The sequence below is a fragment of the Eumetopias jubatus genome, unplaced genomic scaffold (assembly GCF_037043125.1).
Source record: "Eumetopias jubatus isolate StellerSeaLion01/CBP00866 unplaced genomic scaffold, mEumJub1_p1.0 scaffold_17, whole genome shotgun sequence".
In the NCBI taxonomy this organism is placed as follows: Eukaryota; Metazoa; Chordata; class Mammalia; order Carnivora; family Otariidae; genus Eumetopias; species Eumetopias jubatus.
The window spans coordinates 29,282,618-29,352,306 of record NW_028274823.1 but is presented as its reverse complement, the minus strand read 5'-3'; the positions used below and the strand labels follow the sequence as shown (position 1 = coordinate 29,352,306).

At 46.1% G+C, this 69,689-nt stretch overlaps 4 protein-coding genes across 9 annotated transcripts in view; 2 read left to right on the top strand and 2 right to left on the bottom strand.

Annotated features, from left to right (window-relative positions):
- Positions 1-14,922, top strand: part of WNT8B (Wnt family member 8B) — a 22,210-nt gene extending 7,288 nt beyond the window's left edge. Inside the window, exons 2-6 of one of the 2 annotated variants that reach the window (XM_088020055.1) lie at positions 11,296-11,329; positions 12,123-12,261; positions 13,131-13,256; positions 13,985-14,127; positions 14,333-14,922. In XM_088020055.1, the coding sequence (XP_087876181.1) occupies positions 11,296-11,329; positions 12,123-12,261; positions 13,131-13,256; positions 13,985-14,127; positions 14,333-14,878 (988 nt within the window). In that variant the 3' untranslated portion in view covers positions 14,879-14,922. Of the gene's footprint in view, positions 1-11,293; positions 11,330-12,122; positions 12,262-13,130; positions 13,257-13,984; positions 14,128-14,332 lie in introns of those variants that run through there. The other variant, XM_028098919.2, reaches the window with a different exon arrangement.
- Positions 14,923-18,804: 3,882 nt separating this feature from the next.
- On the bottom strand, positions 18,805-51,702 carry SEC31B (SEC31 homolog B, COPII component). Of its 5 annotated transcripts, none has more exons than XM_028098873.2 (26): positions 48,994-51,702; positions 46,714-46,851; positions 46,233-46,356; positions 39,025-39,220; positions 38,716-38,811; positions 37,609-37,752; positions 37,134-37,276; positions 36,166-36,265; positions 35,900-36,061; positions 35,237-35,371; positions 31,845-32,075; positions 29,395-29,469; positions 29,035-29,133; positions 28,593-28,692; positions 27,907-28,085; positions 27,518-27,644; positions 27,005-27,150; positions 26,103-26,276; positions 25,451-25,606; positions 22,892-23,069; positions 22,127-22,441; positions 21,811-21,869; positions 21,147-21,293; positions 20,727-20,846; positions 20,187-20,258; positions 18,805-19,961 (listed from the first exon to the last, which is right to left on the bottom strand). In XM_028098873.2, exons 2-26 carry the CDS (start codon positions 46,790-46,792, stop codon positions 19,782-19,784), a joined length of 3,537 nt encoding a protein of 1,178 aa, XP_027954674.1. In that variant the 5' UTR covers positions 46,793-46,851; positions 48,994-51,702; the 3' UTR covers positions 18,805-19,781. The 5 variants fall into 5 exon arrangements, with proteins under 5 accessions (XP_027954674.1, XP_027954673.1, XP_027954679.1 ...); XM_028098872.2 differs by having other exon boundaries at positions 46,714-46,837; XM_028098878.2 differs by having other exon boundaries at positions 46,714-46,800.
- Positions 51,703-51,771: 69 nt separating this feature from the next.
- On the bottom strand, positions 51,772-56,390 carry NDUFB8 (NADH:ubiquinone oxidoreductase subunit B8). Its single transcript, XM_028098759.2, has 5 exons — positions 56,260-56,390; positions 55,870-55,996; positions 54,497-54,596; positions 53,905-54,060; positions 51,772-51,953 (listed from the first exon to the last, which is right to left on the bottom strand). The coding sequence occupies exons 1-5, from the start codon at positions 56,342-56,344 to the stop codon at positions 51,861-51,863; spliced, it is 561 nt and encodes a 186-aa protein (XP_027954560.1). The 5' UTR covers positions 56,345-56,390; the 3' UTR covers positions 51,772-51,860.
- Positions 56,391-58,888: 2,498 nt separating this feature from the next.
- Positions 58,889-68,151, top strand: HIF1AN (hypoxia inducible factor 1 subunit alpha inhibitor). Its single transcript, XM_028098548.2, has 8 exons — positions 58,889-59,079; positions 59,358-59,608; positions 61,129-61,277; positions 63,577-63,722; positions 64,528-64,634; positions 65,055-65,118; positions 65,352-65,462; positions 66,293-68,151. Exons 1-8 carry the CDS (start codon positions 58,903-58,905, stop codon positions 66,335-66,337), a joined length of 1,050 nt encoding a protein of 349 aa, XP_027954349.1. The 5' UTR covers positions 58,889-58,902; the 3' UTR covers positions 66,338-68,151.
- Positions 68,152-69,689: the final 1,538 nt, after the last annotated feature.

The window sequence follows — 69,689 nt, the reverse complement described above, 5'->3', positions numbered from 1 at the left end:
AGTGCCAAAACTTGTCAATTTTCTCACCTTGAACTCTTCACCTAGTTGTTCTGTAGGATAATTCTTAGAGTTACCATATACACCTACCTTCTTGATCCTGAAATAAACTGGTATTGTATTCACCAGTGCAGTTGAGAACATGAATATTTTTAAAGCCTATACTACAGGGACCAAAGTAACAAAATCAACAAACAAAACAAAATTCTCTGCCTCCATAATGATCCTGGCAGAGGTTCCTGTAATCCCAGGCTTTCTGGGAACAGTGGCTTGGGCTGTTCCTTAGCAGCTTTTGCTTAGAGGCCACAGAACAGAGAAAGAATACAGCTTATTCCCAGTTAGAGTCCTCATTTAAATGCTAAGTGCTGAAGTGCTTTTTTGTAGCTCAGCGTTTCTCAGCAGAGTTTGCCACAATACATAAAGAAGGAAGGAAATAATGACGAGGAAGGACAGCCTATCACTTTATAAAATATCCTGGAATACACTTGAAATTTTAGTTTCAGAGGAAAAGACTGTCTCTTGAAAATTTGTGATTTGCTCGGGAAAGAATCTGCCTGGGATTGTTTTGCAGAGACCTATAATACACAGCTGTCCCATCAGCTACTGTATGGTCTTTGCCAGGAATTATTTGGCACAGGCTGGATTTGAGATAATGTGGGATTTTATTATAAATTTTAATATGACTTCTACTAAAACTGATGCATCTGTTTAACTTTTTTTTTTTTAGCTAAGTGGTTTACAAGACTTCTCTTTTTTGTATGTTTTAGGGTACTGCATTATAATATGGAAAATTTACATTTATGAAAAACAGTTTGAGAATTATTTATAGGCCTGAATTCCTTTGGAAGAAAGAGACATAGATAAGGGAATAGGACAAAAACAACACGTTCCTTAATTTTTTTTTATACTTATCTTGGAAAAAACCTTCACTTGGCCCCAGTCTGCACTGCAGTCATGTCTGTCTTTCCTTTCAATGCCATCCTCCCTCAGTGAGTCTTCACTGGCAGCTTTCATTTCATAACTGCGCGTTTGCTGTAACCTTGCTTCTGTTGCTTTGCTCCTACTGAGACAGATCTCTCCACTAAGATCACCTTTGTCCCTTCTGGACAGATTTTTAAGTAGAAGACAACGTGTCTTTGAAATTCTGGATATTTCTCTTCCCTTCGAGACTTCAGATATCTGTGCCTTCTACTTTCTAATCCCTTCCCCTAGCTAAATGGGAAAGAGCCTGATTTCAATTATTTGGACTTTACAATGGATAAGAATTAGTCATGCTGTTCACGCCTTAAAAAATGTTTGCATCTTAAATTTAGTTCTTTCTAATTGTACAGCAAATTGCTCCTAGTTTAAATATCCTTGGGTATTGTCAGAGGGGGTAGTGAAAAACTTCGGGCCAATGGGTTATTATTTCAGAGTCATTCGTAAAACTTGCCCTCTATGTCATTGTGTGTGTGTGTATCTCAGTGTGTGCTGATGAGCATGGGTCCTGTGGGTCAGATGCTGTAAAGGATGGAGAGAATCACACGGAAACTTGCTCAAAAAGAACCATCTTTGGGCTCTCCCTGGCCCGAGACATCTTGTGAGTTCCAGGAGGTGAAAAGCTGGCTGTCACACATGCATTCAAAGAGAAGTTGCTTCCCTGGTGCACCTTCTAGCTACAGCTCCAGGCGGCTCCCCTACTCTGGATCCTCCCCCTAACCTGTTCACTCCTTTCCCATTCTCTCTTTGTGTTAGATCACCAGACAGAGATCTGCAACTGCATTCATTCCCTGCCACTTCTCTGTTTCCCTGGGCTATCCCCCCAAGTTGTAACCAGATGGTCCCTCCTGAAGTAGGCCAGCTAGAGCTTCAGAGACTTTTTATGGACCTCGAAAGATGAGATTAAAGGGTAGGGAGAAGCCATACCTATTATTCAAAGACTTGTGAGGAAAGTGAAGGGGGGCTGCCAAATAAACGAGGGGATCAGAGTACACTGAGTTGAAAGTTTTGGGCCCTGAGAGGAAAACACTAAATTCTGGACACTTACATTCAGAATTTTGCTTTTTAAAAATATGTGGGGGAGGGGGACACCTGGGTGGCTCAGTCTGCTTTCAGCTCAGGTCGTGATCTCAGGGTCCTGGGATGGAGCCCCACATCGAGCTCCCTGCTCAGCGGGGGGTCTGCTTCTCCCTCTTCCTCTCACCCCTGCTCGTGCTCTCTCTCTCAAATAAATACATAAAATCTAAAAAAACACAAAACTATACAGGTTTAAAAATATATATACACATGTGTGGGAAAGGCAAAAAGGGAATCCTAGCTTCAATCTAAGCTACTACGTTAACCATTGGGATTCAAGTGTATCAGAGCACACTTGGCAAAGTAGTGCTGGCCTGTAAGAAGCTTGCTGCGTGAGACTGAGTTCTTCACTGGGAAGGGACTCTCATACTCAGGGGTGATGGAGTCCAGCACATGAACTTGACCTCGTAACAAGGTCCTGGCCATGCAAAGGAAGAAGTAAGTCTGAAGACAGCATAGTGTTTTTTTTTTTTTTAAGATTTTATTTATTCATGAGAGATAGAGAGAGAGAGAAGCAGAGGGAGAAGCAGGCTCCCAAGGAGCAGGGAGCCCGATGCGGGACTCGATCCCAGGACCCTGGGATCATGACCTGAGCCGAAGGCAGACGCTCAACCATCTGAGCCACCCAGGCGCCCGACAGCATAGTGTTTGGTACTGCTGCTCCTGTGTCCATCTGTGCCCCAGACCATGTACAATCAGGCATGTGTTCTCACCACGGCTGCTAAACTGCTAAGTACACAATGTGATGTGCAACAGACAGCCTCACGGGCTACGCTACTTTGGAAAACTCCCCCAAATGGGAAGAAATTGTTGAAACTAATTGGATAGTGGTTTAAACTGCTCATCCACAATTAGACATAACTACCAGAGAGTGGGAACTTGCAATTTTCTGTGAACTTCCTAAGGTGGTAAAATAAATTTCTTCAAATGGTATCAAGTGAAGAGGAGCTTTAAAATTAGGGTGTATGGATCTATGGATCATAAATGTTAGGTAAGAAAACACAAAGAAACAAAAGAAACTTGGAGACTTTCCAAGAGCTAAAAGAGAAGCTATGGCATTTGTATTTGGGCTGATCTAGAGTCCCTCCCCTCCCGTCCCAGCTCCCTGGGAAAAATTGTTGCTGGTGATCAGGCTGATCATGAAATAGGCAATTCAGGAGGTAATATAGCTCCCTAGAGAAGCTGCACAATGCTGAAAGCTGTGGGTGTTTGAGCATTTACACTGCCCTAGATCAAAGAATTTTGAATTGTGGTTAGATCATGGTTGATTAGAGCCACTGAGGTGTTGCAAGGTTAGAAGATCTATAGGGCAGAGAAGCAATGGGAAAATGATAGAAAGTCCATAGGACTCTGCTCTAGCATTACCCATAGCTTCAAAACTACAAATGCATCTGTATCTGGATGGTTGTTTAACAAGAACTGAAAAAGACATTTAGTAATTAGGAGACTAGTAAGGACTTAGGCACCCATTGAAATGAAGGGGAAAGGACTTGTAAATGTTGACAGTAGGGGAGCTGGGCAGAAGGCAGTGAAAATGGAGAAGAGGACATGATTTAGCTAACCAGCCTAGATGAGGGCAAGTGACAGCAGAAGGTACGGTGAAACATTATTGTGAGAGCTGAGAAGGAATGATGGAGAGAGAGAGATTATTCCTCTCCCAAATTCTTACTGTTGGTAAATTAACTTGGGAGAAGGATGAGTTGGCATTAGAAGCTTACAGGAAAAAGTACAAAATAAAGACTGAATTACAGACTCATTGATGACAGTGGGTTGATGACAAGAACGTGGAGGTGGTCTAAGAATATAAAATCATAGCTATGCCGTTGAAGACTTCTATGAATGGAGGTAGTTAGCATGTTTCCTAGAGGACAGCTGGCCCCTAGACAAACACTCAGAATCCTTGGGGGCACATTCCACCCCCCAAAATATTTTATTCCTGGTATAACAAAAGTAAGCATAAACAAGTCAGTTACAATTACTAGGGAGAAAAAATAAAATACTATAGTACCAAGAAAAACTGCAGGGAAGGAAAGAGATCCCCACGATTTTAATGCTCAGTGCAGTCAGAGACCGAGCCCCTCAAGGCAGTGACCAGAGAGCGCTGTGAGAGCTACCAAAACCAGAAGGTACTCCATCCAGAAACAAGAGAATGTCCACCAATTTGTTACTGTTACAGTTGGAACAGCCCTTGTCTAGAAGACTGAAGCAATAATTTAAGCTTTCCAAGTCCTCAAATTATTGCTTAGGTATTAGATGCCTGTTCTCCACCTGGACTAGTGTTTCTTCAAGTGGACTCTGAGGATCATCTTAGGAATGTGTACATACAGATTCCTACCATCTATTCCCCCCATCACCAATGCTCAATAAGAGTCTCTGGAATTGGGGCCCAAGAATCCTCATGTTTAATAAACTCCCCAGAGGATTCTTATGGACTCTACCAGCTAATCCATGTGGATTAATTTTCAAATGCCTACACTGAAGTCTATTCTCCAGATCTCTGGCATTCCAGATCATGTATGTATGTATGCATGTAACATTTAATTTTTATATATTTATATTTTATATATTTTATATATTTAAATTATAAATGTATTTTTAAAAGGTTTTTTTATTTATTTGACAGAGAGGGAGAGAGAAAAAGCACAAGCAGGGGGAGCGGCAGGCAGAGGGAGAGTAAGAAGCAGGTTCCCCGCTGAGCAGGGAGCCTGATGCAGGGCTCGATCCCAGGACCCTGGGACCATGAACTGACCTGAAGGCAGATGCTTAACCGACTGAGCCACCCACGTGCCCCTATCAATTTATTTTTATATAAATAACATTTTACAGATTTACAGAGGTTTGCAAAGAACCGTACAGGGAAGTCCTATGCACACTTTCCCCAGCCTTCCCCAGTGTTAACATCTTATAACCATAGTAATTCTTCCATAAAGCTTATTCAGACTTCCCAGTTTTATATACAACACTAAAGTTTGCACTCCATTGTCCTAGACTGATGGAACACTTCAAAAAAAAGTCAAAGCCAAGACTGGCACCAGGAGACAGGAGGTAGAAGAATCCAGTCCTGTCTAGGCCAGGCACTAGGCCACCTGACAGTTAAAGGGAATTGGTGGAGCATGGTTGTTGCTTATACCCTTCACCACTGGGACTCAGGGGAAGGCCACAAGCAGATCTGGGGAGATGCCTTCACCAGAGCCACCTTCTTTGGGCATCCGGGGATAGAGGCAGGGCTAGTTTCAGTTAGAATCTCATTGAAGAATTATCCTGCTTATCTGGCAGGAGAGTCCCATCTATTTGCTTTTGAGCCAATGGAAACTGCCAGCTCCCAAGGTAATAAAGAGTCTTTCCTAAATCAGAAAGTGCACTGGTGCTTATTCTTGAGGGAGTCGTTATAGGGATGGAGGAGGTCCAGTGTGGGTGAATCAATAATAGCCAGTGTGCCAAGGCCAAGGATATTGCTCTTAGGGGGACAAAGGCACTTTTAGCAGGAGGTCACTGAAAGCTGAGCCCAGGAAAGGTATCAACAAAACACTAGAGAAAATCTAGTTGATACTTTTCTTAATCACCCATTTCTTTGTGAGGATGGCACCTTCTGAAGGGGCTCCAGGCTGGGCCCACCACTTGAATTCTGCATATATGGGCAGGTCAGGAGAATTGGCAGGGCTGAAGACTCCAGAAGTTTATCTAAATAAGTTGGAGTCTTCCCAGGATAGCATTTGCTCTAAGGGAAGGGAATCGAGAAGATCCCAGCAATGAAGCTTGTCACTGGAACATGTTAGCAAGCCCTTCAGTTTTAGTCCAATTAAGGAGGTTGGAGGGTGACTAGGAGGGCCTGTTACAGGCAAAACCTGAAAGAACTATTTTACTAAAACCCTATAAGACCGTGTACATAAATGGCAGTTTTGATACATAAATGGAAAAAGCAAAACCCTAAAATGGATTAAAAGACATCTGTCCCTGTATTTAAAAAAAAATTAATAGTTGCTTTAAAAGAAGTTTTAGATTCACAGGGAACTTGAACAGAACATATAGAGTTCCCATAAATTCCCCCCTTCCCCCACGCACAATTTCCCCCATTATTAACATCCTGAATTAGTGTGGTACATTCCTACTTTTTTATGAATTGAACCCAGTCTAAGCAGCAACAGTCCTCCCCAAAATATGCCCAGGGGATGTGGTGGTACCCAGATAAAGCAGAGGACAGCCCTGGCAGATACGGGTGCCTGGTGGACATACAAACAGAGGGAGGGTTGGAGCAATGGAAGAATGGAAGAGCAGCAGAGACAATGTGATAGTTAACTGAGCTTGTTTATGAGTGTGTGCAAAACATCACTAAGACCTCCAAGAAATACTGATCAAGAACTTTTCAGGGATCAGGAGTCCTGAATTAGCAGGTGGGAATAAGAGCAAGAGAAATATGGGTTGCGGAGAAGCACAGCAGTGAAGGAATACATGCTCCAGAATCACACTGACTAGGTTCCAATCCTGGCTTTACCACTTCACTAGCTGTGTGATGCTGGCCAACCACTGTATGTTTCAGTTTCTGCTTCTGTAAAATAGAAGACATTATAGTTTCTACCTTATGCAGTTGTTATGACAATTATACGAGCTTGAAACATGTAAAGAAAGCACTTAAAGTATTTTGTGTGCACCGGATAAACATTCAGTAAATAGTACGGTACCTATCCCATGGGGTTGCCATGGAAATTAAAAATGATGATACAGGTAAGGCTGTATCTCTTTTAGAAGAGACATACTCAATAAATGTCAGCTATTACTGTGTGATGTAAATTAAATTTTAAATGGTGTCAGTATATATACTGGGAGACTGTCCAAAGGAGAAAGAATTACAAAATTTTTATTTGGCAGTATAAAAACCAAACTACCTGCAGTTATTTATGTAAATTGCTTACCACTTATGTCTAATTACTATGAAGCACAATCACAATTATACATAACACGAAGTGTGTCAGATTGACTTTGCTAGAACTTTTGATGATAATACCAACCTCTGTGTACATATGCTTAGTGTTCCCGGTCTGTTCCTCCTGCGGTATGATCATCTGCTAATGTAGCACGGTCGTCTGCTCACAATGTTAGAAAATTAGTGGGGGCACTGGCTTGCCAGACTTCCTTCTCACACCCTTCCCCAGATCTTTTTCAGTCCTTATTATCCTACAATTTTCTGTTCATTCTGATGATCCTTCCATTCTTTTTTCAAAACCCTTTAGTTCAATCCATTCTTAAAGAGCGCTTACTCTGTTCAAGGTATTGTAGTGGGAGCTGGAAGATGGTACAAGGATAACTAAGGCAATCCCTACTTAGAGGCAAGTAGTAGGGAATAAAAGGAAACCTTACTACAAGGTGGAAGAAAGTTGCTGTGAGTCTTCAAGAAGTGCTGGCTTTTGAACTAGATACTTAAGTAAAATTTTTATACGGAATTGACTATTCTGGACATTTTGTATAAATAGAATCATACATCTTATGAAGTAGAGAAAGATGGGGGAGTTGTCATTTTAAATAGGATGACCAAGGAAAGCTTTAGGGAGAATGACACATTGGATTTAAAGGATGAATGCAGGTAAAGGAACAAACTATGTGGCTATCTGAGTAAAAAGCATTCCGGGCAGAAAGAACAGCAAGTGCAACGGTGCAGAGACTGGAGAGTGCCTGGTGTGTTGGAGGAACAACAAGGAGACCAGTGTGGCTGGAGCAGAGTAAGTAAGGGGAGAGTAGTACGAGATTAGGCATTAACGGGGGCCAGATCGTATAGGATTTTATAAACCATGATAAGGGTTTGGCTTCTGCTGTATGTGAAATAGGAAATCATTAGAGGATTTTGAGGAGAAAGTAGCAAAATTTGATTTACATTTTATTTTTAAAAAGATTTATTTATTTGAGAGGGGGTGGAGGGTGGGGTGGAGAGAGAATCTTCAAGCAGACTCCCCACAGTGTGGAGCCTAACATGGGGCTCGGTCTCATGACACATGAGATCATGACCGGAGTTGAAAGCAAGAGTTGGATGTTCAACCGACTGAGGCACCCAGGTGCCCCTGATCTATATTTTAAAGGGACTGATCTTTAAATGGACCAATCATTTTGAGAATGATATATGGGAGAATAAGGGTGGAAGCGAGGAGCTCAGTCAGTAGGCTTTAACAATAATCCAGGCAATGGGGTGCCTGGCTGGCTCAATTGGTAGAGCATGCGACTTTTGATCTCGGGGTTGTGAGTTCAAGCCCCACATTGGGTGTAGAGATTGCTTAAAAGTAAAATCTTAAAAACGAAACAATTATGCAGGCAAGAGACAATGATAGCTTGGACCCAGTGATAGCAGTGACAGTGCTGAGAACCGATTAGAGTCTGAATATAATTTGAGCCGGAGTTGGCAGGATTTGATGACAGAATGAATATGGAATGTGAGAGAAAGAAAGGAGTCAAGGATGATTCCAAGATTGTTGTCTGACAACTAGAAGGAGGAACTGTCCTTTACCTAAGTGGGGAAGACTACAGAAGGAGGTTTGGGATGGTGGCAGCAAAGATCAGGAGTTAAGTTTTGGATGTATTAAGTTTGAGATGCCCATCAAACACTGTAGTGGAGATGTCAAGAATATAGTTGGATATGCAAGTCTGGAGTTCAAAAAAGGTCTGAGAATTGTTGGGAGGGTAAGGCACAAGCCTTTTGAATGATACTCAGTCTGTGTAGTATCTTCAGCAACTGTCCATATGGGGAATGGGAAGCTTGTACTTCGTCTAGGAGCATGCTGATTGTACCATGTTCTATAGAGCTGCCTCCACTTGGTAAACATATTTTATATCTTCTACTGTTTATTAGCATTTTGCCTCCAATCACATAATTGTCCCTAGGTAATGCCCATACAAACACTTAAATTCCTTTCTCTCTGGCTCTCTTTATACTTTCTAACATCACACACTGACTATGTTTTCTATAACCCATATTATATTTTACTCCCCAATAAAAAATCTTGCCATTGTCTCATTAACTAAGAACAAGATCTTCCTCCTTTGGTATTCACAAGGACACACAGTCTTTTTTTTTTTTAATTGAGATATAGTCAACATATAACATTAGTTTCAAGTATACAACAGAATGATTTGATATATGAACATACCGCAAAATGATCATTACAATAAGTCTAGTTAATACTAGTCTTTTCTTAATACTGGATGGTCTGGATATGAGGAAGCTAGCCATAATGGTTTGAATATGTCTGCAAATAACTCCGGGGTTAACAAACATTAATTAATGGAAATGTCCACACAAGGCCTATAGTCTTGTCCCATGGCAGGTGTTCAATTAAATCTAATTGATTAATCATTTTGGCTCAACTAGCATATCATACAAACCTTTACATATTGTAGGGTCTTGAGAAAAGAGTCCTCTATTACCTCCCCCCACCCCGCTCCCCTCCGCCCGTGGTTCCCTGTGATTCCAACTTAGTATCCTCTCACAGTGTGTCTCTTCACCCAGGCTCATGGCAAAGCTTTCTCTTTTGTCCACCACTTGATTTTTGTTTTGTTGCTGTTTTCTTTCCTGATACTGTCTGTCCTCTGAATGGGAACTAGCCTCCGTCTGGCCTGGAAATGTCCAAAAGTCTTTGCAAATTATGCCTAACATAAAGATTGCCTCTGTGAGCCAGAGCAAGACTCTCTGGCGTTACCCCATTATAGCCACACATATCCCCTATCCCTAGCCCCTGGCAACCATTAATCTATTCTCCAGCTCTATAATTACGTATTTCACAATTGTTACATAAATGAAATCATGAAGTATGTATCTTTTTTTTTTTTTTTGAGAGAGAGACAGAGAGAGATAGAGCATGAGTGGGGGTGAGGAAGAGAGAATTCTAAGCAGGCTCCATGCCCAGTGGGGAGCCTGACACTGGGCTTGATCTCACAAACTTGAGATCATGACCTGGGCAGAAATTGAGTCCGAGTCTGATGCTTAACCAACAGAGCCACTCAGGTGCCCCAAAGTATGTATCCTTTTGAGATTGGCTTTGATCACTTTGTATAATGTCCTTGAGTTTCATCCACGTTATTGAATGTATCAATTAGTTCATTCCTTTTTACCACTGAGTAATGCTCTGTGGCATGGATGTACCACAGTTATTTTATCCACTTACCCTTCAAAAGGTATTTGAGTAGTTTCCAATTTTGGGGTGTTATGAATAAACTGTTATAAGCATCCATGTACAAGTTCCTGAGTAAAGATAAATCTTCATTTCTCTGGGATAAATGCCCAAGAGTGGAACTGCTAAGTTGAATGGCAAGTCCATTTATTTCAGTTTTGAAAGAAATGGCCAAACTATTTTCCAAAGTCAGATTATTTATTTTTGGAATTTAATTATGACTCAGGTCCTAGAAAGACACTCTACTATTTACCTCTTTCTGATTAGAGAACTATTGAGTCCTATGGAGTCCGATGGATTTGGATTCAATCCTGCTTCAATCACTTATTATCTAGGTGAGCCTGAACAATATATTTACCTTTTTGAGTCTCAGATTCCTTATTTAAAAAATAGGGATAATAGGGTGCCTGGGTGGCTCAGTTGGTTAAGTGACTGCCTTCAGCTCAGGTCATGATCCTGGAGTCCTGGGATCGAGTCCCACATCGGGCTCCCTGCTGAGCAGGGAGTCGGCTTCTCCCTCTGACCCTCCCCCCTCTCATGCTCTATCTCATTTTCTCTCAAATAAATAAATAAAATATTTTTAAGAAATAAAAAGTAGGGATAATAATGGCCAAGAGAGTAAGAATTTAACAAGATCAACATGTAAAAGACTCAGTAGAGTGTCGGTACACAGTAGTGAGTTAATGCTCTCTCTTCCCACTCCATGGCAAAATAATAATCAAATATTACTCCCAATATTTTCGGTATTTGAAATTTTAAAAATCAAAAGAAAGCATAATGTTAGCTCCTTTTTTTTTTAAGTAGGCTCCACGCCCATCATGGAGCCCAACGTGGGGACTGAATCATGATGCTGAGATCAAGAGTCAGGCATTTAACTGACTGAGCCACCCAGGTGCCCTAATGTTAGCTCCTTTTGTACATATGCTACTAGATAAATTATCTTTAATAGATTTCTTATGCATAATTTTTCGTTGGCAAAACCATTTTCATCTCTTCCTATCAATTATGTTTGCTGAGGTAATGCTTATAATGCTTGGCAACAGAAATGAGTTGGTCTATCTCCATTATGCTCTATGGTTTTTCTCTCTTCTAGGTCAGTGAACAATTTCCTGATGACTGGTCCAAAGGTAAGAAAAAAATGTCCTTTGACTTATTTGGATTTCACTAATCTTAGCCTCTTGACTGAAGACTATACATGTCAATTTCTTTTCATTATATCCACATTTTTTATTAGCTGTGTATATTAAGGAAGGAAAAACCGTGGCACAGAGAAGGTTAGGGACACACCCAAAAGAACACAGCAAACTAGTGTCAGGGCAAAGGCAAGAACTGAGGAGTATTGATTCTGAATTTATGGCCAGAAGTTCCAGAGCCACAAAAGTCAACAGCCTTTCCCAGGTGCCAGGTTGCAGCCACACATCCTTCTCAGTGCAGTGGTAGGACACAGCTCTCCATCTTTAAAATGCTGACATTGTACTCCATGACCTCTAAGGACAGTTCCAGCCCCTAAATGTTCTTTTCTAAGACAGTAATAGGATGAGAACAGCTGAAAATCCATGAATTATGTATTTTGGGCTCACTCTGGAGAGGCAGAATAGTATTGTGAAGAAAGGCTAGTGAGGTCTAGAGTCTGGCAACACTGAATTTCATTCCTACTGTTACCATTGGCTAGCTGTGGGACCTTAAGTAAACTGCTTTACTTCACCTCTCTGAGCCTCAGGTTCCTAATCTATAAAAATGGTACCTATTTCACAAGGTTATTTGTGATGTTAAATGGAACAGCATATTTAAAGTGCTTACTCTGTCACTACTTTCGAAGGAGGGGTGAGTGGGCAGGAAAAGAGATGCATAACCAACTTAAGGGCAAATGCCTCCCAAGTTCAGCTGGGAGTCTGAACTTTGACCCCTGTGTTTCTGTAGGCTTACCTGATCTATTCCAGCAGTGTGGCAGCTGGTGCCCAGAGTGGTATTGAAGAATGCAAGTATCAGTTTGCCTGGGACCGATGGAACTGCCCTGAGAGAGCCCTGCAGCTGTCCAGCCATGGTGGCCTTCGCAGTGGTAAGGAAAGCCTTGGCCACAGCTCCCTGGACCCCCTGGCCACAGGTTAGAGCCCCACTCTTCAGGGATGGCCCCCTGCTGCTTCTACATCCCCATCTTAGTCCTCACCTGGTCTCTGCTCTCAGGTGATCTTGTCTCTGGGATCTTCTCTGTCCCTTCTCCATCTCCTCCTTCTTACTTATAAAGCTTTTTTTCTTTCTTCCCAACACCCTCACCGCTCAATGAACGGACCTTGTCTCACCCCTAATCCTATAATATCCTTTGCCTCCCAGTTGGCTAAGGCCTTCCTCACAACATAAAGAGCATCAGGAGGTAGGTAGGAGTATTAATTCTTCATGCCTCTTAGCCCCTTCCTTCAGCAGCTCAGCAGAGAGGTACAGGACAAGTGGGGACTGACTTGGACACCAGATTCCCAAGGAGAAGAAAAAGAGTGGCCGTGCCAGTAGATGAAATAGCTGCCAATCAAAGGTGCTCTTCAGGATTTGCTGGCCCATGCCTCTTAGACTTCAGTATTTCAGGAAGAAAAAGGCTTGGGTTCTTTAAAATCTGGCCTTCAGATTCATCTCCCTCCCCATTTCTCCTCTGGCTCTTTGCCACCTAAATCCTTTAGAACCATGTATGTCAACAGTAATCTAGCCACCTAGTCATAATGTGTGACCTGAAAAGATGGGAGGGGAGAAGTGTAGCGCTGAGACTGAGACTGGAGCAGACCATGGAGGAGAGTAAGGTACATTATAAAGATGGGGAAACAGGATGGAGCTGGGGGTGGAGGGTGCAATGATGGCGTTCAAGGAAGAAGACAGCATGACTGGTACTCTGAGTCGCAACCCCTGCCTCTGACGCACCCATTTTTGGTTCCTGCCTGCCAGCTAATCGGGAGACAGCATTTGTACATGCCATCAGTTCTGCTGGGGTCATGTACACTCTGACTAGGAACTGCAGCCTTGGCGACTTTGACAACTGCGGCTGTGACGACTCCCGCAATGGGCAGCTGGGTGAGTAGAGGTGTGGTGGGTGGCCAGGGCAGGCTGGCAAAGTTAACTACGAATGAAAAGTTCCATGGGGTGAAGAAGAGTTGTGTTCTTCTAAATCTGGGGAAAATCAGGGCCGCCCAGTTTAAGCCAAAACCCTAGAGTGACAAACCAGGCTCAATGTAGTTTGGCGCCCTCCTTCTCTAAGGGAGGGGTTTCTTTAAACACAATAAAGGAACAACACTCCCTATGGATTCAATCCTGCTACTCTCTCAGAATAGGGGGAACATCATTCCATATTGCTTGTCCCTGTTTCCTTCCTGCTGTCCTCCTCTTGAATCCTCTCTGCCTTCCAGCTCAACTTCCAACTTGGTTGGTCCATATTATTTCTATTGCACCTCTCTCCCGCCTCTCAATGCTGCCGATTTCCTCTCCTTTTCCGGGCCATTTTGTGGATGTCAATCACTCACCAGGCACGGACACACTCTGCCCAAAGACCAGAAACAGCGTGTAGAGGGCCAAGCCGCCGGGATCTTGCAGAGAATCCACTCTGCAACTCCTTAGGTCATGGAGTCCCGAGCAGGGGACTGGCTGAGGCTGGAAGTGGAAGCGCAAACAGGGCCTAAACAAATCTCGGCGGAAACTGATCTGGAGACAGAGCACTTGCCCAACCCCAAACCCAATCAGAAACAGTAGTCCAGGAGCTCAAGCCCGCCTGCTCAACGACCTTTTCTCCCCTTGTACTCTTCCAGGGGGCCAAGGCTGGCTGTGGGGAGGCTGCAGTGACAACGTGGGCTTCGGAGAGGCAATATCCAAGCAGTTCGTCGATGCCCTAGAGACAGGACAGGATGCCCGGGCAGCCATGAACCTGCACAACAACGAGGCTGGCCGCAAGGTGAGTCTTGCAGCCCCTGGGGTGAGGCAGCTGGCTCCATCCACCAGCCCTAGTGCGGATTGCTCTTCAGTTCATTTAGCAGATTGGAAAAGCGAGGGACCAAACCGGCCAGCCATGTGGACTAGCTAGAGGCCTCACGAGCCCCCGAGCGGCCGACTCCCCACCTCCTAATCCCTGGCCAGCTCACTCCCAGCTCTCTCCCCAGGCGGTGAAGGGCACCATGAAACGCACGTGTAAGTGCCACGGTGTGTCAGGCAGCTGCACCACGCAGACCTGCTGGCTGCAGCTGCCTGAGTTCCGCGAGGTGGGCGCGCACCTGAAGGAGAAGTACCACGCGGCTCTCAAGGTGGACCTGCTGCAGGGGGCTGGCAACAGTGCTGCGGGCCGAGGCGCCATCGCCGACACCTTCCGCTCCATCTCCACGCGGGAGCTGGTGCACTTGGAGGACTCCCCGGACTACTGCCTGGAGAACAAAACGCTAGGACTGCTGGGTACCGAAGGCCGAGAGTGCCTGCGGCGCGGGCGAGCCCTGGGCCGCTGGGAGCGCCGCAGCTGCCGCCGGCTCTGCGGGGACTGCGGGCTGGCGGTGGAGGAGCGCCGCGCCGAGACCGTGTCCAGCTGCAACTGCAAGTTCCACTGGTGCTGCGCCGTCCGCTGCGAGCAGTGCCGCCGGCGGGTTACCAAGTACTTCTGCAGCCGCGCCGAGCGGCCGCGGGGGGGCGCGGCGCACAAAGCCGGGAGAAAACCCTGAGGGGCTCCTCCCCTCCTTCGTTTCCCCATTTGTCCTAGGCTTCTTTTAGAGATCCCAGTAATAGAGGAACCTAGGGAATGCCCCCCCACCCCCACCCCGGCCCGGCCCGCATTCCCCTGCCCAGGGATCCCAAGAGGGAGAGACGCCGCCATCTCTCCAGAGCTTGCCACTTTCCAACCCTTTCCCCCGATTCCTCTGCGCTCTCCTCGTACTCCGTCTGCATCATCCTCACCGGCCACACTTAGGGCTGAGAACTCCCAGTCCTGAGATTTTGAGCTATTCCCTGGACTAGGATGAGAATAGGCGTTCCTCCCTCCCCTTCCTAGCTGCCCTAACGCCTGACTTGGCCTATGGAGCCTGTGGAAGAACACTTCTCGGATATGCAGGGCCAGGGTAAAGCCATGCTTTTCTCTTTTTTCCATTTTCTTGCACCCCTCCCCCCATTTTTCTGCTGCCAGGTCTCTACCATAGCCACGTCTTTTTTTTTCTACAGAGTTCCTTCCGTGCTCCTGATTCCCTGCTAACTGTTGGCAGACACCCCAGCAATCTCTAATGCTTTCTCTCGTTCCCTTTCCCTGAAGAAAACTGTGACAAAACTGACCGCGGGAAAAGCATGTCTTTGGGGCTTGTTTCCTAGAGGCAGGCCCTGAAGATGGAAGAAGTGGGAACCCTAGCAGGCTGACTCGCTGGAAACCAAGGATGCTACTCATCCTCGTGATACCATGTCTCCAGCGGACTTCACCAGGCAGGCAGTGACCTAGTGACCTTCCTAGACAATCACCCGAGGTGCTCCAGGCATACCCATAATGTCTAGGAACTATGTAAGGGCAGATTACCAGTCATTTCCTACCCCTTAAACTTCTCCCTGCTCCTAACCTATTTCTTCCTCGCAACCAAATTTACCTCTTCTCCTTCCCCAAAGGATCCTTGTTTCTCTGAGCCAAGACTGAGCTAAATAAAGCCCATTTCCCATTCAGACCCCAGTTTGAGGAAGGAGAAGCTGGGACCTTTCCTTTTTTGCAAACCTGGATCTCAAACAGGCAGGATTCAGGGCACTGGATACTTGCCTTCAATAGGTAAACTTCCTGCAACGAAACTTTCCAGTTGGAAGCTCAGCACCTTGAACTTTAATTTATTGCAGTCACTGTGATATGTGCCTTCTTTTCTAGCTATTGAACTTATTCTTGGGGACATTGGGGAGGGTGGGTGGAAGATATAACATCTAGGCCCTCTCTTCCCTCCCCCCTTGCCAGAACACTATCCTCCCTTAAGCCTCACTTCCCCGATGGCCTAAGTAGTTATGCTGGCCTGACTGAGGCTAATCTGCCAACAATTAGTGAATCATCCACATAAATCTTCCCTCAATAAATACATTCACTCAGTAGCTAAGAGCTCACTGCTTGTGTACTTGAGACAGAAGCAGTACAGCAGGGACTTGCTTCTGAAAGAGGGCTCTGGAAAGGGAAGAGTCAATCCCTGACAGACTGTCTGTAACCCAGGGAGCTTCCCAGCCATCTCCCTTCTCCCAAGCTGGTCATGGGTCTGGACACGGGACAGCTCTTTAGGAGAACTGGTCAGATGCCGGACCATCTCATCCTACCTCCCAGAGTAGGAGAGAGCACAGAGATGTGGCTCCAAGTAGGTAACAGGGGCTGAGGCTTTAGAGGCCAACCCAGGAGAGTGAAAAAGACTCCTTTTATATGCCAAATTGGGACAGTGGCCAGGTCAGACTCTAAACCCCTAGCCTCATCCCTATACATCCTCTGGTCAACTAACACTTACTGAGGGGAGAGGCTATGTACCCTTCCTCACAGGGGACACACTTCCCTTCACGGTCTCCTAGTGACCTAGTGACCTTCCTAGACAATCCTAGCGCTTCATTTCCAGCTCTATCAGCAAAAGGCCTTTTTTGCTCCTTCCCTCAGCCTTGATCTGGGCCTCGTGAATCTCCCCACTTGTCCTTCCCTAATCAAGTAGCAGCATATATTAACCTGGCTGTCCCACTTGGCAGAATTACTTGATAGTGTGCAGTAAGAAAACCTGGCAAGGCAGCTAGAAAATATAAAACTACAGGGTTGTAAAGGAAAACTGCATTCTCCAGGAGGTCTCGTAGCATAAAAGTAGGAGAACTATTGTGCTTCATATTTGGTAATTCCAGGTCAGTACTTGAAACCAGTCATGCTGCCAGAAAGTTCTTTCATAGGTTGTTGTTTTGTATTCCCAAATGGATATAATTGATACCAGATTCATCTGAGTTCTATAAAGAAAACATTATTGAGCTACCTTAGATCTGTATTGCTTTTTTTCCTCTCTTGCATTATCCATTCATTCATCTGGTCATGCAGCCAACACTGGAGTGCAAATACACTGGTGAACAACACAGCAACCTCCTTGCATTCATGGAGTTTAGGTTCTCTCTTACACTCAATCACCAGGGCTGTGTTCCCCTTTGCAAATATGGACAACTCCAGAACAGGCTTGGGAAGACACCTTGGAGGTCAGCTAGTCAAACCTTTTGTTTTACAGATTAAAACTGATACTGGAAAAGATGTCTGTCTTGTTCAGGCAACTAGTAAGTTACCATGGGGTACATACTGGAACCCTGGTCCCTTCCCTCCTCTTGTGTACTCTTTAAGGCCCATCTGTCTCCACCAGAGAGAAGCAGAGGGAGATTCTGCGAAGTGACAAGGACACTGGGTGGGGGGAGGTGGGGCTCAAAACACTGTCTCCTTCCTGTCCCTGGCCTGTGAGCCTACACACAGGCAGGGCTTTCTTTTCTTGAAAAGAATCCCAGCCTCAACTGGCCTTAGCAGCAGGTTAGGGCAAAGACAGAGCCAGGGTCGTGCTCAGCCCTGGTGGTGCTGGCGATGGTGGGAGGGGAGGGCAGGCCAGGGCACCCGCCTATTGTGGGTCTGGATTGGATGCTTCCACTCATTCATTTCCTTTTAATTAACCCGCATTCCTGGAGGAGAAATATTTATGTTGGCTCCCATAGAGGCAATCCGCAGACTGGAAAGAAGGGGGAAGAAAGCCTGTCTTAGCAAAACAATATCTCTAAAGAGCTCAAGAAGAGAAAATAAGAGAACAAAATGCCATTAAAATAGCCTTCTACCCCCACTGGAGTCAATGAAAACTTCATTTCACATGCTAATCCCCCACTCCGCCCATTCTCTTCTCACAACACCTTTCCCGAAAGTGTTTGGGAAAAGTCTTCGCAGTCAGTACACAGCTCCCTGCAGCTCAGACTTCTCCTTGTGTTAGTTCAGGGCCCCAAGTGGGGCTCTCACTCCAGCAGCGGCTTTTTTCTCCCCCCCTTTAATTTAAACAAAGACTTCGGAGTTCATCAACCTCCCACTGAAATTCACAGCTGCTGAACAAACTAATCCCCTCTCCCTGCCTTTCTTCCCTTCAATGGGCTCTTGGCTTCAAAGACACTTTGGGAAAGGACTTTGCTGGGGCTCACACTGCTTCATCAATAGAAGTTAGTGCAAGTATTATCTGAAGAGCAAGTGGCTTTACAAACAAATACTGCCTAACAATCCCTTCCTCCCAAACACACACATCTAGCCCACAGACATGATGGGATCTACAACAGGATTAGAGATCGTACCCCCGGCTTCACACCCAGCCCCTTTGTGCAGCTGAGCTCGGCCCTGAAGTGGTGTGGGGAAAACCCTAGAGCTGAACGTCAGGCACGGACGGAGACATACACACACACACACGCGCGCACACACACACAGACACACACACACACAGCAGAGTGGCCACAGACGCTGCAAGGCTTTCTCCTTGCACCTTCCTTTCTTCAACTCTCGAGACTCCTCATGTGTCCTGCCTCACTGGGGCACAGGGAGCAAGAACAAAGAGTCTAGGAAGAGAGGTAAGGGCAAAATAGGACCCAGAGGAGACAGTAATTGGGAGATGACTGAGAAAACCAAATCAAAGCAGCTTTATTGCCCATTACGTACATCAGTGCTTCAAATGCAAAGTTCAACCATGAAAAGTGCAGCCAAAGAAGGCAGCCCTGAGACATGTAGGGGCTGAGGAGAAGGGCCTCCAACCCTTGAGGAGCAGTGCTAGAAAAGTCTTTTGTTAATACGGCTCCTATTCCAGAACTGGGCTGATGATCACAGAATGAATGGTCGAGGGCCATGTGCCAGGGGCCCGACAGTTCAAGTCAGGACAATTCCCTGCAGGCAGTGGTCCCTCTCCTCCTGTTTCCCAGCCTAGGACAGCTCCCAGCAAAAGGCAGTGCACCTCTTCTATTTTCCGCCTAGCCGAGCCCACCCTTATAATACTGGCAGATGAATAGGTCCTTGTAAAAAGGGCCAAAGTTCCTCCTTTTGGTTCCGCTCAGCACCCACCCCTCATGTCCATGACTTGTTCAAAAGATGAACAACAGTCAACTCTACCCCAGCCTCCAGGGCTCAGAGAAAAAAGGACCTGGAAATATGAAGTCAGAGGCAAGGAGAAGGTAATGTCAGGCTCATCACCCACGGAAGGGGAAAAACAAAAGCCCCACAAGCTGGGTACAGCAGAGGTAGACTTGGAGGTAATGATCCTGCTCACCCCCTCAGAAGCCACTTAATCAGAATATCCCTGGGGGAGAAGATGCCCTGCTCTGGGTCCTGTCAGAGTACAGTATCAGGGAAAGTGAAGAACCAGCTCTCTGCTCTGCCTCAGAGGCTGAGAGAGCCTTGGGTGGATTCTAGAAGGCCAGGCATAAAGGCGTGGAAAGCAGGCACTCTGCTAGTTCACAGGCAAGCCCACAGCATCATATCCCTGGCAGCAAGGGAAGAGCGTGGGGAAAAACAAACAGAATCTATTCCAAAATTCCCCCTTTTCTGCAGGGAGGAGTAAAGTAACAGCAGAAGTAGCCTCCTGGCAAAAGAGGCTACCTGGTTTACATGTGCAGCTTATGAGCAATGGTGAGGACAGCCTTCAGGACAAGCATGAAGCTGGAGACCTCGCTGAAGCTGCTGCAGCCCACCACCTGGGCATGCACCGCAAGGCCCTGCTCAAAGTCTCCTGCGTCCACACATCGGGCAACCTCATGGAGCCCAGCCAGGACATGAGGTGAGAGCTGTGGAGGGACGGATGCTTAGGTCAGGGAGCCCAACCCAGACCCTACCCTGGGAGCATGGAAGGGTAAGAGAGGATTTAAGTTCTGGAGCCCAGGCCGGGCAAGATGTCTATGTATGTATTTTGTGGGAAACCCAGGTCAGTGAGACCTATGAGAGAGGATACTGGCGTCCCTTTGGCCACAGGTGATGGTGGGGGGCAGAGGGGCACCACTAAGTGTACTTACTGTGCCCTGGCAGAGCTTAGCATATAGACATTCTAGACGTTGGGCTGCCTTATCCAGCTTCCGTTTTGTCTTCTGCAGGGAGAGAAATGGATTCTGAGTCCAGCCCCTAAGACTGACACTACACAGGACTCTAGAGAAGCATAGTATGTCAGAGCTGGAACGACTTAACACTACTGCTTTCATTTCACAGGAGAGGAAATGGGGGCCCAAAGAGGGTAAGTGACTTGCTTAAGCTGACACAGCCAGTGCATGAACAGCAGGTCTCCTTACTCCTAGTTTCACCCTCCCTCCAGTGCCCCATGCTGCTTTTCCATGAGTTAAGCCTCAATGCTGCTGGGCCCTGCTACCTAGGTGCTAGACTCAGACCAGCCGAGCCCCGCAACCCCTTGCCCCACACAGATATCAAATAAGTACAAGACACAGACAGTGGGTCCGCGAGCCATGAGAAAAGAGTCACACAAGGAACTGATCTACAGCTCAGGGATCCTGGGAGCAAGCTAATGGTGTGAGGAAGACATCGTGGGGAAGGCTCAGACTTACCATATCAGTGGCAAACAGGGAGCAGCGTTGCAGAAGCTTCTCAAAGCTGGTCTTCAGGGACTGATGCTCTGGAGACAGCTCTTTCCTTTCCACCTTCCCAGGGGGCCGCTGCTGAAGTTGCTGAGGGAGGAGCAGGGAGACAGGGCAGACTGGCAAGCTGTCCTTCTCACAGATTCCCTACAGACTAGTACTCAGTGACTCAGTGTCACACGCCCCCACTAGAGCACAGCAAAGCTGGGGAAAGGGGCGCGCCCTCTTCTCTGCAGTAAGGACATTTGGTACCTGTCCACACCAGTTCCCCAGTGCAGAATCGGCCTCCCCGCTGAGGAATGAGGCCCATCCACCCATGCTCCCTGCTTTTCTATACCCAAGGAGAGCTGGACAGTTTCCAAGAGGAAGGGAACGCACTATTCCTCTCACCTGCAGGCTGAATTCTCCTGGAGCTCCTGGGGGAGCATGGCCCACACCAAGGACAGAAGGCTGTGAGGAAAGGACCCCTCGTGGCTCAGGGGTGAGGCTCATAACTGGAGCAGTAATCGGTGCCGGGTGCATAAATGTCTCTGGCAACTAGAGCCAGAGAAAGAAAGGCATATGAGTCTAAACTGAGAGACTTCCTAAGCCCTGCTCTGAGAGAGTAACAGAAGGGGCGCCTGGGTGGCTCAGTCAGTTAAGCATCTGCCTTCGGCTCAGGTCATGATCCCAGAGTGCTGGGATCGAGCCCCACATCAGGCTCCCTGCTCTGCGGGAAGCCTGCTCCTCCCTCTCCGACTCCCCCTGCTTGTGTTCCCTCTCTCGCTATCTCTCTCTCTGTGTCAAATAAATAAATAAATCTTAAAGAAAAGAGAGAGCAACAGAAGTCCTGAGTGATCAAGGGAACAGAGTAGTGAGTAGGGAGCCAGGAGATGGGGAGACTGATACATGTATGCAAGAAGGAAAGAGAAGATGGCTGAGGGGAGAAGAATGAGTGGGGAAAAAGACAAGACAGTCTGTGTGCCTGACAAAGGGACAGGCTGAATTCTGGAAGAAACTAGAAGGTGGGTCATTGGTGAATGTATGAGGGGTAGGTGGCAAGAAATGAACTGACCTTTTTCCTCTGGAGGTCTGCCCTGGGCACTGGGGCATTTTTCAAGGAATCTTGAGGTCCTGCGTAGCACAAAGATAGAGGTATTTAGGGGCACAGTCAGGAACACTGGAAATTTTCAGTCTGAAGGCCAGCAAAATTATTTTAGTTGGAGTCAATCACACCTCCCTCTGCAGACCAGCCATGTGCTCAGTTGACATTCTCCAGCCCACCGGCCCCCAATTCTTTGGTGTGAGGAAAGACTCCTAAGGTGATAGTGGAAGGGGGAAGAGAAGGAGGCAATGACCCAGAAGACGGAAGCTGTGGAAAGAAGACTGACCTGGGTGAGCAGTCGAGGGGCCAGTGGTTGGGAGTGCACTACAGCATGTAGCACCTGGCCCTCCTGGAGGGTGTGTCGCAGAGAAATTGACAGGAGGGGCTAGGGACCGGAAGCTTGTAGGGCTGACCCCTGGTAGTCTCACAGGAAGTGGAGGGAACAGTCGAGTAGTCTCGGCCAGGGAGGTAGAGCCAGGCTGTATGACATCTGGGGGTACCATGGGTGGAGGTGGACCAGGAAGAGGCCATGTTCCAGGGAACCCCATGGGGTTAGGAACTTGGGCTTTTTGCCCTCTTAACAGCAGTGGCTCAAATAAAGCTGAAAAGGAACAGAAACAGGCCATTTGCCATCAAACTTCAATTTGGGAGAGACTCAGAGCATATCAGGGAAGAATAAGGCAGCAATAAAACAAACAAACAAACAAACAACAAACCTAATAATGATAATGAAAGATTAGTGTATGTGTATGGAGATCTACCATTCACAAAATACTTTTAACTATTCCTCATTTGACCCTAAAAACAATCCTGTGGGGTTGAAATGACCAATATAATAGCTATTCTCACTTTTCAAAAGAAACAGTGGCTAAGTTTGTTGCCCATAGATACAAAGCCAGTAAGTGATAGTACTGGGGATTCAGACTTCAAATTCTAAGCTCCTCTCGCTACATAGTAGACATAATGCCTTCCATATCTATGCTGGCCATGCCAACTGTTTTCCTCCGTGCTCTGCCCAGACAAATATTGACTCACTCACTCACTCACTTACCAGGCCTTACACCAGGGCCCAAAGGCAAAGGCTGGGCTGCCTGGGGCTTAGGTACCCTGTAATCATTTATATTCTGTGTTTGGAAGCTTTGATAAGGGCCAGGATGGGAAGGTATCAAGGGTGTCACCAGTGATGACTGAGGTGTGAAAATCCTTGGCCTTGGAGATGGAGTTGGAACCTATGAAGAGAAAAAAGGGTCAGCACTTGGAAAGGAAAAGAAAGGTAAGTAATTGAAAATAGAAGAACAATAAAGAATATAAAACAAAAAGCTAGCTCTTAAAATGAAAATCAACAGAACTGATAAGTTTCTATAAAAAGTGACAAAGAGGGGCACCTGGGTGGCTCAGTCTGTTAAGCATCTGCCTTGGGCTCAGGTCATGATCCTGGAGTCCCACGATCCCTGCATCAGGCTCCCTGCTCAGCGGGGAGTCTGCTTCTCCTTCTTCCTCTGCCCCTCCCCCTGCTCGTGCTCTTTCTCTCTCTCTCCCCCTCACTCTCTCTCTCTCAAATAAACAAAATCTTAAAAAAGAAAGAACAAAGTGGGAGGAATTATTCTTCCTCATGTCAAGACTTACTATATAGAGGTAGTATTCAAGACAGAGTGGTATTGTCAGAGGGAAAGACACACAGATCAACAGAATAGAACAGAGATCGAAAAATAAATCCATAAAAATATGCCCAGTTAGTTTTTGACAAAGGAGCAAAATCAGTTCAATGGAGGAGAGACAGCCTTTTCTTTTTTTTTTTTTTTTAAGAATTTATTTATTTATTGTCAGAGAGAGAGAGCACAAGTAGGCAGAGCAGCAGGCAGAGGGAGAGGGAGAAGCAGGCACCCCACTGAGCAGGGAGCCCGATGTGGGGCTCAATTCCAGGACCCTGGGATCATGACCTGAGCTGAAGGCAGATGCTTAACCGACTGAGCCACCCAGGCATCCCGAGACAGCCTTTTCAATAAATGATTATGGATATCCATTGGCAAAAAAAAAAAAAAAGAAGAAGCTTGACCTAAACTTCACACCATATGCAAAAATGAACTCAAAATAGAACACAGACTTAACTGTAAAACATAAAACTATAAAACTTTTAGAAAGAACATAGGAAAACTTTAGGAGACTGTGGACTGGCAAAGACATAAAAGCCATGATCCATAGAAAGAAAACTATAAATTGGACCTTATAAAATTAAAAATTTTTGCTTTGTGAGGGACCCTGTTTAAAAGGTGAGAAGACAAATTCTTACATAGTTATACACACACACACTAGTGAGATCTGAATCTATGGATTATACTAATATCAGTTTCTTGGTTTTGACATTGTACTATGGTTGTGTGGGACACTGGCATGAAGTGGGGAGTGGGGATGTGATGCATGAGACTTCTCAGTACATTTCTTTGCAACTCCCTGTGAATCTATAATTATTTCAAAATAGAAAGGAGAGAGGGAGAGGCGGAGAGATAGAAAGAGAGAGGGGGTGGGAGAAGGAAGAGGAGGGAGGGGAAAGAAGGAGGAAAGAAGAAAGAAAATTAAGACGAGAACTGAAGCTGGGACAGGATGAATCATCAGAGCTTCCGCCTGGTACCTCTACTTACCATCTTGCTGGATTTTGTTCCCCAGTCCCTCCAGCAGGATCCTGGTATCATAAGTTAATAGCACCCTAACCATCTGGGTACTGGTTAGTGCCTGGGGGTCAGTTCCCCCACTTCACAGACTCCTCTAAACCATCACCAATTTCGGTCAATTCTACCTATTATCTTAAATCCAATCTCATTCTCCAGCTTTAGGTCCGTCATTTCATGTCCTCATCATCTCTTACGATTGCCTCTTAAATGCCTCCAGCCTTGCCCTTCCTAAATACATAGCTAGTCATTCCCCTGCATAAGACCATTCAATTTCAGGGTCAAGTCTAAGGTCTTTAGCACAGAATTCCAGGTCCCTCCTGCTCTATCTCCTACCTGTTACTCCAGCTTCATCTAACCTCACTCCCCTACAACAAACACCTGTTTTGCAGCCCCATTAAAATATTAGTAGTTCCTTAAGTGGGCTTTGCTTACTCTCCCTTCAGTGCTTTTGTACATGCTGTTCCCACTGCTTGAAATAGCATTTACCTACTCCTTCCCTTGCCTAAATAACTTTTAATCTTCAATACTCAGATCAAACATCATACTCATTCTAAAACATTCCCTAAACTTCTCCCCCTCCTCAAAAGACTAAGTTGCTTTTTTCTGTGTGACCCCATGTCACCTTATCATACCCTAATCATGGCATTGATGAATTTTAGTGTACTTAGTTTTTACATATCTATCTTTCTACTAGACTATGAGCTAATTAAGGGCATGAATCATGGTTTGTCCACATTTCTGTTCTAAGAGCCTAGCAGTTGTTTGACAAGCAGTTATTAGAAAAATAACTGCATCTACGCTCTACAAAGTTGAGAATTTTTATCATTTTTTTTCACTAATATATTCCAAGTGTCTAGAACCATGCTTGGTACCTGGTAGACATTTAATAAGTATTTTTGAATGAATGAGCAAATGAATGAACAAACCAAACCAGGTCTTACCTGGTGAGAAGGCCGGAATTCCAATCTGTAAGATGTTTTAGAGTGGGGGGTAGCTCCCACAACAACCCGTGGGAAGGGGAAAGGAGGACACTGTTGGCTCAAGACACCAGAACCTTGGGCATGAAAAAGTCGATCTCTCAGCTGCTGAACTGGGGGCTACAAAAGTTACAATAGTGAAGAACTGTGTTAATTAAAACAAGTAAACATCCTTTCTTATAAGCCTGGCCCCATATAGCCTTCAAACTTCAGTTGGCCCTCTACACTTCAGCCACCTTAGATGACTCAAAGGTCCCTAATCCCTGCCAAGCCTCCCTCCCTACTGTTCCTTCTGCCTAGAATGCTCTACATCTGCCGGGAAGCTGCTTCTTTTCAAAGGTCCAGCTCAACTGGTTTAACCACTGGAAAGCCTTCCTTGACTGCTCTGGGCAAAACCAGCCCCTTTCCTGGAGTCCCACAGTGCCTAGTATAAGCTTCTGTTATAACACTGTAAGTTACTGACATCTGATTTCCCCCAAGGGACTGTGAGCTTCCTAAGGGACTAGATCTCATTTATTCTAGAATTCCAGCATTTGCATAGTGCCTAGAACATGTCAGTGCTCAGCCAATGTTAGATGACTGAAATGGTTTGCTCTCTGTATGTGGTCCCACTCACCTGAGTACAGTCACTGGGTAGGTAGCCCATGGCAGTGGCCAGGCTGCCCTGGGCTGCCAGGAGGTTGGCATACTGAGTGACCCTGCAGGTTGTGGCAGGGCCTGAGCTCACCCCGTCAGGACCCCGCAGTAGCTCCAAGCTCCTATTAAGGACCATCACCTTCTCCATCAGGTCCTATAGGAACAGGGATAAAGGCAGTCAGGTCTCTTCAAAGCACATCCTGCTCCCTAAGACCAGGCAGTTCACCCAGGGACTTCCCACTATGGGTATGAGGGTACCTGGCCATGGCCAGGTATAGGCAGCAAGTGATGATATGTAAGAGATGTAATAGTTAGAGAAGAGCCTCTTGGCCTCACCTCCCAAGCTATTAGCATTTGCTTCAACTGGGTCCATCTGGGTCTTAGACTCTCATACATCTCTGCCTCTTTTTTTTGCTTTCTTTACCCTTTCCTCTGCTAGTACATCATCAATTTCAGGGTCTGTTATACTATCGTTTCATCTGTGACTTTGTCTTCCTATGAGTCTTCTCTAGTTACCTGTAGAGTGTCTGGTAAAATTTAAACCCACAGAACTTTTCATAGCAGCTAATAGGAGGCCCAGGCTCACAATTATTCAAATAGAGAATAAGCTTGTATAACCAAACCTAAAGTGGGAAAAAATTATGAAGGTTAATACCTAAGCAGCTGTTGCGCAGTCTCCCCTGACTGGGAAGGAGAGAGGAAGGTGCTAGCTCATCCCTGGGAAAAGGTCCCAGACATTGAAGGCCCTTTTCTACTCCCTAATATACTGATCCCAGCCTGGGTACCCAGAAGACTCGCCTCTGATGTCCCTGCACATCCCTATCAATAGCCTCTCCTAAGAGCCTGGTATGGAGTGGCCAGCGCCCTACAGAGAAGGAGTACCTGTAGAGCCAGGGGGGATGAAGCCTGGTGGCATTTTGCCCAACACTCCACCAGCTGCTCCACACTGCCTGAGCACACATAACAGAGTCTGGCTTCGGAGATTAGTGCTCTGCCACCCTCCTGCTCCATGCGAGTACCCAGCATGTCTGCAGAGAGAAGGAAAATTCTTTAATGGCATAGCTTTCCTATGCTTCTTCTCATCCTCCTGTTTGAAAATAGGTGGAGGATCATGAGCTGGGACAAGTAACCACAGTGGCTTTGGACAGTAATGAGGCCAATTTTGCACTACAGTGAAGGGCGGAGCTCTTGCATCAATATGTAACGAGAAAAAGTAAAACAGGACAATACTGATCCCTACTACAGTCCTTGCCTCCCAGCTGAACCAGACCGTGGCCTTGACAACACGGCCTGGCCTCCCAGAGCTCAGGCTGCTCCTCTGCCTCCTCCCTCACCGTGTCCGTTAACTCCATGCTAGAGTCACACCACTCCATCCTGAAACCCAGGGCTACCTACCACAGAGCTCAGGGAATTTCTCTGGCCCAGAGTATGTCAGTAGCAAGGCCAGTGCCTCTTTCCAGTTCTGCAGGCTACAGGCAGAAACCATATCCTCCCAATTCTTCCGTACAACACAGGCTAGCAGCTATAATGGGCAGAGATGGAAGGAGGTCATTAGCCATCCATCCAACACAGGCCATCAGAGTCACACACAGGGACGTGCTAAGAAAAACCATTGGTGAACAGGCTTCCTATTAGACCACTGACTAGGGGTTGCGGGTGAGGTAGGGGTGGCTGGAGTGGGGAGAGGGAGAGCCTGGCAGATCTTCTAAACATCAAGGTGTAGGCATCCGCCTGACAAAGTCCCAGTAATCCCTTCCCTCCTCTCCTGCACAGTGGGCAGTTACCGAAGAGATTCTGGTTTTCTTCTTGGCCCAGTAGCACTCCTGTGTTTGCTTTAGCAGATCTGCGCCCCCAGCCTGGGCCAGGATGATGGCATCAGCAAAGCGCTCTTCTTTCAGACACAGCTCCACAGCAGGGCGTAGTTCTCCAAGCAGGAGAGCCTGGCTCAGGAGTCCATCAGTGTCTGCAGGCAGAGGCATCCCCTCCATGTGAGCCTCCCTCAGACCCTAGCTTCCCTACAGTGCCCATAGTACACCCCTTCTATCTCTGTATCACTCAGCCTCCCTTGCCCCAAACAAAACTCCCAAGTTTCATTCCTCAACAACAAAATGTAGTGGGCTGTCCCAGAGTGCCAGGTCCAGTGGTAACTCTCTAAGGACAGGGCTAAAGATGAGGGAGAGCCTCATATGGCAACATTAGAGGTATAGTGTGTGGTTGCTCAGCAAAAACAGAGTCACAGTCTTTTAAGTAGGAAAACAGTAGGAAAAAAATTTGCTAGAAGCCCTTCCACAGGAAAGATGTATCCATAAAAATCCAGAGAGAGCTCCAACCAGTAACAGAACCACTCAGCATTTGTGATGGTGGGAGGGAGGCAGGAGGCAGGGGACAAGAAGAAAATGTTCTCAAGCCCAAGAACTCTGAGCCCACCTACTCCCATATAGAGCATTTCTCTCCCTCAGGATCAGAGTACCTTCTGTGATAGGGATCTCCCATGGAGTCATATTCTGAGGGACCAGCTCATCAAAGAAGGATGAGGAGGCAGAGGCTTCCTCTGTGATGTGTTCGGAGGTCTGCACAAGAAAGGAAAGAGGTGGCTATTTTGGAAATGAACCTGAAAACAGACAGCTGGCTTAGTAGCTCTCTCTGGGAGCTCTACTATCTGGCCCTTAATGGGTAAAGCTAAAGAATAACCAGATAAGGTTTGGGAAGGGCTCTAGTCCATAGCTCCTCTCCCAGCCCCAAAGCTTATGCACTCTGTGTCTCACTGTGGTTCCAAGAAATGAGGAGTTTGAAGACTTCTACAGAAGCCAAGCACTTTATGAGAGCAAAGCAAACGTCTAGGAAGGGGCAGATGCCCTAAAGGCAGGTCTCCTGTGCTACCCCAGGTCTGGCTGTCTGGGCTCCAACCACACCTGGCTGCAGAAAGCCTGCTGTCTGTTACTGTGGAGATCATGTCCCTTGGCCTGAGGGCTGTCACCCAGCCCCAAGTCACTCTTCAAACCCGTGGCCACCTGCAAGGAGAGACCTATGAGTACCCTCTTCCCAGCACAAAGTCAAACACCTATTATGCTTTCTTCCCATCTCCACACCACACCAACTGGACTCTCTAAGATCCTTGGGCTATTTACCTGGGGAAAAGCCTACATCCAGGAGGTAAAAGGTTTGTATATGCGTTAATGAAGCCCAGAAAGAGGTCACTGAGACGGTTTCCACTGACAGCATTCTCTTCTTCTCTGCTTCAAGTACGTGCCTCTGATGTGAAAGCAGCTTACCTTCTCCTGGAACTCATCTTTACTGTATCCTAATAGTTTTAGAAATTTCATTCTGGAGTCTTCCTCTAAGGTCACCTAATAAACCACAGAACACACAAGTCTCCATTAAATCAATGTGAATGACCCTCTCTTGCATAAGCCGAACATCCGTGCCAGTGAACCCTCTAATATAGTTCTTCATACTACCAGAAGTGCCCTACGGAGGCCAACACCATCTCTGCCCTTTTTCTCCCTGGATTTGATCCTGCTGGGCTAGAGGCGTGGTGTTAACAAAACCCTCTCCCACTTCTACATGAGAACTGGACCTTCTGTTGACTTACTAGATCTGTTAGCCTGGTTACCTGGTAAGAGTCAAACATCACCTATGTTTCCAGGCAACATTGCTTGTGATGGATAAATTGTATCTGGACTGGAACTATACAAAACTTAAATAGCATCTGTGGACACCACGCTCCAGGCTTCCGATTACAAGGACTCTTGTAACTGAAAAGATCTCTTGTAGGGACTCTAGAAACATTTTTGAAGTGGGTACAAGAGACATTGGCTCTTGTGGGCACGAGGTTTCAAAACCAGGGCCACTGACACACCTGCCTTGTGTGCATCTCATCACCTTGTACCTGAGCTGTCTTTCAGGGAGGTGACAAGAACTCTGAACTGCTGCATGGGCTGCTGCAAGAACCCCCACAGAAGAGCGCCACCTCCGGCTGCCCTGCGAAGCCGTGGTTCCTGTCCCACATCCTTCTGAGGAGACTGATGCCAAGTGAACCTACAGAGTCTTGTGAGTCTAAAATATCTAGTTGAAGGGGCGCCTGGGTAGTTCAGTCCGTTAAGCGTCTGTCTTCGGCTCAGGTCATAATCCCAGGGTCCTCGGATCGAGACCCGCATCGGGCTCCCTGCTCAGCGGGGAGTCTGCTTCTCCCTCTCCCTCTGCCTGCCTGTCTGCCTACTTGTGATCTCTTTCTCTCTCTAAGAAATAAAATCTTTAAAAAAAAAAAAACTACTTGAAAGCATAGTTCGTGGTAGAAGCTGCACAGATACAATAAACAAAGTCAGCTTAGGTGTGCCTGGGTGGCTCAGTCGGTTAAGCGTCTGCCTTCGGCTCAGGTCATGATCCCAGGGTCCTGGGACCGAGCCCCACATCGGGCTCCCTGCTCAGCAGGGAGCCTGCTTCTCCCTCTCCCTCTACCTGCCTGCCTGTCTGCCTACTTGTGATCTCTCTCTCTCTGTCAAATAAATAAATAAAATCTTTAAAAAAAAAAAAAAGAAAACAAAGTCAGCTTACCCACTCAGTGTCCCAGATACTGGGGGCCAAGCCTTCCTGAAGCCGTACCTTAATCTGGGTTAGCTGGCTGGGCCCTTCATTTGCCCTACCCAGAGCCATGAATTCTGACTACTATCTTTCTCACAGTCTCTCAGGGCTCCCTTCTTCTCCCATATTTGTCCTTTGGAAATGTTCAGCCACATTCAGCTTCAGAACCATCATAATGGACAGCTCTTGGGTCGGTTTTCAGCCAGACTCCCTTCTATCCTTAAGTACTGCTGCCTCCTTTGTTCAGAAGAAAGGCTCAACTCCTGATGATGCCCTCTATTCTCTTTCCCATTCCATCATTCCTGGAGCAGTTGCCCGTATTCTGATTACAACAAAAGCATCATTTCTTATTCTTTTCTTCCCACACCTTTTTCTAGCTTCACTCTACAGTTGATGATCCTTCTCAAATCCTGTCTCCTTCCCAGATTCCTGGTGTCTACCATCACAAAGTTCTACTACGTCTGAAGCATAGACCCAAGCCCTTCTTAGATCCCCTGGGACAGCTCTGTCCTTTTTGCATTATTCACTATGATCCCAAAGCTTTGAATAATCTCTCACCGCCTGTCCAGTCAGTTCTCTTTCCCCCTTTAGTTCTCTCCTCCCATCCACTCAATTCCTTTGACAGGTGGAACACTCCTCCTGATGTCATGCACAACTTAAAATTTCATTAGCACTGAACTTGGTCCATGCCTCCAGAGTAAACTGGGACTTAAGCCCTGAGTCCCACCACAATAACTTGCCTTGGGTTACCTGAAACAAACTCAAAGCCTTCTCATGATGATGCCCCCTTCCAGCCAATCCTCTTTCCTTCCTTTCCTTTCTCTTCTCTCTTCCCATCACGTCATCTGCCCTTTGGCATGGCATAAAAGCCTTCACCTTGGCCCTGGTAAAGTATCTAGGACATCAGCAATAGAAGCAAAAAAGGCAAATGTCACTTGTACCCCTCAGCTTCCTTAGCTGCAAAAGGTCTCTGAGACACTGGTAAAAGGTGAAGATTCTGTGTCCAGAGGGTGGTGTGGTGTAGGAAAAAGCCTGAGAGGTCAGGGCCTCTGTAATCTAGGTCACAATGTGGTTGTCCATCTCCCAGAGTTTCCGGCTTTGGGGAAACACACTTTGGAGCAGCCAGCCTCAGGCTTCCTACCTTCAGGAATTGCCAGAGCATCTTTTCACTTTGCAGTGATGTTTGTTCGATCTTGTTCTGACAATAATTCAGAAGATTTCCTGATTCCAGGGCCTCCCACAGCTCAGCTGACCGCCTCAGTAATTCAGATTCTGTGATGACTTGACTGATGAAGACTAGGCGGAGGCAAGGCTGTGGCACCTGATGGGCAGGGGTGCTGGGGAGGCCAAAGGTAACCAGCTTCCCTCCAAACTGGTGAGGAAAAACAAGAAGGGTGAAGGTTGTATCTTCAAGCTAAAAATTGACACCAAGTCCACATCACAGGGAAGGCTATTTATTGGTCGACCCTAGGATAAGAAATCAACAATAAGAACTCCTGGGGTGGAATAGGATCAGGAAATGAGCAGAAAATGCACCCCTCTACCTAAACCACCTCTAAATTTTTAGCACCATCAGCATAAAACTCTAGCACATGGTGCTCACCTTCTGACCCGGGCTGGTAGCACCATTCTCCTAGTCACCTGGACTAAACGCCTTGGCGTCATCATGGTCTTTATACCCACCACAGCTACAGCCACGGAACAGCAGTCTTACCTCTTCTTAGGCAGTGCCTCTCACACAGAGCCCCCTGCCCCATCCCCAGTGCTAGCACGCCTAGGTTATTGGAAGAGGTGGCTGGCCTCTGAGTTTTCCTCCTCCAATCCAAGCCTTAGGCTACCACCCTGTACCTATGGCTGCTTAGCAGTGTGTTCCGGTTTCAAAGGCCACAAAAGAGAGCTTAAGCTCCTCCAAAGTCAGGGCTAGACTCTCTAGCCTCTCTCTCCCTGCTCATTTATGTGATCTCTCCACATCCCCAAAGTGCCAGTTCATTCTGCCTTCTGAGCCTTCAACCACCAAAACAGCCCCACCTGAGCATCCTTCTCACACAATTAGGTACCCTACCTAAAGCATCTGTCACCAAGCAGAGCTTAGTAAAGTTCCTTGACTCTAGCAGGTCTCCACCGTGGCTGCACATTAACACAACCTGAGGACCTATCCAGAGTCATGAGGCTGCACTCTGGTCAATAAAGTCTGAATCTCTGGTGGTGGGACTAGACATCAGTATATTTGAAAGTTCTTCAGGTTGCAGCCATGGTTGACAACTACTGCTTACTTCCCAACCCTTCACTATTTCCTTTCCTGAGACCTCCTCCTTAATGAACTTTCCCAGTTGGAATTCTTCACTTGATTCCCACAGCACAAACCTACACTACAGATTAGTGCTAAACAAAACAAACTTAACTTTTGATTTGTTAATATTTGATAGTCTTACAAAGTGCTTATGTATATTCTTATTTGAGATTCATGTCAATTCACTAACATAAGCTGAGCAGGTACTACTATCCCTGTTTTACAGACAGTCGAACTGCCCAAGGTTACCCAGCTAATAAGTGACAGAGCTATGATAAGAATGCAGGCCTCAGGTGCCTGGGTGGCTCAGCTGGTTAAGTGTCCGACTTTTTGATTTCAGCTTAGGTCATGATCTCAGGATAATGGGATCGAGCTCCGTATCGAGCTGCTTGGCCGGAAGTCTGCTTGAGATTCTCTCTCTCTCTCTCTCCATCTGCCCCCTCCCCCCAGCTATGCATGGGCACTCTCTCTCTCTCAAATAAATAAATAAATCTTAAAAAAAAATACAGGCCTCTCCAGACAGACCCATAAATACAAAGAAACTGGTGGGTGCCAGAGAGGAGAGGGGTGGGAGGATGGGCAAAATGGGTGAGGTGGAGTGGGAGGCACAGGCTTCTAGGTATGGGACGGGTAAGTCATAGGGATGAGAGGCACAGCAGAGGGAACACAGTCCATGACACAAGCATCGCGCTGTAGCTACACTTGTGGTGAGTACGGCATAACATACAGACTTGTCAGTCACTAAGCGGTACACCTGAAACTAAATGTAACATTGTGCATCAACTGTACTTCAATAAAAAAAGGCAGAAAATCAGAGCACCTGGGTGGCTCAGATGGTTAAGCATCCGCCTTCAGCTCAGGTCATGATCTCCAGGTCCTGGGGTCGAGCCCCGCGTTGGGCTCCCAGCTCAGTGGGAAGTCTGCTTCTCCCTCTCCCTCTGCCTCTCCCCCTGCTTGTGTGCTCTCTCTCTATTGAATAAATAAAATCTTTATTTAAAAAAGGCATAAAATAAGTATTGGGGCTGATGTAGAGAAAATGAAACTCTTAGGCATTGCTGTTGGAAATATTGTGAAGCTGCTGTGGAAAATGGTATGGTGATTCCTCAAAAAATTAAAACACAGAATTACCTCCTGAAACAAACAAACAAACAAGAGGAATGTACTTCTCTCAACATCAGAATTCTTCACCTCACTGCCTCCTATGTTAGCTTTACCTCCACAATAAAACTGGAGGCTGTGAACACAAGAACCACTTATTTGACACATCTGTTTTCAGTTCAAACCTAGTATTTAAAGCACTGGATTAAGTGCTTTAGGACCCTGCCACTCCTCAGACCAGCCGCAAGGGCACCACCTGGGAACTTGTTGGAAAATCAGAATCTTGGGCCCTACCCTAGACTGAATGAACCAGAATCTGAATTTTCATAAGATTCCCCAGGTGATCTGTATGTGCATTAAAGTTTGAGAAGCACTTGCTTTAGGGATAAAAATGAACAAAATGTGGTCCCTATCTTCAAGGAGTCTATTACTTAGTAGGGTCTCCAAACATGTATTTAAGTAACCTTAGTACAGTTAGAATGCATCATTACAGGAGTAGAAATCCTGGAAGTGAAGTTTGACAAGGGTTTAAAGACAGGCATTGCGGAGGGGGTGGTACTTAAGCAAGGGACCATAAAAGACTATAGTAGGATTCAGTGGCTCAGGAGAGAAGTGAAGGGCAGGGTACATGCAGAAGCAGCAAAGTTGAGGAGTTATTTGTGGAACAGAAAGGAGTCATATGTAACTGGAACCTAGGGAACACATAAGAATAAGGTGAGGATAAAAACTGGAAAGGTAAGTCCATAAGGGAATGGGAGTCAAAGGTTTTGGGCAGAGGAGTGACAGGATGGAATTTATGTATTTTTTTTCTTTCCTGCTTTGTATTTCTAACCCTTACATGTCTGGACTACCAGTCCAGACATGTAAGGGTTAGAGAAAAATCAGGTGGAATCTCAGGCAGTTCTCTATAACCAAGCAGCCTATAGCAACCAATACCTTTTAGACAGGACTGGCACGGTAAGCAAGGTGAAGGGGTAGAGGGAAAAGCAATAGTAACTCTGCTTGACCCCTAAAATGGGCCTGATCTGAGACACAGGCAGTAGGAATAAATCTCCTACAGAACACAGCTACATGTTGGGCATACAAGAGGCTTCACAGATACACATGCACAACCATGCACACACACACCCACACACTATACTTACAGCAAATGAAACACCTGCTGGCCTTCTCATCCATTTGGGGGGTTTTTTTAGAGGAGGTATCAATGATGCTTGGGCCACTTGCTCTGGTACCTGCAGCAGTGGGAGAGGCTGGCCTTTGCCAAAGGAAGAAGAGATCTGAGGGTAAAAGCACACCTGTATCACCAACCTGAAGTGGTGCTGCATCTGTAAACTTTACTCAGGGAGAAATCCTTGAGATACCCAATCTGGCCCAGAAAGGCTGGACTCCCGTTTTCTAGGGAACTGGTAGTGAGGGTAGGACTCCCATGCAGTAGGCTCTTGGAAAACCTACTGCATCCAAGGTCTACAGTGGAGTGTAGACACAGAATGGATCTACAGGAGAAAAGGAGATAAGACAGTTCATACTTCCAAAATAATGGTCCCAGCATGGGATCCAATGTCCCTGAAATATCACAGGGAACATCCAAGAGCAAGAGTCAACATGAAGGCCTCTTCTGTACTGTGGCAGGAACGGACACCCTCCCAGGAAGATGGGCACTAGAGAAAAGGTGGAGCCCTCCCAACCCAGGGTCCTGGCTTCCCAGTCTTCAACAGTCCCCACTTCCTCCCAGGCCATTCGTCCTTTTCTCTCCCCCCATATAGAGACAGCATTCCCTCCAGCATTCTCCACCAAGCCTTTCAAACCTTGTCAGCCTGTCTCATCTGCTGGACTTCCCAGCTCCTACCCATCACGGAGTACAAACTGATCCAGCCGTCAAAGGAGGCAGCAGAGAACACTGGAGGGTCCCGAGGGCACCACTGCACATCAAAGCACCAGCTGCTCTGTGTGCATAGCTTATATACTACCTGTGAGGGAACCCAAGCATTAGAGAAACCCTGACTTAGGTAAGGTAACCCAGAACACACAGCTTATTTCCCTTCCCAACATGCCCACAGAATGGCCAGCCTACCTCATTGCTCCCCAGGTTCCAACACAAGATCTGGTTGTCCTTGGCACTACTGAGCAGAAGCTCAGCATCAGCCTGGCTCCACGACACTGACAAGATCCCCCTAAAAAGGAAAGAGCAACTAACATTTGTAGAATGCCTACTCTGAGTAGGGTACCTTAAATATCTTGCATAAATTTCATCCCTATAAAATGAGCAGTCTGATTTCATTTTACAAACGAGGAAAATGAGGCTTTGAAAAATTAAAGAACCTTCAGCAGTCATGCAGCCAAGAACCCCAGTCAAATCCCAGAGCCTGGGCACTACACACTGTATCACTCTGCCGCCCATGGGTCCCCACAGAATGGCCTGCTTCTTTTCCCTGACTGTAGAGTAGGGACTATGAACAGCATGAATCAGGCAGCACCCACCCCTCTGGGTGCTTTTTTTTTTTTAGCAGGAGGGTGGTGAGGACCCAACTCTTCAAAGTCCTCCAAGAAGGTATAGAGGCAATACAGCCCTTTAGTAAGAAAGAACAGCGTGGGCTGCTTTTTCTGCTATGGGCTTAAGAGCTACAGCTTCAGGGGCAGGCCTGTTCAAAGGATAAACAGGAGCCTAGGTTCTCTTATTAAGGAGAAGTCTTGGAGGAAGCAACCTCACCACCTAAAGAAATGAACATTATCCTTAAATCAGAGCCTGGGGACTCTCCCAGGGGGACTAAACATTGGCTCCAAATATTTCTCATGACCCCATCTACACTCCCGTTTCTGGAAGTTAAATGGAATCTCAGGTCCTTTTCCATAACCTCAGGATCTCAAGGAACTCCTCTTTGTTGGGGTTAGAGCTAGGACCGGGAGACTGTATGTTCACTGGGAACGACTTTGAAGACATGGAAGATGTTTGGTAACTAAAGTGAGGCATTCACCGCCTCCTACCCAGGTCAGTTATGCCCCACCATCCACCAAGGATGTAGACACAGTTTGAGACATTACCTGCTGTGGCTCTCCAGCACCTTCAGGGGCGAGGAGGCAAAGCGCAAGTCCCACAGCTGAATCACTGGAAAACGATCATCTTCTGAACACAGCACCAACTGGGTGGCTATGTCTGGGTGCCAGGCCAGGCCTGAGCTGTGCATCTGTGGACAAAGCAGACCCCAATGGGTGATGTAACCTGACACTTCTGGTTATGAACCTTTTCTGCCCAGTTGGAATAGGACCTCTGAGGGCAGGTTTTGTGTCTCTTCTGTGATAAGTGATGACCATGAGTAAGTAAGGAACACTAGCAGCCTCTGGATCAGCTCTGTTTAGCTTCCCTAAGCATTCACTCTCAACAGGAAATCTGCTAAGAGGCTGAACCTGCAAGTGCAACAGCTGAAAGCAGACACCTGGCCTGGGGAAGAGCAGCTCCAAAGTCTAGGCATGAGAAAGAAGCCAGAGCCCGAGACTGTATTCTGCCTCCACAACGCACCCTGTTGCTATGATCGCTGACTTTGATGATAGGTTCATTCTTCCTGAGATCCCACACAACTGCCTTGCCACTGGGGTGAGCAGAAGACAGAATGTGTTGAACTTGCCGGTTCCAAGCCAGTGCCTTGATGTCTTCTGGAGGCTGCTGAGGCAGGAAGGGGGGGAAGGGGTAGAGGATAGAGGACAACTTGTCATCTCCTGGACCAAGAGCCATCTGCTGTTCCACTGCTCCCAATCCCCCACAGAAAGCCCAAGAGTAGACATGGGGCTTCCCAAACCCAAACAGTGTCAGGGAGCTGGGAGTTGAATTTTCCAGAGAGGGTCCTTTAGGGGACTGGTGTAGAAGCTGAGAGAATGGCAGGCACACTTGGAATTTACCCCTATCCCAAGGTGCTCCTGAGAGGATGGAGTCAAGATTTAAAACAGCCCTCTTATCTATGACAAAGACAGAAGTAGAGGAGGAGGAAGGGAGGGAAACAAAGACATGTAAGACCCCTCAGAAAGAATGAGGCAGAAAGAAAAGCCATTGCTATCTTTAGGGCACAAGGTGCTATCAAATTTATACTTAACTTACCTCACGATACTGTAAGCACAAGACAGAGAAGAGCCGGGAAGCAAAGAAGATGGGCCCAGTTATAGACTGACAGGTAGGTGCACTCAGAGACAGACATACACAAGACCCCCAACTGCACGGGGGAGCCCGGTACAGAGGCAAAGCTGACCCACCCCACAAAAAGGACAAGGGTATATCTGCGCATCCCCTCTTGGCCCCACTCCACTGAACCCAGGGCCCTACTCTACTCTGCCTAAGCCCTACTATGATAAATAGTACTCACTCCTTTTCTCAGTGTCTTTTCCTGCCTTTCTTCATCTTCCTTCCAGAAACCCTAGGACAGTTAATGACCACAAACCACCACACACACACACACACACACCCTCCCCTCCATCCCTGTTATGGGTTGGCTGGTAACATGTTAGTCTGTGGCACTTTATTTCCCTCCAGTGGTAAAGTCCAAACTCTCCTGTGCTCTGGGTGCCTCCAGAATTCAAGACTTTCCTGGGCAAATCAGCTGCACACTCTAATCAGCAGCCCCGGGAGACTCCTTACCTGTGACTTAGATCCTGGGGTCATTGGCACATTTAAGTTATTCAAATCCCAAATAAAGATTTCAGAATCACTGGCCCCCGAGGCCAGGAGGTTGCCCTGTATGAAGAAAAGGCCTTTGGAGACATACCATCCCAGGAAAAGTTAAGAACAGGAAAGGGGGAAAGAGACCCACATTTGGGGCTTCCAAAACCTCCCCCACAACAGTGCGGGAAGGGCTCAGAATTATAGACTGGAGGTCACAAGTGAATGCTTCCACTCAGATCTGTGGCTCCATGGCTTGGGCATGTTTGACCAAATGAAATGCAGTACCTGGAAAGGATTAAAGTCAAGGGCTCTGACAGCCCCTGTGTGCTTCTGTCTCTGGGCAATCACAGGGTCCTTCCCAGAAGACAGGATGTGGGTCACACTGTATAGAGTAAGCAGGCCATTGTCCCCGCCACCTGCAATGACCCCGGAGCCTTCCGGAAGCCCATCGCCAAAGCTCCCCCAGATCAGCTTGTAAAACCTACAAAGAGGAGGAACTGGCATCAGCACCAATGCAGAATCATGTCAGTAGGCAGAGAGGAGGCATTTCTGTCAGCCTCTGCCATTATGCAGGTATCCCCACCGAGATGGAATCTGCCTGTCTCCCTCACTTACCAGACACACAACACAGGTTTCCTTGCTTGGTCCTGCCCTTTCTCTGATAAAAAATTCTATCTTTGTTACACTAGGAAGGCAGGAGACCACTGCCTCAGAGTTGTGTGGCATATTTGTTTGTTTGTTTTAATTAACATTATTAGGGTTATATAGGCCCAGGGATACATATTTCAAATAGATTCGTTTACTTAATCTTCACAACTCAAATAACAGCAACTAACGCTTACTGGATACTTCCTATGTGCCAGGCACTGTTTTAAGTGCTTCACATGTTTCGCTGATTTAATATTAAATAACTCTATGAAGTATTAACTCCATTTTCAATTGAGGAAACTGAAGCACACAGAATTTATGAAACTTCTGTATGCACAGTAATTTTATCTCTATTTGACAGCTAGGAAGTGGAAGAATCAAGGTTTAAAGTCTGGCCCATCTTATTTATTTTTATTTATTTTTGTAGAGAGAGTGAGAGCGGGGGAGGGACAGAGGGAGAATCTTAAGCAGACTCCACACTCAGCATGGAGCCCAACATAGGGCTTGATCTCATGACCCTGAGATCATGACCTGAGCCAAAATCAAGAGTCAGACGCTCAATCCACTGAACCACCCAGGTGCCCTGGCCCATCTTATTTTAGAGCCTGAGCTCTTAAACATCATAAAATAGTGTATTCTGTTTAGAGGAAGATCCAAATACTTTTGTACCTGACTAGAAGCAGGTTCCCTACACCAACAATTGCTGTCCCCTCTTCCCTCAAGCTGGAAGTAAGAAAAGACCCAAGGACCTCTCCACCCTGTATCTCTTCCATGTGACTAGCCCACTGGATCTGCTATATGGCTACAGTGGGCCAGCCCTACAAACATAGAAACGTAAAGAATAAACATACCTCTTGGGAAACACTTTAGGCTTTCTAATGATGCTTCTAACAAGACACTGCCAGTGTCTTGCACAAAAGAAAAAGATGGACCCTGCGCCCCTGCAGACAAAGATGGGTCCTCTGCAAAGCCCCTAGGGAAGGCATGTGAGATCCCCAAAGCCTCACAGGTAGTCTGTCCTTCATTTCACAGCTGCTTGCCAAGGGTATTTCCACAGCCCTTCAGAGAAGCCAGATTTCACATCAAATGATGTCATAAGATCCCTAACTGAAATGAAATGTTCCCACACCCTGGAAAGTTGGCCGGGAAACTGAGTGGGGTGACCGGGCAGGAACCTGTCTGGCCAGTCATTAGCTAAGCAACCACCTGTTAGAAGTAAGGAGCTGAGCACTGGTTGAGACCAGGTCAGCAACTGAGATAAAACAGCAGAGCTGACACAAACAGTGGCTCCAAAGTTACTGCCCAAACGGCTATGTGTTCTAAGGTTGCAATGATCCTAACAAGGCAGAAGAATGTACGTGACACTGGCTCAAGAGGCTGCCATGTCCCCCTGGGGCTAGACGTCAGTGTGGGCAGAGGGCAAGTCAACAGAGTAGCTAGAGAAGCCCGGAATCTGTCTCACAGGAACCAGAGGAGAGTATGGCCAGAGAAAAACTCACACAGGGATGGGAGAAGATGTTCCAGTAACCTCAGTATGGTCACAGCTTATGACATCCAGAGCGAAGACAAAGGCACCTGAAACCTCAAGGGGGAATCACTGAAGAGTTGGAAAATAAAGCCCTGTTAGTTTAGAGTGACCAAAATGCAGAGCACAGAGCGTGACAAAATGACTTTCTTTCTCTAAGCATGTAGAAAGTACGGTCCTCTGGTTAACCGTTTCACTAGTGAGGGTGAAGCAGGAGCCCACACAGGACAGGACAGAGCACCCCTGGGAGAGTGGGACCAGCTGCGGTAAGTTAAGCAAGGACCCGGACATGATCACTCAGTGGGCTCAAGGAGTGTCAATCATCTCTGCTCTGCAAATGGACAGGGAATAACACGTGTGTGTGTGTGTGTACATGCATGCATGTGCATGCAGAGAAAGAGCGCATAAGCATGTAGGCAAATGCAACAAAAAATTAACAACTGATAAATCTAAGGAAAGGTATATGGTTATTCATTGTACTATTCTACAACTTCTCTATGTTTGAATAGTTTAAAAATAAAAACTTAAGAAACAAGATGACCTTTGGCTTGAAAATACAACTTTCAGACATTAGAAGACAAGAGATTTAAGGATATGGTAGAGAGAGAGTTTGTATAGAAAAATGGGAACTTTCAAAACATGAGAATACCGGTGGAATTCTCTGAAGAGGTTCCCACGGAGATGGCAACAATGGGCACCATAGAGCATCAAGAATGATGGGTGGCACCTAAAGAAAATACAGATTCTTTACATACCTACCTAGACCTTGCAAAGCAGAATTTCCAGAGAGAGGCCCTCAGAATCCACATTTTTAACATGAGCCCCCAGGTGATTCTAACAAGCAACCAGGGTTGAGAACCCCTGTACTAAATACATCAGACTGATACCAGCCTAGACCAATAAGGGAAGACGTTGAAATTCACAAAGAGAGAACCAGCCCTAATGACCAGCTCATGGCTATGCTTCTGGCATAGAGAAAAAGACAAGATTAAAGAGAATAAACTGAGGCCTGAGAGATCAGAGGGTCATCCCAGCGAAGCTCAGCTGAGGCCAAGCTTTAGCTACTTTATAATTAGGAACGTGGGCTGTGTCAATTCTTGCTTATGTAATTTAGGGACTTTTTTGTTTAGGACTTTGCTTTTATTTGCTTAGTTAGGTTCCTTTTTAAAAATCCCAACCTCATCTTAGTGAACTAAAGTGAAAACAAGCCAAACTAGCTGAGGGAATCCAAGTTTCCTAAAAGTCAGAGCGGTGAAGGCAGTGCTCCAAGCTGGAGAATGAAGACAGTGAAGTGGAGCAGTGGCTGTTTGAGGAAGTCCTTTCCTTATCCCTAGTAGGCACCAGGCTACTTATGCCTATATATCCCGAATTTACAGCAGAGAAAAACAGGGTGAGAGAAGTTAAATAATGTGCCCAAGAGGACATTAGATGGCAGTGCTGGGTTCTGAACACAGGTCTCTCCAACAACAAAGCCTACGTTCTCGCCACTCTGTGATTTTTTTTTTTTTTAAAGATTTTTATTTGAGGGCGCCTGGGTGGCTCAGTTGGTTAAGCGACTGCCTTCGGCTCAGGTCATGATCCCAGAGTCCCGGGATCGAGTCCCACATCGGGCTCCCTGCTCAGCAGGGAGTCTGCTTCTCCCTCTGACCCTCTTCCCTCTCATGCTCTCTGTCTCCCATTCTCTCTCTCTCAAATAAATAAAATCTTTAAAAAAAAAAGATTTTTATTTGAGACAGACAGCGAGAGAGCACGAGCCATGGGGAGGGGCAGAGGGAGAGGGAGAAACAGACTCTGTGGGGCTCCACCCCAGGACCCAGAGATCATGACCTGAGCCTAAGGCAGCCGCTTAACCAACTGAGCCACCCAGGCACCCCTCTACTCTGTCATCTTGATGTCATCTCTAAAGAAGGCAAACCTTGGAAATGGGAAAACCGAGTACACAAAGTGATCTTTTTCTGCTTGCTATTCCATACACAGGCACCCAAAGAAGATCACAGTGCTCCCCAAGTAGCTAGAACTGCTATAAAGGTAATGAAAGGTAAATCACCTACTTTCTTCATGTTACTAGAGGACGGGTCATACAGAGGTTACAGAGACCACAAGGAGATCAGCGTAGACACAGGGTGGAGTACAGTACATCACACATTGGCCTCTGATCTCATTCAGCCACAGCAGCTAAGACCTCAGTTCACAAGTCAACACACATCATGTATATTCTCCCCAAAACATTTCTTCTTGCATGAGATTCATCTAACAAACCAAACATCGCCAGCTTCAGTGGGCATGCTAATCTGTATTGATTCTGATGCATTCAGTGCATTTATCTACTTACAGCCTGAGGCAGTCCCTTGTCCGCACCTATACCAGTGTTTCAGAGCTGTTCTCTTTTGGTCAGGTATTTCTAAATACATAACATTTCTCTGATGTATCATGGATTGAGGATAAGGGGGTCTTCAGGATTCAAATGTAGTTAAGCCATGGGTCTGTTGAAAAGGGCAGGCAAAGGAAGGGGAAAGATTTTGAAAAGTATATGTTTAGGTAATAATGAAGAAAAACAAGGAAGGTTTCTTAAAAAAAAAAAAAAGGAGGGGCACATGAGTGGTTGTCGGTTAAGCGTTCAACTCTTGATTTGGCTCGGGTCATGATCTCAGGGTCCTGAGATTGAGCCCTGAATCAGGCTCTGCACTCAGCGGGGAGTCTGCTTTTCTCCTTCTCCCTCTCCCTCTGCCCATCTCTTTCTCTCTCTCTCTCTCTCTCTCTCTCTCTCTCTGATAAATAAATAAATAAGTCTTCAGGGGAAAAAAAGGAAAGAGATTATGCTCTAAAAAAGAAAGGGAAGGAAAGACTGAACATAGACCTGAATCTAGAGCCCAGGAGGTTCTTAGCAGTCATCTTGCACAACCTCCTCTTTAAACATAAGTGGGGAAACTGAAGACCACTGTCAGAATACCATTTGCACAGTCATGTACTGTTAGCCAAGGATGCAACTCAATACAACTATGCTTTCAACTAAACCATGCCAAAGATGACACAGAAAAAAAAGAGGAAAGCATAAAGCAAAGAATGGGCAGCCCCCTACCTACCCTGATCATCTTGGTCAATAGTTTCAGATGTGGATTTCTGAGTAAGTGACTGAACCCAGGCTGAGCCACAAGAGGGTGTCTTACACCCTGGGGTGTCTAAGATAATTTCTTCAACAAGACTCTAATAGATCTAGGCCAAAGGTAATTCCTTAGGTCTTTGGAAATGCAAATCAATCTTTGGATACAATTATGGAGGTGGAAAAGAAAGTAGAGATGAAATACTATCAATAGTGTTAACTGTACTATTTATTTTGGTTATAGCCCCCAATCCTTGCAGGATGGAACAGAGTATGAAATGAAGTTTATGATTCCTGAATTGAGTATCAACATTTCAAAAAGGGTCTCTTCAACCTAGTTGGCTGCAAAACCAACCCATCATCACCCTTGAAAAGTTCTCAAGGCACTAAGATTAACTGAAGAATAACTATAACTAACTGAAATGGTGGCTAGGAATGCTCACTTTGATAATCCAGACATTTCTAATGTGACTTGTTCATTTAACAGATATTTATTAAGCATCTAACACCAGGTACTGTTTTAGGAGCTAGAGATACAGCAGTGAGTAAAACAAACAAAAATCTCTGCCCAGAGGGATCTTAGGATATAATTTCAGATTTCTTTTTTCTAAAAAAAAGGTTTTTTAAAGATTTTATTTGACAGAGAGAGAGAGAGCACAAGCAGGGGGAGCTGCAGGCAGAGGGAGAGGGAAAAGCAGGCTCCCCACTGAGCAGGGAGCCCAACGCGGGGCTCAATTCCAGGACCCTGGGATCATGACCTGAGCTGAAGGCAGATTCTTGACTGACTAAGGCACCCAGGTGCCCCCTTTTAAAAAAAACTTTTTTTTTAAGATTTTATTTATTTATTTGTCAGAGAGAAGGAGTGCGCGCATGTGCACACACAAGCAGGGGGCAAGATTTCTTAAGCAATTATATTGCCTCTTTATTAGGAACTCTTTGCCCTAAGGAGCCATTACTGTGCTGAAGCTGCTGCTTCACTGGCTGAAGATAAGAGCCCTTGCCTCCTGCCCCGCTTCTTAACTCCAGGAGTATGAACATTATTACATTAGCTCACCCCTTTCAGGGGCCCTTTCTGAAATGCTTGCTTAGATGCTAAGAATATTTCTTGATTATTGGTAAACCCTCCAGTGGCTGCTCTTCAAAGGGAAAGGTACTGGAAATACAAAGAGATGTAAAAAACTATAAAATAAGGGATACTATCAGAAAGTGATATAGGGGCTCCAGAAAGGGAGAATAATAACTAACCTTTATTAGGTTAAGCCGTGAAAAGAAAAAAAAGGGTACTTCTGCCTAAATAACTTAATCTCTCAGATGAACCAAAAAATGCACAAAAGAATGCAAAGTTGCATTTGGACCAGTAATCTCTAAAATGGGACGGGCAAGATAATTTTCGGAGCTGTAGGAAAAAAGACTTATATTTTTAATCCATGAAATTATAGGAACTGCATTTTTATAACAGTAGAGTAACGTATGTATACTACTTATATTGCCTATATAACTTGAGTATAGTGAATATTTACATTTTCCCCGGTGGTATGAAAATTTGGAGACTACTGCTGTTAAGCCACATCTTTATAAAACCTTTATAAAAGAAAAGTTGAATAATAGAAAAAAGGTAGATTTTGGAGTTAGGCCTAGATATAAATCCTAGCTTCCCAGAGTTTCAGTTTCCTCCTGTGTAAAATGGGACTAATGGTATTTATGGCTCAGGCCCATTTTGAGGGATGAATAAGATATATAGCATATATAGCATAGTGTCTGGCCTCTATACATATGCTCTGTGAATGCCAGTACTCAGCCCTGTAAGCCTACCAGAGCCATGAAATCCACAAGTACCCAACCAGTGCCTAACCACGATGAGGAGAGGCTCACTCATTCTCCTCCCACTGGCAGAAAACGAGATACTGTGTAAGGTTATCTTCACAAGAGCCAAGGGAGGAAGGAGCCAACATCTCTGGGCTCAGAGAGAGATCAGGTACTTATGGGTCCAGCGTTGTGTGAGGCGTCTCTATCACGATTCTGCCTGACACCACTGCTGCTGCTGACCAAACAGGTATGAGTGGGTGTTTTAAAAAATCCTTTTGCAAAATAAACCCAGGGTTAACTTCTCCCCTCACGTATCTCCTCATGAGCCCTGAGAAGCACACATTACTACCAGGATTCCTCAACAGGGTCTACATCAGGATCTGTTCCGCACACTCAACAATTCAGACATAGTACCTGCTTGAGGCAGAAAGGACTCCCTTGTGTTTCAAGTCCAAAGAGGGGTCCCTGAAATCAATCTCAAAGATTTCCAATGTGCCATTTGTGCTAAAGGAGGCATCTAGCTGCTGGGCAGATGTTCCTAGGCACAAGAAAAGTTAGAAAGAGGCAGCATATAAGCAAAAATACATGCATGGATTTGGGGTATAAATGGTTAGGAAGTGGAGAGGCAGAGGAACAGGAGAGGACTGGGTATACCCTTTTTCAAATGGTAACTCCAAAGAGAGCAAGAAAACAGGAGGTGCCCAGGCTTGAGCCACAGTTCAAGGCTGCCCCCAGGTATTCTAAACACCTAATGTCCCCTTGCTTATGCTGTGAGCAAACCCCACCTTTCCATGACTCTAAAGCTTTCTCTGAAGCTCAATAAAGAATTCTGGATATTAAGTCTCCCTTTGACCTACGTACTTTCAGCAGATCATAGTCCACAATATCATCATACCTGTGGCCAGATACACAGGGTACTGGCTGGCTGGGCTCCACGCTTGGACAGCTGGCCGTTCAAGTTCTTTTAGCTTCATGGCCGGTCCTGTGTGTGGCAGAAAACTGACATGGCCCTCAGCCTACTGAAAACAGAAACCTGCAAACTTAAAGAGTCAGATCCAGGGAGTACCTACAGACATGAGATCCTGTTTCTGTCCTTCCACCATGGAATGGGGATTTCAGGGCCATAGGAGGTAACATACACATAACCATCTGTAGATCTGCAAGGACAGTTCACTTACCTAATTACTGAAATCTAATGTTTTAATCCCAAAAAGCTATCCAAACACAGTGGTTGCCACAGGCCCAATGGTGATGATAATCATCAGATCAGGTTAATATCTCAGTGACCTCATCTATTCCTTTGGCTTTACATATCATCCATATGCTGATGACCCCCAAATTCATACCACCAACACAAATTTCTCCTCTGAGCTCCAAGTTCTTATGTATAACTTGCTAATCAAATATTTCCATTTGGATATAGCAAAGATACCTAAATTAGTCTGTCTAAAACAGAATTCTCTATTCCACCATCTCCTCCCCCCAAATCTGTTCTTCCTCCAGTTTTCTTCATCTCAGTAAATGGTACCACTATCCATCCAATTGCTCAACCAGAAAACCTGAAAATCACCCTTGATTCCTTTCTCCCTTATTCCCTTCTAATTCATCATTAAGTCTTTCTGATTTCACCTCCAAAATTATATCTTAATCTGTTTACTTTTCTCCGTCTCCACCACCACCACACTATTTGAAGATACCATCATCTCTCACCTGGATTACTGCAATAATCTTCCAGCCGGTCATCTTTACCCTACCATAACCCAATTAACTCTCTACACAGAAGCAAAAGTGAACTTTTAAAATCAAAAATAGGATTTTTGGCACTCCATGCTTAAAATCTTCCAATGACATCTATTGCACTCAGAATAAAATTGCTAGTGACCCTGCTCAAAGGCTCCAGCCTACGACTTCAACCTCATCTCTTGCTACTTTCCCCTCTTATTCATTGTGCTACAGCCACATTAGCCTTTTCTCATTTCCTGGCTTTTTACTACCTCAGAGCTTTTGTAAATTCTGTTTCCTATACTTTGAACGTCCTTCCTTTCATTCTCTGCATAACTGGCTCCTTATCACATCTTTCTGGGCTCAGCTTCTCACCCCCTCACAGAGGTGAGCCACCCAGTGAAAATCAGACTCAATCTTTTTCTCCTTGGTACCTCATTTGTTGAATGAAGGTAGACATCCATTTTAATTCTGTGGTTTCCAATCCAGTTCTAACGCATATTCAAGGTGCCATCCCAACAGGCTAGCAAAGTGGCAGGAAAGTGTTTTGTCTGTTTGTTTTTAAGGTAACACTGAACTTGAGGGAGGAGACTTGGGACCTGCTGTGACCTGCTTAAGGAAGCCACCATCAGGTTTGTCTCAACGTAGAAAATAGCAGGTAGTATTACTCAATCGCTAATGTACTTTCCAGCCTGAAGAAAGTTTAAGGCTGCCAATTCAGCCAAGAGTCTCAGGGGGTCTCTAAACATTTGAGGCAACATCAATTACGTACGGACTTGCTGCACAACATATTATATAGTCACCACTGCCACCTGCTGGTCAAAGCCATTTTCACGTTTCTGGGGAAAGCCCTTTATGAAATTAGGAGCTGTGTTTAGCACTGCTCATTTAACGTGCAAATCTCAATTCTCACAATGGTTCTATGTGGCAAGTCCTGTTATTATCCCCATTTTACGGGGAAGAAAACTGGCTGGGCCGAGATGTGAACCCCAATCAGCCCCCATAGCCCAGTGCTTTTAACCATTATACTAGTTCAAACTAAACTCAATTCCACATGAGGTGTTAAATCCCCGACGGTCTAGAAACTGGGAAGATGGGCTTTTAATCTACATTCAACCAAGAACCGAACAGACTCCTGCAGTGACGGACGGCGGCAGCGACCCTCGGCTGCCCCGGCCCTTTGGGGTAGCACAGCTTCCCGCCAGACCTGGCCAGGCTCGGGCCCGGAGCGTAGGGGAAGGCGCTAGGGAAGCGCTCAAGGGAGACCCTCGTCGGGCCGCAGCACCCCCGCGCGGCCGGGAGAGCGGAGCCGGGTCCAGCCCGAGAGCGGGCGTGGTGGGGCCCTGAGAGGCGCGGGCCGGGCTCTCCGCTGGGGGCGAGCTCCCCACCCCCGACTCTCTCCCGAGGGAGCAGCAGCACTCCCGGCCCCCCCAGAGAGGTGGGGAAGACCCACCTGCTCCGGGAGCCAGGTCAGGGTAGCGCCGCGCAGCCAGAGCCGATATCCTCAGGGGGCCTTTCGGCTCAACTGGGTGTTGCGGACGGCGGCTGCCGAAGGCCAAAAGTAGTCCTCGCAGGGCACCGCGTGCGCGGAGCTCGGGGTAGAGAAGCCGGCCGACCAGCGAAGGATCTAATAGGATTCTCGCTTTTACTCCGGGCTCCCTCACCTGTCCTGTGATTGCGCATTTCTACCATGTGGGTCAGATCTTGCGACTACTAAGTCCTGGCCTATTCAACTTGAGCGAGGCTCCGGGAACAGCCCCCGCGAAAAGGGAAAATACTAATTCATTATTTGTTGACGTGTATTAGACCTGGTACTAGCTAGCTCCAGAAGCTCTCAGTGGAATCCTAATTGAAAAGGTAAATAGCAACTGAGGCCGTAAATAACGGCAACACACTACACCCCAGCAACAACTGGTGGCCAAAAGCTGTTGGCTGAACTAATTAAAAGGTATAGGCGTGCAGGGGACTAGGTATTGTAGACCAGGAGCTTCCTGGGGGGTTTCAGGGACAGGAGATATGGGCGTCATACTTTGCAGCGGCAAAATAGGTGATGTCTCAGAAGGAAAGGCCCAACTGCCTAGTAGGCCCCCTGGCATTTCCCATACCATGAATTAAAGAGGCCGGATACAAATTGGGAATACCAGTTCAACTCTGTAGGTAATTGGGAGTTAGTGAAAATTATGAGTAGGGATGCAATAAGATGAAGATTGTATCTTGAGATAATAAGGATCCCCTTGGAGCTGGAGGCAGGGACTCAAATTAGGAGACTAAGAATAGTCCAGGTCCCAGGTGATGAGAGCCTGGATTAATATAGTGGCAGTGACTGTAAAGGAAAACTGGACAGGCTCTTGTGACTGATGAAGGTAAACAGTTGAAGCGGGAGGTGAAAAAATCAGATGGATTTTATTATGTTGACTGAGGGAATTATGGCATTTCCAAACAATGTTCTGTCAGCAGCTGAAGATCTTAGACCTGTTATCTGAGATTCAAAACTTTGGTTTAATGCATAAGTTCCACCGTGGTTTTGCCAGTTGCACCTTCAAAGACAGTGAATTGGTTCAGTTATTTTATGACGGAGCCCCCAAATCATTGTGACACAAGTCTAGATTTCCTTTTCATGTGGACTAGAGGGTTTTGAAGTCAGGACAGAAGACAATTTAGGGCATTGCTGCGCCTGCCCACTCTGTGTACTAAGTACTCAATGAGCATTTCTTGAGCATCTTAGCACCACAACAGTGGATGAGACCTGAGGGCAAGTAAACAGGGTGGAAAACTGAACCTTAGACTATATCTCAAATTAGGGAATGAGGCAGAAATGTCACTGATGGGAGTGTTCTGAAAGAAATTTGAACCCAAAGCATAAGGTCACAGTTTTAAGCAGGACAGAATTAAAAAAATAAAAAGTACAGGGGTGCCTGGGTGCCTCAGTCAGTTAAGCCTCCCTCAGGTCATCATCTCAGGGAACCCCATGTCCGGCTCCACGCTGGGTGTGGAACTTCCTTAAGATTCTCTCTCCTCCCTCTGCACCCCCCCCAAAATAAATATTTAAACAAATTAAAAGTAGGGGTGCCTGGGTGGCTTAGTCGGTTAAGTTCTGCCTTCAGCTCAGGTCATGACCCCAGAGGGCTAGGATCGAGTCCTGCATTGGGCTCCTTGCTTGGCAGGGAGCCTTTTTCTCCTCCCTCCCTATGACAAAAAAAGAAAAAAAATCTAAAAAAAAATTAAAAGTATACTCTTCTCTCTCAGCTCACACATCTCTTAATTCTTTCACTTTGTTTTGTAACTGCCAGTCTCAGCTTCTAGGTAAGTACTTGAAGGCAAGTACTGTGTCCTTTCCAATTTTATATCCCCAGGACCTATTAGTATCTGATATATAGATACATAGATGTTTGTTTGTTAAATATATTAAGTATATTATCAAATGTGACAGAAGACAGAGAATGAAGACAGATAAAAAGCCAGTGAAGACACTGAAGTAGAGGCATTTTAGTGTCCGTACCCACCCCCTGATCTCATAAAAGTCCCTTTCAGTGCCTGGACAAAAACTAACTTGGATGGACTTGCTTTCATGGGTCATACTGAATGTGTGCTTTTTTTATGGGACAGGTTTTCAGGCAGCATGACTGTTTAGGAAAATGTCCCCAAAGGGACAAAAAGAAAAAGTTGGTTCACTTAACAGATGCACTGAGATAGACCCTCAAAAACAGGAGCAGAAGCCATGCACAGGTTCAGAGTAACTCACTGGACAGTCCTCTAATTCATAAATGCAGGATTCAGAAGTTGCTTTGGAACAAGGAATACACACTCTTACAACAGAAATAACATTATAGTCACAGCCCCAGGTGAGTCCAAAAACAACTATATATCCTGGAATATACTTAAAACGTGTTAAAATACAGTTTTTTAAAAAACTAGCCACTATAAAAAAATTTTTTTATGGGAAATACTTTTTCTTCCAACTTGGGAAGTCAGGAACGTATCTTCCTTCTTCTTCAACCCTGTAAACGGGAAAAGGAGCTACCGTTACCACCTGCTGCCAACTAGAATACCTTCACGGTCCCAGCAAAATTAACAAATTACCATTTTTTGTGCTAACCCCCACCTCCTGCCTTTCTAATCTCAGAGGGGCTGGGGGATGGGAACGGACAGCAGACCAAAAAAAAAAAAAAAAAAAGTAAAAGGATGAGCTTCTCACGGCAGTGGCTACTCCCGGGGAAATGAGGCACAGACATCACAGCACTGTTTTATTAGGGACTTCATAAGGTTAAAGCTCTAGAAATGAGGGAGTCAGTTCAGGGGCACAAAGCTGATGAAGCCACCTCAGATCTCATAATGAACCACTGGCTCAGGCTCTTTGGTGGGATCGCCGCCTCGTTCCAGGTACAGATTATTATAAGGATACTGCTTTGGCCCCTAAGGAAAAAACACAGGTCAGCAGGATAGCATACATCCCAGCCAATACCTGGCTATACCCCACTCTGAGTTAACAATCACACATGGTAAATGGATACGAGGTAGCCTCTGGTCGGATCCAGCTGGGCTAGAACAGCAGGAACAGCACTCCTCTTCCCTAATCAGCTCAAGGCAGAGAGAAAACCTAGATTGTAAGAGAAGTGGTGCCTACACCGTGTGTGTGTGTGCGCGCGTGTGAGAGAGTGAGTGAGAGAGAGAGAGAAAAGGAGGAGGAAGGGAGCTTTCTAAATGAGACGATGCATCCATCCATCCCACTCTCTCCTGGGGTAGAGACAGACTCAATCTCCTTTAAGTCACTCAGCCTCTAATGGTTCCACCACTAAAGTGGCCTAGCAAATGAGGCGTGCAGGAGCAGCAGTGGGGGAAAGCACAGAGGAGACACGGCTGGGACGTGCTTTAGGGGCTGCTGGCTTTACCAACAAACAGCTGTCAGAGAACACAGCTCAAGGGGAGGAGAAAAGGGTGATGTGCTTACAGAACTGAAAAATGGAAGAGCCACACTGTGTTTCTTGCTCTCCTGAAGTGAAGTTAGTGCTCACACCAGCCCTACGTGCACTCTCCAGCCTGCAGCCCCTGGGGCTTGGTAGGAAGGCTCGTGTCAGTGCACACAGACGTACCAGCTACCATCAGGACATTGATTATCTCTGCAGAGGTAGCACTGAGCAGCCAACTGCAAACATGACAGTCTTCCTGCTTTCAGTTCCTTCCCGTACAATCTACTCTGTAGACTACTCCCAGATTAATCATACTAAAATCCTAACCTTCATTATGTCATTTCTGTTCAAAAACTCAACATAGTTCCTTGCTGCCTAGAGGTAGACCAAGTCATCACTGGATCCCCAACCCCTAGCACAATCTGTATCTGGTACATAGTAGGGTCTTCATAAATATTTGAATTAATGTCTTACTACACCGCTGAGTGCAAATCCCTAACTACACAATGAAAGCATCCCAACCTAAACGACCAACTCACCTCACATTTTTTAACATGGCAGTTTCCACACCTAATTTCCCAGAACATGAGAATTAACTGGAAACTTGTTAAATACTGATTCTAGAACCCCACCATGGAGCTACTGAACCAAGAATCTGAATTTTTAGCAGCTCTCTAGGTAACCAATACAGCTGGTTATCTAGGAATATTTTATATGCCTATTCCATTTCAGCTGACTAACTCTCCTTTTCCTTCCTTCATTCTATTTTTCTTGCCCCAAATGTTCTCTCCAACTTCTGCCCACCATCAAAAGTCTATACATATTTTTAGTATCTAGCATGATCCTTCTTTTTAACAGGACCTCATACCCCTTAACACATAGGTTCACTACAAACATAAGGACACTAAAACTGCCACATTCCTATATCTCTGTTCAAATGTTGCTCATCCTGTCATTTTCTACATCTTTTTCTTATCCATATCAAACTTCCTTAAAGCTAGACAGTATATTTTCCATGTCTTTTATGCTCTCCAAGATAAAACTGTTGTGCTCATAGTAAACAATTGCTTCCAGTACCTTATAGAACCTAGTGCCCTTCACACCTCCAGCAAAGAATAAGGTTGCAGCTCTAGATTACTTGACTCCACCTTCAAAGATCACTTGCTAAAATATAATTGGTAAGTATAGTCCCCAAATGGCAACTCTAGAAGACTAGTTGACTTACACATTCTCATTTCTCATCTAGTGCTGAACTGCTTCTTCTCACTCAGACTGACCCAAGAAGTAGGCGTGGAGCAGTTCTCTGAGACTTGTGCTAGGTCAACGGGTAAGGCCTTCTATAGGCCTTAACAGGAAGCCAAGCTTGGTATTGGCTGGATCCCTACTCCACAGACTTCATTCCCTCAGGAAACAGCACTAAGTAAATATGCCTACCAGAGCACTTCTCAGATACTCACCACAGGCTGGTAGGTGGGGTAAGTCTCCCCGACCCAAAACATGAACAGCATGAAGGCCACGAAGCCAAAGAGGTGCTTACACATGATATTCCAGGAAACAGGCGTGGGGGATGTGTCCACACGGTTCCTGATATACATGTCAAGGTCCCAGTGCATCTGAGGCAGAAAAACAGTTAAATGCAACATTCTGCTCTTCCTGCAAAAGGCAGGCAGTCTGCAAAAGGGTGATCAGAGCCTGATAAAAGGTTTGATAAAGGCATTCTACTGCCCTGGGGCAATATTCTGCAAGTCAAGTGTGAGCTACTCTACCACATAGGACTAGGTGCTGGCTTAGGTCTAGGTTCTGGTGACCAAGGACAGTTCAAGCATGGAAGTGCACAATTTTCAAAGTACAGAGCTCTGATTATATGCAGAAGTCTCATCCCATGTGCCACACATGGGACCTCAGATCTCAGATCACTGGGTCTTGCTTCCCTGGGCAGAAAACCTTAATGTTGCTTAGACAGCAAAGTGCCATTTAAGCTAAATAAAGAATCCTCATGAAGATATTAACAAGAAGGAAGAAAGGTCAAATGGGACATGGATCTCTCACCGGTTCACCCCAGTTCAACCTCAGGTCTGGGTGGTCCCAGTTATACCACGGATCCCTCTCCTGCTGTGAGCGGTCAGGGAGCTTCGGGTAGTCGCCGTACCTGAGAGACAGAAAAACTTCTGGAAGGGGCTTTGAGCCACATCACTCAGGCAATTCAAAGTCCCCTCATGTTAAGAGATGAGAAACCAAGTGACAGATAACGGCCTCCCCTAAGGACAGAGAAACCCATTTTCAAATTAAGATCTCAATTTACAGTCACTAAGCACAGAACGAATCACAGAAGTCCAAAATGTAAATAAAAGATGTCAAACTCTGAAACATTATAATATACATGCTTTTCTTACTTTTTTCCAACAACAAAAATCATGCAATGTTATAATGTTAGAGCTGGAAGGGAATTTAGCAATCAATCACTCTGATTCCCTCATTAGACGGAAAATGAAACTGAAGTTTAGTCTGAACCCCAGGTCACCCAGCTAATTGGAATACAAACAAAAAGGGTTCAGATTAGAAAAGCATTCTCTTCATAGCAACTGTGCTCCCAACCACCAAGTTAGCCTACATCTCCATGTCTCAAACACCTCATGGGACTTCCTGCTAAGCTGGGTTTTCCCTAACAAATCCAGTTTCAACTTTTACAGACTACTACCAAGGCTACTCCTGTCCACAACAAAGAGACATAGGAAATGATGACAACTAGTTATGTGTCACAGAAAATGACTGGAAAACAACAAGAAAAATAAGAGCTGCTAAAACCACTACTGAAAGAGTATGCTAGGAAAGAAAATGAGGGTGACCATAATCACTTCAGATAATTAACCACAGGGGTGTTATGTAAAGGGGGGGATGGATAACATCAACTGGAGTAGGGAAGTTGGCTGTTTAATCTGTTTGACAGTTACTACAACTTCCACAGCCCTAATAGCAAAAATATTTTTTAAAAGAAAGCTATACATATGAATACAGAGTACTCCATCTACAAATAAGGCTCTCAAGACAGGAGCCCAGCTCCAGCCTGATCACGTGCCTGAATGACAGCACCTGAGCCCAGCAGATGCTCAATCTAAATGAAACCTCGCACTCTGGCTGAAGCCAAGCAAAGTTCCTGCTATTCAGGGGTCCTCAAGGGAGCTATTAAAATCTCGGCTTCCTCATTTGAAGAAATAGCCTGAGCCAAGGAGAAAATTGAAGTCCTCTAGGCTGCAGCTGCTCACCCATCACCTCCCACCTCTCTCCACCGAGAAAGGCACCCACACCATTGACTCTGAGGGGTCACGAGAAGGTTCAGGGAAAATGGTCAGAGTCGAGCCACCCAACCCAGCTGGCCATCTCCCATCACTGCCCGGCTGCGAGCAAACTCTGCTGCATCTCACCCCATGCCATCATCCGGGTACGGTTGGTAGTCTTCTATCCGCATATTGTATTTCTTGGCGGCGGCTGCCCGTTCTTCCGGGGTTTTGGGATAGGGCCCCGGGAGCATCTCCTTCGTAATGTGCGAAGCTGGAGAGCAAAAGAGGGCGGGTCAGAAAAGACCCTGTTCCTCCTGCTGCCCCGAAGGCTTCAAGCTGCGGTGGCCCAGGCTTCAAGGGACCAGTGAGACTCCTGACCCCCTCTTCTGGGCATACTAATTCCACCTCCGCCCCCTCGCCGGACACGGCCATCGCGGTATCCGCGATACCCGCCCCCCTCCCGCTCCCCCGCCAACCCTCGACACACCAAACCTCAGGCATCCCCACACTCAGGCCTCGCCCGTTCTCGCGGACCTGTCCGTGCACCCAACGGCACCACGGTCCGGGTTGCCCTTTGCAGCCATCGCACTCCCAGGACCCGCACCCTCGCCGTCGCCATCTTCACCTTCCTCCCAGTTGACCCTGCACATGCGCAAAGGCCTTGTCACGGCGGCTGAGCCGGGCCAAACGCGACAAGGGAAGCCGGTAGCGAAGGAAAGTCTTTAGGCTCCAACAAGGGCGGGGCTTAAACCGTGTTGAGAAGCCACAGGGAAGATGAGAGGTTGGACAGAGGCAGAGAGGGAAAGTGGAAAGGAGAGAAAAGCGAGCAGGTCATTATTTGACATTTCATACTGTTGTGTCCCTTTCTCCGTCAGCTGACTTAGACACTTCCAGGGATAATGGGGACACAGAACCTGAGCATCTCAGGTGGACAGCTAACTTACCTCCCCCAGGTGCAGTACATGTCAAATGAGCCTGTCTTAATGTCTTCTTTGACTGCCTGCCTTTTTCCTCTCCCTCACTGGCACTTCCTCCTTTCATCCCCAAACGTGATCATTCTTCAAATTCAGCCCTTGGTCTTCCTTGCTCTTGTTCTATTCTGCAAATTGATCTCCTTCACATAGAGGAATCGATGCAACACACAAATCGCCCCAAATTCGCTCCTCAGTTTTACTCCGTATTTATATTTGAATGTCCCAGTCACCTCAATCCAACAAATGTAAAACCAATCCTAGCACCTTAAGCAGCTCTTCCCAGACTGGCTATAGCCTCAGACTGGCTAGGACTTGTAAAGATTTCAAGCCCGACCACAGTTAACAAACACTAGCTTAAAGAAGAATGGGGGATATTATCATGTTTGCATATGAGTATGTTTTCACTTTTACACAAACAGGATTTGTATAATTTAAACAATATAAATGTACACGTATTTCTAGCAACTTTTAGGGTGATGACTGTTTTGGTGCAGAATCCATTATTACAGACATTCTCAAATATATATTAGAGCAATAAAGATTATATATACTACTTGGCATATAAATTTGGGGGAGGATTACTTCACAGCAATTTGCCCTCTTGTAAATAAGCATCACTAGTTGATGTTCAAAATAATTGTACAATATCTGCATTCAATCAAGCCCTGATCAAATTTGGGTTAAGAAACTGTTTTCTAATTTATTTACTATTATCAAGATATAATTCACATACAATAAAATTCATACCTTTAAATTGTACAATAAAGTGATGTTTAGTATATTTACAAAGTTGTGCAACTATCTCCACTGATTCTAAATTGTTTTCATTACCCTTACCCCTAGACCCTGGCAATCACTAATCTACTGTCTGTATGGATTTGCCTATTTTGGACATTTTATATAAACGGAATCATGCAATATGTAACATTTTGTGTCTGACTTACTTCACTTGGCATAATATTTTTAAGGTTTGTCCATGTTGTAGCATGTGTCAGTTCTTCATTCCCTTTGATGGCCAAATAATATTCTGTTATATTGATATACAACTTTTTGTTTATACACTCATCAGTTGATAGACATTTGGGTTATTTCCACTTTGGGGCTATTATAATTAGTGCTGCTGTGACCATTCTTGTACAACTTTTTGTGTGGATGTATGTTTTCAATTCTCTTCAGTATATACCTAGCAGTAGAATAGCTGGAGAAGGAAAGGAAAGGAAAGGAAAGGAAAGGAAAGGAAAGGAAAGGAAAGGGAAGGAAGGAAGGAAGGAAGGAAGGAAGGAAGGAAGGAAGGAGGGAGGGAGGGAGGGAGGGAGGGAGGGAGGGAGGAAGGGAAGGAAGGAAGGAAGGAAAAAGAAAGAATTGCTGGATCATAGGATAACTCTGTTTAACTTTCTGCAGAACTATAAAACTGTTTTTCAAAAAGCTGCACCAATTTATCTTCCCACTGGCAGCATATGAGGGTTCCAATTTTTCCACATTCGAGTGGCTGTGAATGGTATCTCATTGTGGTTTTGATTTGCATTACCCTGATGACTAAAGATGTTGAACATCTTTTCATGTGCTTATTGGCCATGGTATATCTTCTTTGGAGAAATGTCTACTCAAGTCTTGCATCCATTTCTTTTTTTTTTCCATTTTTTTCAACCATTTCTTAATTGGGTTGCCTTTTTATGCTTAGTTGTAAGAATTCTTTATATATTCTAGATACAAGTCACTTATCAGCTGTGTACTTTGTAAATATTTTCTCCCATTCTATGGATTTTATCTTTTGTCTAGGCCTTCAGAGCAACCTTTGCCCACCATCTATCAATCTGACAATTGCTTTTCCTTCTGATTTCTTAGGTAGGTCAAGAGTTTACTTCTCTCCCCATCCATGACTGTAAAGTTTAATGCCTCGCTAAACTGGCCTCCTTTTCCGCTTCTTGTGTAGGCCCGGGCACACTGACGCAGCAATAATATTTGGTGTATTGGTTAACCAGGTGATCAGTGGGTTTAACCTCTGCGCCCCAAAACTTCATGGGCCGAGCTTAGGGTGTAAAGCTGTAGGTCACCATTAGGAGGAGCTCCCCCACGCCCCGGTTCCGCGTTCTTTGTGTCTCTGGACCGCTCTCGCGCGCAGTCCATCTCTATGGTTTCCGTTGTGTTTTATCCGGAATAGGCGCGGCTTCCGGTTCCGGTGGGGCCGTCTGTAGCGACGGAGATGGCGGCGACAGTGACGGAGGCTGCGGCCTCGAGCTCTGGAGAACCCCGAGAAGAGGCCGAAGCGCCCAGCCTCGCCTGGGATGAGTCCCAACTGCGTAGTTATAGCTTCCCGACCCGGCCCATCCCGCGTCTGAGTCAGAGCGACCCCCGGGCGGAGGAGCTTATCGAGAATGAGGTAGGAGGCGGGGCCCTGTCCGAAGGGGGAGGGGGAAGGGACCAGCTTGAGAGGAGAGGTCAAAGGCCAATGGTGATACAAGTGGGGGACTGGCAGGGCTGTGTACTAGGGCCTGAGGGAGGATGGAGAGGGGGGCGAGGAGAAATGGAACTTAAGGAGTTCGTGCTTGTTCACAGGAGAAAGTATCCAGAAGTAGGGAAGTTGTTGGAGTCATGAGACAAGAATCCACCAGGTCCTTGGGACGACTTCATTTGTTTTTTTCACTTGTTTTCACTTAGGAGCCTGTGGTGCTGACAGACACAAATCTTGTGTATCCTGCCCTGAAATGGGACCTTGAATACCTGCAGGAGAACATTGGGAACGGAGACTTCTCTGTGTACAGTGCCAGCACCCACAAGTTCTTGTACTATGATGAGAAGAAAATGGCTAATTTCCAGAACTTTAAGCCCAGGTCCAACAGGGAGGAAATGAAATTTCATGAGTTTGTTGAGAAACTGCAGGATATACAGCAGCAAGGAGGAGAAGAGAGGTAAGTTCCCAGATCGTGGCTTCCCACTGAATCTAGGGCATCCATTTTCTTTTCTTGTAATTGAGCATATGGAGGAGTTGGACGAGTTCTGTAGCTTGAGAGATGAGAGAATGATTAGACTTGAATTGTGACACTGTAGTTCTTTGTTGTCTTCACAAAGGGACAGTCACAGTTGCCTAGAAGGGTCAGGTAGGTGAACAAAACGAGGGAAGTTGTTTGGGTGAAAACTAGAGTGAAGCTGAAAGCGTATGCCCTATTCAAAGTGAGAAGTCATTACTTGATTCTTGTTTCCATTTAGGAGTGCAATCCCAGGGTTGCTAGTGTTTACAACTTAAAAGATTTCTAGTGAATATTGCCTTAAACATCCTGATTCTAGGCACTGAGATACCGTTGAGTCGTTTGAAGTAACGTTCTTGGGACTAGAACAGGGCTGCTTTTGTGTTTTGTCTTCATGTTTGCCCCTTTATTAATGTCCCTTATGGGACTTGAGCGGGTTTTCACATCCCTTAATTAATTTCCGATCTTCTTCGGTGTATTAGGAGCGCTGGGTCTGCAGAAAGCCTGATGAGGCTTTCAGTTGTAGAAGGCTACTACAGAGAGGTGGCTGAGTTAGTTAAGATAAACTAGGTTTCAAGCCAGAGGCAGTGGCTTGAAACAACAAAGTTTTATTTAGGTTTATAACAACAACAGTCATGCTGCGTGTCTGTCATAGGTCACATGGAGGCTCTGCTGTTAAAGTCATCTTTTTCATTTTGGGACCCAGCAGCTACTATCTGAAACCTTGCAGTTGATTAGCAGAGGGAAAGAGATGTGGTGGTAGTGAGTACTGTTTCTTCAAATTACAGTTTGGACGCAACACAAGTCATTTTTGTGGACATACCTGGTCAAAGTAAGTTAAATAAGCAAGTTTGGCTTCAAGGGGATACAGGAGAATTAACTCTCCCACAGGGAAGAAACTAGATCTTGGTGAACAGTAATATGATCTATCATAACGGCCATCGAGGGCCAAAGAGGATGTCTGAGGCTCTGAAAGTCTCTGGAGAAAGGCTGATTAATCATTTTAGACTCTGAATAGGTGTTGGGGAATCTATGAAATTGTATGAAATTTCTGTGTTTATGTACATTTTTTATGGAAGCGTTCCTTGGATTCTTAGATTTATGCTGTGGCCCAGAAAAGGTCAAGAATCACTTCTTTTAGGGGTGCCTGGCTGGCTCAGTTGGTGAGAGCATGCAACTCTTGATCTCAGGGTTGTGAGTTCAAACCTCACATTGGGTATAGCGTTTACGTTTAAAAAAAAAAAGAATCTTTTCTTTAAAATAGCAAGTTTGGTGTTGAACAGAGCTCAAAGAAGGACAGGCAAGGATTCAGTTCTGTGAGAATCTATCTTGGTTAAGATTTGCATGGCTGCAGCTGGTCTCTGTGGGAGGTGCTGTTGTGGATTTGGATTTCCAGATGTGGGGAGGCCATGACAAGGGACTGTGTATGTGCACTAATGGGATTTTATTCTCGGGGAACATAGGTTGTATCTGCAGCAAACACTCAATGACACCGTGGGCAGGAAGATTGTCATGGACTTCTTGGGTTTTAACTGGAACTGGATTAATAAGCAACAGGGAAAGCGTGGCTGGGGACAGCTGACATCCAACCTGCTGCTCATCGGCATGGAAGGTAAGAAATCTTTCAGAAAGCAGCATAGCTTGGAGTCATACAAACCTAATTTCCAGGCTTGTCTTCACCACTCATTTGCTTTATGACTTTGGAACGAGTCACTTAACTTTTTTAAACCTCAGCCTTCTCTTCTGCGAAAGGAATATGATAATATCTTATAAACAGCTATGAAGATTAAATGAGATAATGTACATAAAGTGATTAAGCTAGTTTCATGCACTCTAAAAGGAGAGTTTTCTTTTCCCTTCCTCAGTTGCAGCATGAGCGTGTATACTTGGGTATTAGGGATCTTCCTGAGATACTGTTCTATCTATTGGATCTCTCTGTATTCAGGGAGACTTTTTCCAGTAGAAGAGGAAAGCTTATTTTTTCGGTATAAATGGAGCCTTATCTTTTGAATGTTAATATATTTATGGAGTTAAATTCAAAAGGTATAAACAGGTGTGTAATGATAAACCTGTCTTCCAGTCCTATTTCCCAACTTTCTGATACCCCTCCCTGGAGGCACCACATGTTATTAGTTGCTTGTGTATCCTGCTAGAGGATTTTATGCATACACAAGCAAACATGTGAATATGTTCATTCTTTCTTTTTTCATTTGAATGAGAGGCGAGGCCTTTTTTTTTTTTAAGATTTTATTTATTTATTTGACAGAGAGAGACAGCGAGAGCAGGAACACAAGCAGGGGGAGTGGGAGAGGGAGAAGCAGGCTTCCCGCCGAGCAGGGAGCCTGATGTGGGACTCGATCCCAGGACCCTGGGATCATGACCTGAGCCGAAGGCAGACGCTTAACGACAGCCACCCAGGTGCCCGAGAGGAGAGGCCTTTGAATTCCAGTCAAAAGGAGGAGAGCTGCTTACTAACCAGGGTCATTGTCTCATTCTTCTTTTTTTTTTTTTTCAGATTTTATTTATTTATTTGACAGAGAGAAAAACAGCAAGAGAGGGAACACAAGCAGGGGGAGTGGGAGAGGGAGAAGCAGGCTTCCCGCTAAGCAGGGAGCCTGATGCAGGGCTCGATCCCAGGACCCTGGGATCATGACCTGAGCCGAAGGCGGTCGCTTAACCCACTGAGCCACCCAGGCACCCCTCATTCTTGTTTTTATTTGTGGCACTAGCTCAAGGCCAGGCCCATAGTAGGTACTTAGTAAATAGTGAATAAATTAGATCAAGCAAGGAAGCAGAGTAGTGGTCTCTTCTCCTTTTATTGTCCTTTCTTCAGTTTTGGATCCTTTGCTGCAAGTATTAATAAAGATTTCTAGCAGTGCAGTTTATGGATTGCACCCCTAACCTGCCCCTCTGAAACCAGCTCTTGATTAACCTGCCAGGAGCTAGTTCCGACCTACTTAGCTATAAGTTCTTCTGTTGACTTCTGTCCTTCTGTAGAGTGCACAGAAGCAGATCCCTCAGGTAGAGATGAGAGAGCAAATCTCTTTTGAGGATGCACATGGACTCAGCATTAAAGAAGGCGGCTGTCTTGGCCCACTCAGGCCGACCCAGGGAATGTTTTCTGAACTCCGTGCCCTACAGAAGGGCCCCTTAGCTCTCAGGGATTGTGCAAAGGATAAACAACAGATGAGGTCCCAGTTATAAAGAGTAGATGGAGTATACATATACTAGGGCAGAACTAATTCAAGTTGGCATTTTAAATAATTCGCCTTATTCAAATTATACAACACTTCAGGAACTGATACGTTCCCCCCATGACCCCATGAGAATTAACAGCCTCAGTGTTGCTCTAAGAAGTGTTGCATCCCACAGATGTGTTGAAGTGAGAACAAAGGTTGAGAATCTTTGAGCTCCAGAAGAGCTACTCAAAGGAAGTACATATTCATACAACTTAAAATGACCAGTTAACTCCGTCAAAGAAGATTATGCATGCGTTGTTGATACCAGTCATTTCAGTTGTTACTCTTATTTTGCTACCCTTTTGATTTGTGCTATAGTCAAGAAGAGTACAAGTATGCACAGTATATTACTTTGCCAGGCTTGTGAATATTATCTTGATGTGCTGCTGCTTCCAGTAAGGGCAGAAGCATCATTTATGAAAGTTTGCTTTGCTGTAATTGTCGGTGAACCCTTAGCCAGTGATGGTTTCTGAACAACTTACTGCCCACTGAAAGTGTAACACCTACTTTGCTGAGAGTTGTAATTGCAGTCACCCTGATTCTGCTTGAAATTTCGATTGGGAACTCTTAGCTGAGAGGGCAGGCTGGGTTTCTCTCCAGCACTGGGCCTTGTGTTCCAGCCTATGCAGTAGAGCCACTGCTCTGAATAAGAAAATGTCTTTCCTCCTACAGGAAATGTGACACCTGCTCACTATGATGAGCAGCAGAACTTCTTTGCTCAGATAAAAGGCTACAAGCGATGCATTTTATTCCCTCCGGATCAGTTTGAGTGCCTGTACCCATATCCTGTTCATCACCCATGTGACAGACAGAGCCAGGTGAGCTTGTGTGGTGCAAGGAGGGTATAGAACTCCTTTGGGATCCAAGGTTGGCATGTCTTTCCCCTTCCCTGTGGATAAACTCAGGATAATTTCACAGTGTAGCTCACATATTCCAGGCCCTTTTGGTGGTCCCCAGATGTTTATAAGGATAAACAGTTCCGTTGAGCTAATTCTGGAGGGCAGACCCCACCACTAATGCTAGTGGACTCTGGTTACCCAGCTTGAGTGTGTGTGTCTCCATTGGATTTAATAATTTGTTCTGTTGTCATGGATGCTGCTACTTTTTGATAAGGAGAAGGGTGAACAGAATTGTCATATGTCATTTACTGTCTTTCCTGGATCTAAAAGAAGTATATGGTTGACTTTATGGCCAACCAGAGAGGTCCTCTTCTTTCTTGAGAAAACTGCCTAGCCACTTCATGTATGAGTTTTTGCTGGTAGGAATATGTGTGTGGGAGAAAGTTTCAGAAGATTTGGTTGAAGGATGCATCCTCATTCCTCATATCTGCAGGCCATGAGTAGGTTTTCTGACCTGCAAGCTGTGATGATTGGCTTCTGACCTCAGGAGCACTGAGGCCCAGGATTCTTTATCAATCTTCAAGCATGGCCTGTCTTACACTGTTCTCTGAGAGGATGTGTGTATGTTTAAGGTGTGTGTGGTATCTTCTGCTGGATATAAATTCTAAACACATTTTTTTTTCTTAAAGCCATCTTTTTATCACTACCAGACTAGCACATCACAGTTATTAATAAAGATTTGGTGATTGACTGATTTTTTTTTTCTTTCTCTTGAACCTCTCAGGTGGACTTTGACAATCCTGACTACGAGAGGTTCCCCAATTTCCAGAACGTGGTTGGTTATGAAACAGTGGTTGGCCCTGGTGATGTTCTTTACATCCCAATGTACTGGTGAGGAGGGGGCTAGGACTGGGCTTCTTGGGAGCTTTCTTTCCCATTCCCCGGAAAGCTGTATCTGTGTCCCTTCTGAGCTGTGGCAGGATTGGTCTTATGTGATCTACAGAAAGGTTGGCATATCCAGATGTTGAGCATACTGAATGTGGGGGAAATGACAACCCAATCTCTAGGACAAGATGACAATTCCTCAGGTCCAAAGAGATCCCAGTGGCTTGAGGCTGGAGAGACTGTTTTGGCTCTTTTGTATTTGGAGACTGAACTGAACACCACTGCCTCTGGTCCCGGGGTGTGTTTGACAGAATGAGGATAAAGATATGTCCTTGTTATTTGCTTTAGCCAGACTTTACCTAGTTTTCCATTCCTCCCTCTAAAAGAATATTGGTGGCAAACAGGAGCATGTTTATTTTCTTGCAGGTGGCATCACATAGAGTCATTACTAAATGGGGGGATTACCATCACTGTGAACTTCTGGTATAAGGTGAATATGGGTATCTTCCCCCTAGATGGGATTGGGGTGAGGTAGGTGTAATAAATGAATTGGGGGCAGGGTGGGGAGGTTGGCTCTCTCTGAAAGTGATTCCCAGGTCTTTGGGGCGATGAAGAGGGATGGGATTGAACTGGGTTTCTTAGAAGGGGTGAAGGTGCTAGAATGGTGGGTTACATTGAAGCCTGCTGCTAAAGGCATTTCCTGAGCTGCTGCTTCCTTTGCAGGGGGCCCCCACCCCTAAGAGAATTGAATATCCTCTCAAAGCCCATCAGAAAGTGGCCATAATGAGAAACATTGAGAAGATGCTTGGAGAGGCCTTGGGGAACCCACAAGAGGTATGTGGCTGCCCCAAGGTGGCACTCCTGTGGCCCAGTGGGCAGAGTGACAAGGGCAAGTCAGGATTAGTGTCACATTCTCCATAGCTCTGTTTCAGTATCTGGTGTCCTTTCTCTCCATAGAGGTTATGGGCGTGTTCAGAAAATCTTTGTTTTCTGGTGAGAGCTGGGCTTGACTGGTGGATCAATTATAATCTGTTCCATGCTAGCGGTAATGTTCCCCATGGGGCTTGTGTGCCAGCTGGGGACCCCTGAGGGGATTCTTCTAGAATGGGAAGCGAGCAGTAAAGCATCTCCTCACGCTCTCCCAGCTGTGCCAAGGCTGCTCTAGGTAATGTTGAGACCTGCTTCCCACACAGGTGTGCCAGTGGCCCATTGGGTACCCAGGGGAGGCATTTGTAATGCTCTTGCCTTCTTCCTGTGGATAGCCTCAGCATCCAGAGGACCTGTGGGATTGGGAGGTGGCACCAGCCCCGATTGCATGTGACCATTTTAGGATACAGAGGCATTTAACCTTCTTAAAGCTCGTTTAAGAAACATGCAAGCACTCTTGGGTTTTGGGGGATTATTGGCTCCTCTGACCTTCTGTCTGTCAGTTTGGTGCTGTTTATAGGGTATTGTGAGAGGGAAGGTAATACAAGATGGACCCGAAGGAGAGGGCCATGTCCTGGAATATTCTCCAGGAAGAGAGTAGGTTAGTGGGTTTACAAGCTTGAACGAAAGCCTTATCCCTGCCCTTGGCTGGACATAGAATGCCTCCAGACACACCACGTCTGGCTCCAGGGCCAGGGGACAGGCAGTTCTGACTGGCTCCTCATGTCTCTTCACAGGTGGGGCCCTTGTTGAACACAATGATCAAGGGTCGATACAACTAGCCTGCCAGGAGTCGAGGCCTCCTGCCAGGTGACTGCTAGCCCGTCCACACCGCTTCATTGATGAGGACAGGAGACTCCAAGCGCTAGTATTGCACGCTGCACTTAATGGACTGGACTCTTGCCATGGCCCTGGAGGCAGGTGTTTGGGGCAAGGCAGGGTGGTTGGCGCTCCACTCCCATTTGGAGGGACTTCTTGCCCTTGCCTCTGTGCCCCAGCATCTTCCCTCTCTGCCGCCCCCCCCCCCCAAGGTCCTGCATTCAGTGTGTGGAGTCCCAGCTTCTGGTTGTCATCATGTCTGTGTGTGTCAGTCTGTCACCCTCGGGATGTGTGGGCGTGTGTGTGTATGCACACGCATGTATGTATCTGTTCCTTGCTTTCTCCTTCTGGGTCAGGATGCCACTACTGGCTCTCAGTCCTGTCTCCTGCAGCCTCAGTGCCTCAGCCTGAGAGGGAGGAGATGGGTCTTGGACACCCACTACTGGGCTGCAGGGCCAGAGTTCTCCTGACCGTCAGGTCAGTCTGCCTCTTTCCAGTTTTCACAGAGTCAGGCTCTAGGCTGGGTGGGAATGGTTACTGGGACTCTTAACGGGGAGAGTGAGAGGGAGGCTTGCCTCTGAGAGCCTAGATAGCCTTCCTGTGAGAGAATTAGACAGATTTCCAACTTGGACCCTTAAGCTCAAGCCATACATAGAAAAGAGCCTTGGGACATTAGAGCCAAGGATTATGCATAAGTTCCAAATTGCAGACACATACAGCTTCTCTCTTTCAGCACCAGCTCTTGCTCCCTGTGCTGAGTGCCAAGGGAGTTATCCTAGTAGTGGCTTCTCTAGGTTCTAGGGGTATAAGCCTCTGTGTGGATGTGTGTGTGATATGTGTGTCCGTGTGTGCGCGCACGCATGCGTGTCCTTGTCCACACTGGCCTGCCTCTCTGCTTACTAAGTTTCTCCACTGCTTAACCTTGTCCAGTGGGACATACAGTGTGAGCCCCAGGGAAGTACTGCCTGACCTAGCCTAAAGCTTTTAAACTCAGTTTTAGCCATTGGACATTGGTCAGGTCTCACTGCAACCTCCAGGTCCTGTGACCCTCCCAGCCCAGGCCACGTCCTCTACTCCTGCGGAGTTTCCTGGCCGAGTAAATGAAATGGGGTCAAGCTTAGGCAGCTAACTTACCACCTATCATCCACCTCAGGGCAAGGACAGAAATACAGCCTTGCTTCTTAAAGCCAGCGCCTCTGCCAGACCCCACTATAATGTTCTACAAACACCCTTGAAAGTCAGGGCAACTGATGATGGAGCACAGAAGTGGAATTTCTTTTCCTGTTCATCATTACTTGTGGGAACCCCTCTCAGGGCTGCAGCTTACAGCTGGGCACTGCACAACTCAAAGGGCCATCAATCACATGATTCAGGGGAACTGGGGCCACTGGAATTGGGCAGTATGGTGGCCCGGTGGCCCTGTGTCTCTTCACCTCCACTTCCATCTCCATGCCCCTTCTCTCTGGAAGGAAAGAGGAGTTGGAAAACTCTGGGTTTTTTTCCTTTTTTTTTTTTTTTTTTTTTTTTGCCAAAGGTTTACTTTCAGCATCTGAGCTGTGGCTCTAACCCCCAAAGCTCAGTTTACAGTTAACAGCGCACTGATGGACTGAGGATGTATGTGTATGCATGTGTGCACCTGTGTGTGTATTTTGGGTAGGGGTGTTTATTTTTAGTACCCCATTCTGGGGTTCTCTTATGCAGCGTGGGTGTGCAAACACGGTACCTTCTCAAGTGTAGTTCTTTCAAATATAGCCAATGCTGGAAAATGTGATTGCAATGATCTGCATCCCTCCATCTCTTGGGAAAGAGGAGCGCAGCAAAGAAAACAAGGCAGACAGAGGATAAACTTGACCACAATCAAACTTTGAAAGATAGCAGATTACTCTTGTTCTCCTTAGCGGGTCTGTTGCGTTCCTAGCTCAGCCCTCAAAGATGTGGGTGATGTGCAGCAGAAAGGCATGTGTCACTCAGCTGATCCTGGCTGGATGCTGTGCTGACACAGATCTGACCTAAGGCGACCAAGGGGGAGGGTCCTTTACAGGATTGGTCCTGACCCTTGGGTAATATAATAGTGAACCTGATTATTAGACACTGTCTGCCTAGTGCTTTTATCTTTATTCCTCACTATCCTGCAAGGTAGGTATTTTCATTTCACCACTAAAGAAACGGGCTCAGAGAGGTTTCAGTAACTAGTGGCAATCAAGATATGAACCTCGTGTTAATTGGACTGCAAACCCCCTGCTGCTCCCTTTCCAGCAAACTGTTGATTCTCCTACCTTGCCACCTCCCTTGTACTACAGGCCGTCCTCAGATCTCACCCCACTGGGCAGTGCCCAAGAAGGTGCACAAGATACAGCTCAGGGTAAAAGCTCTTTTGGGCTCCAGCTAAAGACCTCTTGGGAAAACTACCGGGAAGCCCTGTTCTGAGTGAAGAGTGCTGGAAGGAGTTGTGGGGACATGGAGTTCTAGATCTCAGTGCATTATTTGTGCTTGAGTAGGTATCATAAGTTTTCCCAGCTTGCTTCTGCACCTAAAGATTGAAGTTTCAGTCTCGATGATAACTAAGAACATTGATTCATGTTCTCCTGCCTCCCTTTCCCCCAAGTAAGAGATCTAGCCTCCTCCCTTCCCTTAGGATTAAGTTAGGGCTGTTTAGGCTCAAATTCTACTTGTGGCTAAGAAACATATCTGCTCTGTAGCTTACTCTTATGCTAACCAGCAGCGTGGAGGCAGACACACCAAGGGAAGGTGGGGCTTTGGACCTGAATGGAGGTCAGCCATATTACAGGCTCCCATTTTTACATCAGCAGGTACATGGGAAACTACTCTTTTGTGAAGTCAAATATTTGTTGGGGGGTTGGAGTTTGGGGGAGGGAGGAGGGGCTGTTCTGGGCATCAGTTGAGCAGATGCCCAGGATGCCTGGGGGAGACCAGCTTCCCCTACAAATCAGAGCTCTAAATTACAAGGTTTTTACCAACGCGAACAGTTGGGGGAAGTCGTCTGCTCTCATTTGCGTAATGGTTTCTGTCACTGGTGATTAGACACAGGATGAAGGAAAAGAAATTTGACAATTAGGAATGAGCGATCATTAATCAATCTGTTAGGAGACAGAGAGGGGAAGGATCCTTATCAATGGGCCTGCCCAGTGTGGGGAGACCCTCCCTCTGCCCCCACCAGAGACTCTTGGGCCACATACCCTTCCATTGTTCCCACAAGCGGGCTGAGCCATTGATGTTTCTTAACAAAGCCTAGGTAGTCCCAGTCCCCAGCCTGAGGTGGATACAGTAATGGGCGGGTCTTAGGCATGAGCCATC

Bases quoted from the DNA above. Each gene is read 5' to 3' on its own strand.
- SEC31B (XM_028098873.2), bottom strand. From the start codon at position 46,792: ATGAAGCTAAAAGAACTTGAACGGCCAGCTGTCCAAGCGTGGAGCCCA. The intron at 29,470-31,844 runs GTAGGAAGCCTG...GTGGTTTATTAG, and splicing joins TGCTCTGGCAATTCCTGAAG to GTGACCTTAGAGGAAGACTC. The intron at 28,693-29,034 runs GTGTGGTTGGAG...TTTCTTGTGCAG, and splicing joins AGCAGGCTTTCTGCAGCCAG to ACCTCCGAACACATCACAGA.
- HIF1AN (XM_028098548.2), top strand. From the start codon at position 58,903: ATGGCGGCGACAGTGACGGAGGCTGCGGCCTCGAGCTCTGGAGAACCC. The intron at 59,080-59,357 runs GTAGGAGGCGGG...GTTTTCACTTAG, and splicing joins AGGAGCTTATCGAGAATGAG to GAGCCTGTGGTGCTGACAGA. The intron at 64,635-65,054 runs GTGAGGAGGGGG...ATTTTCTTGCAG, and splicing joins CTTTACATCCCAATGTACTG to GTGGCATCACATAGAGTCAT.
- NDUFB8 (XM_028098759.2), bottom strand. From the start codon at position 56,344: ATGGCGACGGCGAGGGTGCGGGTCCTGGGAGTGCGATGGCTGCAAAGG. The intron at 54,061-54,496 runs GTGAGAGATCCA...TTTCTGCCTCAG, and splicing joins GGTTGAACTGGGGTGAACCG to ATGCACTGGGACCTTGACAT. The intron at 51,954-53,904 runs GTGAGTATCTGA...TTTTTTCCTTAG, and splicing joins ACCCCACCTACCAGCCTGTG to GGGCCAAAGCAGTATCCTTA.